This window comes from Camelina sativa, chromosome 14, assembly GCF_030686135.1.
Source record: "Camelina sativa cultivar CO46 ecotype springtype chromosome 14, ASM3068613v1".
In the NCBI taxonomy this organism is placed as follows: domain Eukaryota; kingdom Viridiplantae; phylum Streptophyta; class Magnoliopsida; order Brassicales; family Brassicaceae; genus Camelina; species Camelina sativa.
Window position 1 is genome coordinate 18,588,391 of NC_141893.1, and position 72,089 is coordinate 18,660,479.

Genomic DNA, 72,089 nt, shown 5'->3' on the forward strand with positions numbered 1-72,089 from the left:
CTAAAACCATAGTTTCTGACCGTGATACTAAGTTCCTTAGTTATTTTTGGAAAACTTTGTGGTCTAAGTTAGGAACTAGATTGCTTTTCTCTACTACATGTCATCCGCAAACTGATGGTCAAACTGAAGTTGTCAATAGAACTCTGTCCACTTTGTTGCGTGTGCTCATTAAAAAGAACCTAAAGACTTGGGAGGATTGCTTGCCGCATGTTGAATTTGCTTATAATTATTCTATGCATTCTGCGACTAAGTTTTCTCCTTTTGAAATTGTTTATGGGTTCAACCCCACTTCTCCTTTGGATCTAATGCCTTTACCTTTGAGTGAGAGATCAAGTCTTGATGGCAAGAAAAAGGCCGAATTAGTCAAACAGGTTCATAAAAAGGCTAAGGAGAAGTATGCGAACAAAGGGCGTAAAGAGGTCATCTTCAATGAGGGTGATCAAGTGTGGGTTCATCTTAGGAAGGAGCGTTTCCCGGAGGAGCGAGCATCCAAACTAATGCCGAGGATTGATGGACCATTCACAGTGCTTAAAAGAATCAACAACAATGCCTACCAACTCGACCTCCAAGATAAGTACAAAGTTAGTGGCAATTTCAACGTTTCTGATCTTCTTCCTTATTGTGCAGATAATTCGGATTTGAGGTCAAATCCTTTTCAAGTGGGAGAGGATGATGAAACCATGGACGGCTCAACCGAACCACACGGACCTGAGGAGCAGCTTGAACCTGCGGAAGCATCGGAGGACCAGCTTGAACCAGAGGAAGCACCGGAGGAGCAGCTTGTACCAGTGGAAGAAGCGGAGGAAGCATTGATCGTCCCGGCGGGTCCTATTACAAGGTCACGGTCCAAGAGGTTCAACCAAGCCATCAATGCAATACTTAAGGAGTTGGACAAGAAGCTAGAAGACGTGACTCAAACCACATTCACCATGCTCACAGCTCAAGGTGCTCGGTAAAGGGTAAAGTGTTGCTTTGGTGCTCTTTTTCCCTTGGTCAAGTTTTGTCCCATTGGATTTTTTTGACAAGGTTTTTAATGAGGCCCCCTTTGCCAGCCCAATTCGTGGTCCAAAGCCCATTACAAAGCTTTGGCCCATTTTCTATCTTTTCTCATTCAAAAACAATGCATTTAATGTTTTGTCATTTCCTAGACATCTTGCATGAGCTTGAACTTTAACTTGCAAGGTTGTCTAGGGTTTTCTCTTCTCTATTTCGTCCCCCTCTTCCCCTATTTAAAGACCATGTATCTCTTCTTTGTAAACCATCAAACATTTTAATCAAAAACTTCTTTCTACTTGTTTGATCTGAGGAGTGTGTAATATCTTCTTAACTTGTTTTCTTCTTAGTGTGTCATATCTAAGTTGGATTCGAGCCTGAAGTCTAAGAGATTTTCATCTCTCTTGGAAGTTCATTTCAATCCCCTTTTCATCCGCTGCATCATTTCACCATTCCATCTCTTTCAATCCGCTGCATAAACCACCCCTTCACCTTCCATTTGATCAATCTATTGTATCTTCGATCCATTGATCATCATCAATCCATCTGATCATCTTCAAGACCTTGCAAGTGTGTTCTTGAGAGCAGATTCCTCACTAGGAGTCTATCACCTTTCAATGATTTCGTAAACGAAAAATCATGGTAAGTTTTTAAATATAATTTTGCCCGATAGTTAAAATCAATTTTACCTTAAACCACAAGAAACTTATATATATAAACGATACAATTCGTTGTTAATTCTTCATAAATGTGGTGAAGATCAATATAGTAATGAAAATCAATTCTTCGTGAATTTATCAAAATACATCTACATTTGACGTAAATATGACATATCATTGTCAAAAAGTTAAATTTTCTTTTATAAATCGATTCTAAAAAAATTTTCATACTACTTCTTTACATTGAAAAAAATCCAAAAGTAAATGATAAGCTAAGTAAAAATATAAAATAAATGAAACCTAAAATGTCCTTTTAAAAAAAATATAAGCATATTTTATCTTTTTGTTTTAAATCTCAAAAATATTTGGTCTAACAAATACTATATTATGTAGACTCATATCTTTACTAAATTAAATGAATTAAAATATATATATAAATATATATATATAAATATATATATATATATATATATATATATGTTTAAAAAATATTGTCAAGAAAATACATAAGATCAAGTAGTCTGCAACGATAAACATATAGTATGAATTATTTGAATAAATGATAAAGACATAGATATTACAAACAAAAATAACAACATCGTCCTTTTCGAAATAAATGTATAAAATTAGCTTATCGAAAAAATAATTATATAAATATTATATTTTACCAATTTCATTAAGTTGACGTAATTGTTTTACTTGAGCAAAATTTACAGAGAAATGTTTGATGAAGGCATTAAACGCTATATTTCCCAAGGTGAAACTTTGTTAGGTCTTGCAAATGAGGAGAGCACATGTCATTTCACATAAGAATCCATAGTTAATTAGTAATGCTAAAATGTTATCTATTACACTTAATGTATTCTGAAATAAAGTAATAAAAGGGTTAAAAGAATTTTACTTGTAACATTCTTCATTCTGGAAGGATTATTGGTATAAACTCGTTGGAAGAATATAGAATGGCGAAGCCTACAAGTAATATTCTTTTCACACGTTTATTACATTATTTCAATGTATATTTTGGATGTAATAAATAACTTACTACTAATTAAATATATTTTTATTTTGTGCAAAGGGATGAGTGTTTTCACCATTTCCAAGACCTGATAAGGTATCACCATGAGAAACAAAGTATTTAAATATTTTATAAAATATTTCTCAGTCAATTTTGCTCAAGAAAGATACATTCTCATCGAGTTAATGATATAACACGACACTCTTATAATCATTTGTTCGATATGTGAAAACTTATTTATAAATACCTTTCTCATTCCAACTATTTTCTATTTTTAGGTAAAACATCATCAAATTGTTGGACATAACTAAAAAATTAGACAATCGATCATGAATACTCTAATTAGTGTTCTTCTGCTTAATTATTTTGATGAGAGAATCGCCTCATAAAGTATATGTGATAATACTTATGCATTTGTTTTATATTTATAAAAAAGAAAAGAAAAGAGATGACCGTGGAATCATGAGAAGGAAAAAATGATGAAAAATGATTTAGTTTTGGTGGTTTTTGTCGGTTTATTGTTTTTTGTTTTATTGGTAGATTTTATGTTTGATAATTTTATGATATTTGTTTGGTTGAGTTTCTGGTAATATATTTATGAACTGCATTAGGACTTTTGGTGGTTAGTTTATGTTGGAATTGGTATGTTTTACGAGTATATATGGTAAATAATTGATTAACTGAAAAAATGGTTGCCATCGTTTCATGTATTACCAAACAATTAAGGAAAAAAGTTTCCTCGCGGTTCTCTTATGAGTTATGTTTTTTTTTTCAACCAAACATTAATAAATTAAAAGAGTACTCCTAGGTTGGTTGCCCAAATCGGAGGAAAAGAGTTTACAAAAGAAATTTCGGAAACTAAAGTTCTTGAAGAACGGGCTAAACAATTTGCCCTTGTGTTAGACTCACGAGGGATCCTGTTCAGGGTAAAGGAAGGGAAAGATGATCTGATCGTAGAAAAGTTCTCCAGTAGGTTTGAGAAAGCGGGCCAATCATCGGGCTTCTGCTCCATCGTGAGTAACTCTGCGCAATCCGTCTCAAAAGCTTGACAATCCACTCCTGCCGCCAAAATAGACTCCATAGCCCAGATCAGGGCTTGAAGCTCCGCATGTAAGGGAGTAAGGCCACGTCGCTGACTCCGGGCTCCCAGAAGAAGCGTCAAATCATCACCACTGCAAAACCACCACCCCAAACCCTGAAGAACATCAGAACTTTTACATGAACCATCAAACTGACAACGGGGAGAAGACTTCCTATCATCCAAAGACTCCTTATAAGTTGTGTTTTAAACAATAAAATTAAGTGTTTGGTATACATCTCAATAACTAATTTGGATTTTAATCTAGTTAACTATGAAATTAAGTTTTTTGTGCAATAACTAAGTTAGTTTTAACTAATATGTGTGTGAGTTCATATTTCCAAATTGATCAACTAAAGCATGAATTATCCCATAATCTCGATGAACATTTTGACTATTTAAAAACAAACTATGTAACTTGCTTAGCATTTATGGAAAATTATATAGGTTAAAAAATTATAAAAGAGACGTTTCAAGAGATGCTTAAAAAGACCAAACTAATTACACAATAATGACCAATAAATATATACAAATATGTAACAAGTAAAAAGACCAAACTAATTACACAATAAAGACCAAACTATTGTAGTATGGAATTAGTTCAACGACAACACAATCACACAACCAACTCATTTTAAAAATCAAAAGATCACATCGACAGAAAAAAAACAACATCAACTACACAAATCCATATTTTCCAACGAATACATATTTCAGAAAAAAAAAAACGTCATCCAAAGTCGATATACCAGCCATACTCCCAAGCCACAAAGTCTCAGAATATGAAAGTACTAGGAGAACTAACGTCCCCCAAGAGTCGCGAGCAAACAATTCTGAACACGTTTGAGTCCTATCCCTAACCAGGTTTCCTTCCCGTGGCTCGCATAAGACAACACAGTGTTCTACCAACCACATATCCCCTACAGGAATACCTCATGACCACATAAGGATCATATACATGCCACACGGGCCGTCACAAAGGCCAAACAAAATATCCTAAACAGGACCGCCACCAAGGCCAAACAAATGTCCTAAACAGGACCGCCACCAAGGCCAAACAAATGTCCTAAACAGGACCGCCACCAAGGCCAAACAAGTGTCCTCAACAGGACCGTCACAAAGATCACTCGTCTCAAAGGACCGTCACAAAGACCACTCGTCTCGAAGGACCGTCATGAAGACCACTTGTCCCGAAGGACCGTCACGAAAACCATACATCCTGAAAGATTGCCTAAACAGGCCACATGTCCCGAAGGACCGTCACAATGACCACATCCCAAAGGACCGCCTAAATAGGCACATTTGCTAAACAGTCAGCCACAAAGGCTACACAATGGCTAAACAGCCAGCCATAAAGGCCACACAATGTCTCAAAACATCGCCACACATGGGCACAATAACTCAAAAGTCCGCCACGAAGGCCACACAAGCCCCACCAATGCTCACAACACTAAAAATGGAGAAATTCTAACTCAGATAAAACTTCCCATTTTTAGAGTTTCCACTTTTGGAAATTTCCCATTTTTAGACTTTCTATTCCAGGAAAATTTCCTTCAAAACACCACCTCACGGAAATTTCGTACCCCGAGCACCACCTCCTATTGTAACTTAGTCGCATAACCAACCACCCCTAAGCGACCATGTAAACAAGAGAGATAGGCTGGAATACTCCATTCCCGCTCCAGTCACGGACTACAGCTGGGACCAGGCTAGACAAGTTCGAGTCGCGACCTGTTTCTCGAACCACTTCTTGTACCTTGCCATTATCCTTGCCTCCGGCTCCCAAGTCTGCTCCTCCACACCATCACAGTCCCAAAGGACTCTCATCAAAGGAATCTTTTTCTTCCGAAGTTCCTTGATCCTCCTCTCGAGAACCCTCACTTGTCTTGCTTCCAAAGTCATATTAGGCTAAAGATCCTCAGGAATCTTATCCAACAACTGATCGTCCTCACGGAGATACTTCCGCAACATAGAACATGGAAAACCTTGTGGAACGTACGCATAACCTCAGGCAACTCCAGCCTATATGCTACCGGTCCCACCCGCTCAATCACTCTGAACGAACCATATATCTCGAACTCAACTTAGTCTCTGACAATGACCTGTTCGGACCCCGCAACATGGCCATCTTGAGGTACACTCGGTCTCCAACCTGAAACTCAAGATCTATCCTCCTCCAATCAGCATAACTCCTCTGCCGATCTTGAGCTTCCTTCATGTTCACCTTGAGAACCCGAATCTTCTCAGAGGTCTCCTGAACAAAACTAGCACCATACATGCTCCTCTCCCCCACCTGAGTCTAGGATAACAGTGTACGACATGGCCTCCCATACAAAGCATCATAAGGAGTCATCCCAATACTTCCCTGGTAACTGATGTTGTAAGAAAACTCTACCAAGCTCAAGTGATCCGCCCAATGGCCACCCCAATCCAACACACACATCCTCAGAAAATCCTCCAACGTATAGATCGTCCTCTCTGACTGCCCATCTGTCTGGGGATGATAAGTTGTACTCATATGCACCCTTGTGCCCATCTCTGCCTGAAATGCCCTCCAGAACACCGAAGTGAACTTAGAATCCTTATCAGACACAATACTCGCTGGCACCCCATGCAACCTGACTATCTCCTTCACATATTTCTTAGCCAAGACCACTGCTCCATCAGTCTTTTTAATGACCAGAAAATGTGCCGACTTAGTCAACCGGTCCACAATGACCCAAATAGCATCAAAATTCCGGGACACTAGCAAACCAACCACGAAGTCCATGGTAATCATATCCCACTTCTACTCTTGAATGGAACGACTCTTCAGTAACCCGCTTGGAACCTGATGCTCAGCCTTCACAAGCTGGCAAACATCGCACCTCGTGACCCAACTAGTTACATTCTTCTTCATCCCGACCCAATGATAATACCTCTTGAGATCGCGGTACATCTTGGTCGCTCCTAGATGAATAGAGAACTTGCTCGCATGAGCCTCCCTCAGGATCTCATGTCTCAACTCCTCATCCTTGGGCACGCAAATCCGCCCGTGCACCAATATAGTACTGTTATCTGAGACCTGATACTCTGAATCAACATCCTTAGAGGCTTTCACCAGCCTCAAATCCTTCTCCTGAGCCAACTGCACCCTACTCAAAAGATCTGCTCTATCAATTGCCTCCCAACCCAACGGTTCCTGAGAAACGACAGACAACCTCAATGCACTAATCTCTCCTACCATAGACTTTATATCCTGCTCCTGAGCCGAAGCCACTCTCTTCCGACTCAGAGCATCTGCAACAAAGTTAGCCTTACCAGGGTGATAGGCTATCTCCAAATCATAATCCGCCACCAGCTCAATCCACCGCCTCTGCCTCAAGTTCAGCTCAGGCTAAGTGAATATATACTTCAGGCTCTTATGATCTGTAAACACCTGTACCTTTGCACCATAAAGATAAGATCTCCAAATCTTCAGGGAAACAACTACATCAGCCATCTCCAAGTTATGAGTAGGATAGTTGTCCTCATGCTTTGGCAACTGCCGCGAGGCGTAGGCAATCAGCTTCCCATGCTGCATCAGCACACACCCCAAACCAACTCTAGATGCATCTGTATAAACCACATAGGGTTCTCCCTGCTAAAGCAAAACCAATACTGGCGTAGTAGTCAGCATCTCCTTCAGGCTTGCAAAGCCCTCCTCATACTCTTGTGACCAGACAAAAGGAACATCTTTCCTTTTCAACTTAGTTATCGGTCCTGCTCTGCTCGCAAACCCCTGAACAAACCTCCTGTAGTAACCCGCCAACCAAAGAAAACTCCTGATCTCAGTGGCATTTTGCGGTCTACGCCAATCTCTGATAGCCTGAATCTTCTCCGGATCTACAGAAACTCCCTCTGCTGAAACAATATGACCCAGAAAACCCATCTCACGCTGGCAAAAACTGCATTTGCTCAACTTAGCAAACAACTTCTGCTCCCGCAGCTTCTCCAGAACTGCCCTCAAATGCACTATATGCTCCTCAAGACTCTTAGAAAATACCAGGATGTCCATAAACTCCTGAAACACGATTTTCATCAATCTCATAAACGCAGCTGGCGCATTAGTCAACCCAAAAGGCATCACTACGAACTCATAATGCCCATACCTCGTCTTGAATGCAGTCTTCCTCACATCTGCCTCATCTATCGGAATCTAATAATAACCCGATGCCAATTCTATCTTGGAGAACCAAGTAGCACTTCTCAACTGATCCAACAACTCATCGATCCTGGAAAGAGGGTACTTGTTCTTCATAGAGACCCGGTTCAGACCCCTATAATCAATACACAAGCGGAAACTCCCATCCTTCTTCTTAACGAACAACATAGGCGCTCCCCATGGTGATACACTAGGACGGATGAATCCCTTGTTCAAGAAATCCGCTATCTGCTTCTTCAGCTCTGCCATCTCTGCTGGAGTCATTCTGTAAGGAGCCTTGGATAACGGCGTCGTCCTCGGTTCCAGTTCAATCGTGAAAGGATCAGAACGAGATGGTGGTAACCCGTCCAATGATTGGAACACATCCTCAAACTCCTCAACAACCTGAATACCGCTAACCGTAGACTGTCCCACTGACTCTGGCATTGATATAGTGACCAAATAAGCCTCACAGCCCTTCTCGATCCTCTTCCCAGCCTGCATGGCCGAGATCACGAGACTCCCCGAAGTCGGTCTAATCCCCTGAAAAACCAACTTCCCTCCTGGACGCTCAAACTCTACTCTACCCCGATGGCAAACCAGATGAACCATATGCTGATGTAGCCAATCCATCCTGAGAATAACATAATACAACTCCACTGGACTGATAAGCAAATCCGCTGGCCATGACTCTCCTACGATCTGAATATCAACTTCCCTAGCTCGTCCAATGACCTTCAGGAACTTGCCTCCCGCAACTCTGACAACTCCTGTACGCTCCCCGGAATCTCCTCTGATATCAGCACTCTCCGCACACTCCAGAGTAATGAAGTGTGAGTAGCTCCTGAATCAAACATAACGTGGGACTTAAACTCGCCCACCAACAAGGTCCCTACACAAACCTCATGTGTTGAGAACCTAACACTTTATCACAGGCAAAACATAAAATCTGACCCTACTGAAAATCACAAAGTTTAAGTAACAGAAATTACACTTGTGAACCTCAGCACTGGTTCCGCCAGTCTCGACAGTCATTTAATCCCGTGGCGCCTGCTCAATCCGTGCCACCTACTGCACTCCACGCTGCACTACATGTTGCACTGCTGCCATTGCCATCTGCTGCAACTTGGGGCACTTGGGCTTAATGTGTCCAGGCTCCCTACAATGATAGCATACACGAACCGTTACCGTCGGAGCACTCCTCTGGAGATACCTAGCTACCTTATGATCCATGCCCCCACAACCGAGGCATCCCTCACCACTCGGCCTCTGCGTAGCCTCCCACTTCTTCTTGGTTCCCTGCGTAGGCTTGCTGCCATAGCTAGAACCTCCTTGATGATGAGCCTTCCTAGGCTGCACCGCTGGACTAACCGCCACAGTCTGTGCCCGGATATCCTCCTCAATCTCTGCTGCAGTCTACACAACCTCTGCACGCGTAGTATAACTCCACCCTCTACAATGGACCCTCAAGTCATCCCTCAAAAACCTCCTGATATGGGCTTCCTCAGACTCCATAGCCCGACCCCCATACATCAGAAGTTTGACTAAACTCCAAGTCTAACTCGCGCACTGACCGAGTCCCCTGAGATAGCTGCAGGAACTGCATCTCCAACTGATCTAGTGCCTCTCTAGGAAAATACTTGCGGTTGAACTCTAAGACGAAGTCAGCCCAAGACATCTCCCTCTGCACTCTCCTAGCAGCCACTGCTCTCCACCACAACTGAGCATCACCAACCAGGTTGTGGACTGCTATATCCACCCAAAACTCCTCGGGACATCTGAGAGACTAGAAGTTACGTTCCACTCTCGTCCTCCAAGCATCAGAAACAGTAGGATCAGTACCTCCCAAGAACCGCTCGGTACAAATATAGTTCATCTCCCTCACCATACTAACATAGCGAGAATGAACCCCTACATCCGCAGCACCTGGTTGTCGCTCCTCTGCAACCACTGGTGGCACTACCTGAGCCTAAGCCGGTACCACTGCTCACAATTTCTCCAACACATGTGCTAACAGAGCCGAAAAATCAACTCCAGGGACTCCACCTACTGGAAATCCCACACCTGGGACCCTAGCATCACCGGCCACTCGAGCACCAAAACCGCCCCCTCTGGCCACTCATGGAACCCTCCTGGACACCCTGTGACTCTCTAACACCCTCAACTGTCACACTCTGGTCCACAGTATCATGAACTGTTGGACCCTCTGCCCCTACCGCGACCATGTCTGCATCCATGACCACGTCTGCGTCCACGACCAGCAACAGCATGCTCTCTAACCATCTGCACTACCATGAACAAAAGGCTAAGCAAGGAATTTAAACAGAACACAGAAACATAAACTCGCCGTGGAATCACCCAATAGGCTCGAAGAGGATGTTCTAGGACTCCATGCCACACACAATTGACTAACTCACATAATTAACCAAAGCATGCAAGTCCCAACATCTGCAACTCAAAGCCTAGTGAACCCAAACCAAGAACCGTAAGGGCAATGATACCAAACTTAAACGACCTGACCCGTTTTTTTGTAATAAGAAATAATAATTAATAATAATAATAACAATAAATAATCTACAACTAGTGGTCCCATATCCACTAGCCACCTAACCATAAACACACAACAGCGGATAACAGAAACAATAACAATATCCAATAATTATCAAATAATAAATAACCAATATTAAAACATAGCAAATATCCAATAATCAACAACATGAAACAAAGAACTAGCAACCTAGCAATGTTCTAATGATCCAACTCTAGCAACCTAGAAATGTCAAACAGCAAACAATCGAGTCCCTAGAACATCCTTATCTTCATTGCCTTGATTCCACGATCACACTTTGCCTTTACCTGCACTACAAACACAAATTGAGATGCATGAGTATTTAATAAACACTTAGTGTGGCAATCCTCCCATCTACTGGGCTATACACACAAGCAATAAGATCTTTACATGCCACAAACAACAAACAATATAAACAAACCAGGCAATATACAAAGCATCGCATCATCGTCATAACTGAAAAAGGGTGTCAACCGACACCAGATGGTGTCGATCGACACTGACACGTGCTCGACAAAACCCAAACCCTAGTGGTGTCGACCGACACCTCCACATGGTGTCGATCGACACTCGCCAAAGTTATCCAGCCGTCCTCGCGTTGGTGTCGACCGACACTCCAACTGGTGAGGATCGACACCGATGCCGAGACGATTTCCTTAGATCAGAAACTCTGAAAACTCGCCTCCAAGCTTCTCCAATCTGCTCCATGCATCCTCAGAAGCAAACCCAGCCATAGCAGCCACGAAAAACCATAGAGGACTCAAAGGAAACAATCACATAAGCTCCAAATCACAGAAAAGCTAGAGATCTTAGCTTAGATAAGCCATGGTCATGCACTCACCTCTTTGCAGGAAGATTCAGACCAATAGAAACGAATCCAACCCTCCTAGCAAGCTTTTAGCACCTTCCTAGCTTCAGATCTCCCAAGAATAGCCAAGAAATCTCACCAATCTTCCCAAAAACTCAAGAACAAAGCTTCTCTCCTTTTCTCTCTGTCACAAACAGCGTAACAACAACCAAAACACAACCTAGGTCTTTCTCCCACTTAAGTATCACGGTTCAATAGTTTTCCCTAAACCAAACTGACTAAAATCGACAATTAAATCGAACTGGTCGAACCATAAATTAATGGTGCGATCGACACTACCCTTGGTGTCGATCGACACCCATCCCCAAAACGCTGAATTTGGTTAGCGGATGTTACAACTTGGGCAACCTTACTATGAAATCCATCGTAATTATATCTCACTTCTACTGTAGGATTTCTAAACTCTGGAACAATCCACTTCGAACATGATCCTCAACCTTCACTAACTAACACATATCACAAGTTATGACCGAGTTCGCGACATCCTTCTTCATCACGACCCAATGATAGTGCAACATCCATGAACCAAATATTCGGTTTTGGGGGTAGGTATCAATCGACACTAACAATTTCTGGTTCAACCGGTTTGTTTTAAATCATCGAATTGGAGAGGTTTGGTTTAAGTGGATCCCAAATTGGAGTATATAAGTTGTGACAACCCGTCCTTCGGACCCCACTAGCCTACCCGCAAGCCGCCTGATGTTCATATATTTTACCTTGTTTTCCCTTAGTTTATTCACAACTTTTGCATCTTTTGCTATCCATTTAGGCCATTATTGTGTAGCTTTAGGACTAATCATGCATTAGAGTATAGTTGCATTGCATTTGCATCTTTTCATGCATAAACAGGTGATTTTGGAGCTTAAGGAGCATGGAAGCAATGTTGAGGAAAAGTGAAGCAATTCTGAGGAGAAAACAAGAGAGTTAAGGCTGAAGAATCAAGGTCCGGAGTCCAACTCGACCGCACCACTCGCGCACCACTCGACCGTGTGTTGAGAAGGACTCGACCGAGTGGACAATGCACGAGAGAAGCCAGCTCGACCAGCCACTCGACCGAGCACTGGTCGAGTTGACCGAGCCGTTGACTACTTTGATTTTTTGTATTTTTAGGGCTTCCACCTCATCTCCTATATAAAGCCATTGTACCTGCAGCCACCAAGGAGGCCAGCTTTTTAGAGAGTCTAAAACCTAGTTTTTACCTTTTTTAGATTTTATTCCTTTTGCACTTTCTTTTATTTTTAGATTTTGTACTTGTTTAAGAAAGAAAGACTAGATCCTTGTATTTTGTTTGTTCCATAACTTTCAAAATATTAAGATTTCGAGTTTTATTTCTTCATCAACATTGTAGATCTCTGTTTCATCTTTCTAATGATGCAAGTTTCATTATTTTCTGGGTTTTTAACATATTTCACCATGTGTTCTTGTGAGTAGTTTGTTTAGGACCTTGAGGATGGGTTAGGCTGGGTTGATCTTGTGGTTTGTTTGATTTGGTCAAGCTTGATTGTTGTAGATCTCTTCTAGGCTAGATGATCTTAATGCTGATCCTATATCTGAGAAGGTAGGGTTTGATTTCAAGCATCTTAGCATCACACCAATGTCTAAGGAGCATAGATAAGGCTAGATCTAGAGCTTACCATTAGGCTTGCTAAGAGATTAGAAGTCTTGTTTGGTTTGAGATGTATTGCTTAATGCCTGCTTGTGTAGATTCTCTTCTTTGTGAGAACAAGTCTAGAAATGCATAGGTTTGATTGTTTCTTGCCATGAGAGTGGACTAAACATGTCTTAGAATAGTATGTCTAGAGATCAGCTCAATGTTTGCTTGAGATTTGTTGACCAAGTTAGATAACCACAATGATTAGCTCAGCCCATGAATCCCTCCTCAAGGCCTTCTTTGTTTATTGAAATCTTAGTCTAAATATCATTGCTTGCTTGTTGTTTGATTAGTTTTAGCATTGCTCTGTTTTTCTTGTGTTGCTCTGTTTTCACGTTTAAGTCTAGCTCGACCACGTACTCGACCTACACTCGGTCGAGTGCTGCTCGAGTTCATCCCCAGAACTTGTGTTTTTAATTGGTGATTGTCTTGTTTCATTTCTGTTTCATTTCCATTGCATTCACGTAGTTTCCTGTTCATTACTTGTCTTGCATTAGTTCATTAGCTTAGTGTCTATCTCTGTTCTAGTTTCATCATAGCTTTAATTTGTCTGTTCTATTTGCATTTAGTATCTTATTCTAGTTGTTTTTACTTTCTGCATTTCATATCTCATTTTAGGATTGTTAGTGACAAACAATCTTTACAATTGGCTTGACTTAGACTCATATGCACATCTTAATTGTTCACAATCACTCAGATAGGATTGACACCTCTTATACTGCAACTGCATAAGGGGAATTGAAACACCCTGACTTCTATTCATTCCATACATCATCATTCCATACATCTTTCTTTCACCACACCACAAAGAAAGTCAGTTTCAATTTGGCGTCGTTGCCCATTTGAGTGTGTTTTGTGACATTTAGGATCATTATTAGTCTAAGATTAAGTTCGTTTAAACACTTGTGACGTTACTGAACTCGAATCTTCCTTTGCTTGGTTGTCTTGAGTTTCAGGTACCCACTCGACCACCCACTCGACCACCACTCGACCGAGCTGTGATCGAGCACTTGATCGAGCCAGAAGCCAGATCCAAATAGCCATTACTTCCCAGTCGACTCGACCACCCACTCGAGCCTGCGCTCGACCGCGTACCTGTTCGAGTCAGTAATGATGTACCACAACAGTATGTTCAATTACATACCCATGCAACATCAACCAGTCTACCAGACTGAATTGTATCCCTCTCCATGGTTCCAGACCTCTCAAGCTCAATAACCTGACTTAAGAGCTATGATGCAACAACTGTTGCTTGGGCAAGCTACTAAGCAGATTGAGGAAGCAAGGCAGTTTGCTCAGCTGCACCAAACGTTGAATTCTTATTCTACTGGACTGAATAACCAGTTGGAGAGACTAAGCTCTACAATCACGAACATGGAGAGTTGCATGGCTTCTACTTCCTCTCCTACACCAAACCAACTTCAACACCCAAGGGAATGCACTGCTAAGGCCATTCATCTCAATGAGGCAGTTGTCACTGAGGACAGTGAAGTCCAAGTTTGGGGGAATTCATCAGTCACTAAAGCCCCAAGTGACATTTGTGCAAAGCAAAAGGAGGTCGACATTGCACTCGACCAGGAACTCGAGCAGCCACTCGACCGAGTGTATGCTCGAGTGGTCGATCGAGCTGGAGACTCCGAAGCTGTCAAACCTGTTAAATACATTCCTCCTGCTTACAAGCCTCCACTACCATTCCCAGGACGTTTCAAAGCACAAAAGCTGAAAGAACTCAGAGAAATTATTGAGAAAAGGGAACAGTTGGCTTTGCAACAAGAGAAGAAGTTAGCTTTACAACAAGGGGAAGTCATTGAGAAGGAAGAAGTCATGGCTTTGAAGGAAGAGGTTGTGATTGAAAAGAAGGAAGTGAGGGCCATTCAACAGGAGGTTGTCATTGAAGAGAAGGAAGAAGAGAGAGGACCAGCTTTGGAACAATATGCCCCATATCCTCTCTACAAAGGCATGTCACTTGACATATCCAAGCAGAAAGCTCATAATCAAAACAGGAGAGATCAAGAAGAGATTGGGACAGCTATTGTACCAACAAAACTTGAAGATCCAGGTCCATTCAATCTACCTTGCTCCATCAGCTACCTTCACTTCAACAAATGCTTGTGTGATCTTGGAGCATCTGTTAGTGTCATGCCCTACTCTATAGCAGAAAAGCTTGGACACACTGAATTCAAGCCAAGCAATCTCCACATAAGTCTAGCTGATGGTTCACACAAAGATGTAGTTGGTAAATTGGAGAGCCTCCTAGTCAAGATAGGCAAGGCAAGAATTCCCACTGATTTCATCATAATAAAGATGGATAATGAGGTAGAGGATCCAATCTTGCTTGGGAGACCATTCCTTGCCACAGCAGGAGCAATCATTGATGTTAAGGAGGGGCTGATAAGGTTGAACATATCTGAAGGTTTGACTATGGACTTTGATATTACATATCCATCTAACCTACCAACCATTGGAGGTCAACCATTTAAGATTGAAGATAAGGCTGATTTTGGAGTTTTGAGAGAAGAAGAGACTTCAACAGCTAAGGTCACATCTCATGAGGAATCAGTTCAAGATCTTCAAGTTCAGCTCAACAAGAGGTCTTTGAAGAAGGCAAGACCAAGACTCAAGTTTAAGAAGAAACAAAGTTCAAGTGTTAAGGAAGTAGTGATCAAGAAGGAACACCAAGGTTACCAAGTCGAACCAGGGGGGATTTCATCACCTCCTTGGTATCTAAACAAAGCCTAAGAAGGCAATCAAAAGTCAAGCTTAGTGACTCTAAACAAGCTCACTAGGGAGGAAGTCCCTAAGGTATCCATGTACATATTGTTTAAGGTTTTTGGTATTTTGATTTTAGTTTTGGTATTTTCATGATCAGGGAAGCAAGGGAGGCCAGGTAGAAGAAGAAAAGGAGACTCGCGGTCCAGCTCGACCCCCCCCCCCCCCACTCGAGCATGTACTCGACCGTGTCCCGGTCGATTCCCATCGTCGAGCTGCCCCAGTCTCCACCTCCAAGTCACCAGCAAGACCCCAACTACTCCTATGACAGCATGCAGATGAATGTGGACAACTACTTCCACAATCCCTAAGGTACCACTATCACCTTCACTTGTAGATATCATTGCATTTGACATTGTGTTTTGTTTTTTGTTTTTAATCTTGAATCCTCAATCAAATTTCTTTCACACAGGGACTGTGTGATTTAAGTTTGGGGGAGGATTTGAGATAGCATTTGACATTGTGTTTTGTGATTCTTATTTCAAATTTTTAGCATCATCATGTTAGTACTTGCATAGCATCTAAGGCATAGAAAAACCCTAAAATTTGAAAATTTTTGCAAAAATCTTTATAACAAAAGAGTGTTCATGTAGTTTGCACTGCACATTAGGATCTTGTTTAGCATGTTTCATGTAGGATTGTATAGTATTTGCATTAGGGATCTATGATGAGTATTCCCTTGTTAGCTTGTTTATTCACTAGACTAGGATCAATGCCTAAGTTAATAGTACTTTGATGCTAGTTGAGTGGTTAGAAGAATAAGCTTGAACCAAGCCTTGAATTCCTACATTGCATTTGGTCTAAATTGAAGCATGTTGAGATTTGAAACCATTTCCTATTTATAAGAACCTAATATTGACTTTCAATTATCAATGTGTGCATTGCTTTAAACTCATGGATACCATATACATATTTGGATCATCTTCTTCCTTTTTACCACTCTTGTTGATCCAAGTAGCTGATTTCCTCATTAAGAATCAGTTCCCCTACCCCTAAACCAAACCTTCTTTCAAGCCATGTTTATTCTTGTGTGTGTGAGGCCTATTTTTGGGATTGAGCTTGGTAGAAAGTGTTAGGTTTGAACTGACAAGAGTAAAGCCTTGTGTAGTTCTAGTTTGCATTTTTCAAACTAGATAGGACTAGGTGGTTCACTTGTTGGGTTTGGGACTTGGCTATTATGAAAAGAAAAGAGGAAAAAGAGAAAGAAAAGGTTAGAGTCTTTAGGAGGGGGATGTGTTTAAGAAAATTTAAAGTCTAGTGAAAGAATGGGAAGAATAAGGTTGTTTAAAGATGGTTCTAGTTAAAGAAAAGGAAGAAAGGAAAGTGAAGTCTAGCAAAATGCTTATATGTCTTAAGAATAAGAAGAAAAGAGAACCATAGCAAATAAGTAAGAATCCCCCATTCCACTAGAAAGATCAAATAAGAAACCTCTCCTAAGATTTTAAAACCAAAAGAGAAAAGGGTGAAAAAGAAGAAAAGAAGTTAAAGGGTAGCACTAGGATCAATTGGGTTTAGATTGATAGGATAAACACTTTGGGAGCCTTTGGGTAGACAAGGTTTTGTTCTTGTATGTGTCTAAGTGTTCTTACCTTTAGCATTCTTCTAAAGCTCAATCCATTTTTTATGAGAGAACCTTGATATTGATAAGCCCTACTCTAAAAAGAGACCATCATTGTCTCTAAACCTTTTACTGCCAAGCCAAATGAGTTTAAGCATTGCATAGAATTGATTCATGTTCTTGATTAATGAATGTTAAAGGAAATGGTTGATTTGAATGCATGTGAATGTCTAAGGCTCAAATCAGTAAAGGTTGTGATATGCTTGTCTAAAGTCTTTAAGTATGGCTCATTCAACTTGCATCATAGTACTAGTAACTTGGACATTGATTCTAGATAGTCTATTTGCAAGCTTTAGGAGCTGAGATCCCACTTTCAAACCTCACCTACCTTCTTTTGTCTTGATTATTTGCTTGAGGGCAAGCAAAGACTAAGTTTGGGGGTGTTGATGTTCATATATTTTACCTTGTTTTCCCTTAGTTTATTCACAACTTTTGCATCTTTTGCTATCCATTTAGGCCATTATTGTGTAGCTTTAGGACTAATCATGCATTAGAGTATAGTTGCATTGCATTTGCATCTTTTCATGCATAAACAGGTGATTTTGGAGCTTAAGGAGCATGGAAGCAATGCTGAGGAGAAGTGAAGCAATCCTGAGGAGAAAACAAGAGAGTTAAGACTGAAGAATCAAGGTCCGGAGTCCAACTCGACCGCACCACTCGAGCACCACTCGACCGTATGTTGAGAAGGACTCGACCGAGTGGACAATGCACGAGAGAAGCCAGCTCGACCAGCCACTCGACCGAGCACTGGTCGAGTTGACCGAGCCGTTGACTGCTTTGATTTTTTGTATTTTTAGGGCTTCCACCTCATCTCCTATATAAAGCCCTTGTACCTGCAGCCACCAAGGAGGCCAGCTTTTTAGAGAGTCTAAAACCTAGTTTTTACCTTTTTTAGATTTTATTCCTTTTGCACTTTCTTTTATTTTTAGATTTTGTACTTGTTTAAGAAAGAAAGACTAGATCCTTGTATTTTGTTTGTTCCATAACTTTCAAAATATTAAGATTTCGAGTTTTATTTCTTCATCAACATTGTAGATCTCTGTTTCATCTTTCTAATGATGCAAGTTTCATTATTTTCTGGGTTTTTGACATATTTCACCATGTGTTCTTGTGAGTAGTTTGTTTAGGACCTTGAGGATGGGTTAGGCTGGGTTGATCTTGTGGTTTGTTTGATTGTTGTAGATCTCTTCTAGGCTAGATGATCTTAATGCTGATCCTATATCTGAGAAGGTAGGGTTTGATTTCAAGCATCTTAGCATCACACCAATGTCTAAGGAGCATAGATAAGGCTAGATCTAGAGCTTACCATTAGGCTTGCTAAGAGATTAGAAGTCTTGTTTGGTTTGAGATGTATTGCTTAATGCCTGCTTGTGTAGATTCTCTTCTTTGTGAGAACAAGTCTAGAAATGCATAGGTTTGATTGTTTCTTGCCATGAGAGTGGACTAAACATGTCTTAGAATAGTATGTCTAGAGATCAGCTCAATGTTTGCTTGAGATTTGTTGACCAAGTTAGATAACCACAATGATTAGCTCAGCCCATGAATCCCTCCTCAAGGCCTTCTTTGTTTATTGAAATCTTAGTCTAAATATCATTGCTTGCTTGTTGTTTGATTAATTTTAGCATTGCTCTGTTTTTCTTGTGTTGCTCTGTTTTCACGTTTAAGTCTAGCTCGACCACGTACTCGACCTACACTCGGTCGAGTGCTGCTCGAGTTCATCCCCAGAACTTGTGTTTTTAATTTGTGATTGTCTTGTTTCATTCCTGTTTCATTTCCATTGCATTCACGTAGTTTCCTGTTCATTACTTGTCTTGCATTAGTTCATTAGCTTAGTGTCTATCTCTGTTCTAGTTTCATCATAGCTTTAATTTGTCTGTTCTGTTTGCATTCAGTATCTTATTCTAGTTGTTTTTACTTTCTGCATTTCATATCTCATTTTAGGATTGTTAGTGACAAACAATCTTTACAATTGGCTTGACTTAGACTCATATGCACATCTTAATTGTTCACAATCACTCAGATAGGATTGACACCTCTTATACTGCAACTGCATAAGGGGAATTGAAACACCCTGACTTCTATTCATTCCATATATCTTTCTTTCACCACACCACAAAGAAAGTCAGTTTCACCGCCCCAACGGACCCCAAGCTGGCTCTGCAGGGCATCCAACTGGTGTGCCAGGCATTCCTCGAACTCTGGTCCCCACCCTTTAACAACCTTCCCACAGGACAAGTTGTCACCAATTGACCAGCACACAAAAACAATGAATAACAAATTTTTCTTATGCTTCATATTATTAATTATACTAGATAATTTCACACATATTAAGAAAATAATTAAAGTATATGCTTTATCGTTCATTAACACACCATTTTATTTGATAAAACAGAAAAAACCTTATAGAGCTTATATTTGATTCATAAATTTGCATTGTAAATATAAAACGACAACTAATATGAAAGAAAAATTTAAATCTACAACGACAACTAAGAACCCAAAGGGAGTAATAATGACAATTAAATGGTAAAGATTTGCAAAATCACATAACCACATCCCACAACATATGTCCCTATATATACATAGCAATACCAACACCATCAACAAACAATCAATCAAATCCCAAAAAATTACAATCATTCCAAAAAAAATAAAAAAACACATGGATTATATTCTCTATGCATTGTACTACTGTAGTATGAAATGAACTCAACGACAACACAGTCCCACAACCAACTCATTTTCAAAATCAAATAATCACATCGACAAGAAAACAATATCAACTACACAATTCCATATTGTCCAACAAGTACATATTTCAGAAAAACAAACTAATCGCAAGTTACTCTAAACAGGAAATAAATAATAATATAAATAAAATTGTACAACGCATAGGACTACTCCTAGTGAATATATATTATCAATACTCTACAAGTCTCGATTCAAGTCCTAACTAACATTACAACAAGAAGTGTCATATGTAAAATGAGCTCACATCTTTCTTTGACATCACAGACCTAGAGAGGATGTGAGACCCATTAAGAAAAGTGGCGGTCTGTGCATTACAAAGGTTAATTTGGAATCTTTTTCTGACACTATCTTTTCGGGCACTCCATGGAGCCTCACTATCTCATTCACATATACTTTTTTAGTAAAAACTTGTGTTCTAACGGTCTTCCTAATGGCTAGAAAATATGCTAACTTGGTTCGACGGTCCAGAATAACCCAAATAGTATTTTGGGTCCGTGAAGTTGGCAACCTTACTATGAAATCAATCGTAATTACCTCACTTCCACTATAGGATAGCTAAACTCTGAAACAATCCAGTTGGAACCTGATTCTCAGCCTTTATTAACTAGCACATATCGCAAGTTGCGACTGAAATTCGCGACATTCTTTTTCATCATGATCCAATGATAGTACCTCTTCAGATCTAGGTACATCTTGGTCTCCCCTAGATGAATCGAAAACATGCTCGCATGAGCCTCACTTATAATCTTCTACCTCAAACTTTTTTCCTTGGGTACGAAGACCCCCCACCCAGTGCACAAGAATAGACCCATTAGCGGATACTTGATACTCATAACCTAAATCCTTGGAAGCACTAATCAACCCCTCATCCTTCTTAGGAACCAACTGAACCCTTTTCAAAAGAGATGTCTAATTAGCTGCCTACACTATAGCACACATTGGTATTGTGATTGTTATGTTTTATATATGTTATTAGGATGTTAGTTTATGGAATTATTGTTGTTTATGACTGACATGTGTGCTGCTGGTCTTGATTCTTTTTTATGACACATGTTGGTTAACTGGCTTTATGTTATTGGTTTAGTTCATCGCTGGTTTGATTGATGGTTTGATGGCATGTTTTAATCGGTAGAATTGATTAGTAATTATGAGGCTAATAAATAATTGATTAAAAAAACCTGGATTGGGTCGTTTTAAAGATGATACTAAAAATATAACACTTAAATATAGTTGTAACATCCGTGTTCCAGAATTATACTTTGGGTTGAGTTGAATAAACCAAAGGAGTAGATTTTAATTAATTTCGGGTTAGTGAAATCCTGGTTAATCTAATTAAACCAAAAACCCCCAATCCCCCACATAAATCACGCCTCCTCCCTATTTCTTTTGCTATTGTCGACATTGTTATCAGAGAGAGGGAGAGAAAGAGAGAAAACTCTTGGTTATTTGGTGTAAAGGAGATCAAACTTTTCTCCTTAGAATAAGAGAGAAAACATAATTGTTAGGGTTTTGGAGAAGGAGGATCCGACTGCACAAATCGTTTCGAAAGGTATTGATTTTTAGAAGGATTGTAGCTAAGAGATTTTCGTACACTCTCCGTTTTACAGAAATGAATTTGAGTTAATATTCTAGGAGATATCTGCAGTTTCGTAGGGCTTTTCTTCTCAATCGCGGATTGAGACCAGCAGGTGTTTATTATATTATTTCAATGTATATTTTGAATGTAATAAATAACTTACTACTAATTAAATATGTTTTTATCTTGTGCAATGGGATGAGTGTTTTCAGCATTTCCAAGACCTGATAAGGTTTCACCATGAGAAACAAAGTATTTAAATATTTTATCAAATATTTCTCAGTCAATTTTGCTCAAGAAAGATACATTCTCATCGACTTAATGATACTTATAATCATTTGTTCGATATGTGAAAACTTATTTATAAATACCTTTCTCATTCCAACTATTTCTATTTTTAGGTAAAACATCATCAAATTGTTGGACATAACTAAAAAATTAGACAATTGATCATGAATACTCTAATTAGTGTTCTTCTGCTTAGTTATTTTGATGAGAGAATCACCTCGTAGAGTATATGTGATAATACTTATGCATTTGTTTTATATTTATAAAAAAGAAAAGAAAAGAGATGACCATGGAATCATGAGAAGGAAAAAATGATGAAGAATGATTTCGTTTTGGTGGTTTTTGTCGGTTTATTGTTTTTGTTTTATTGGTAGATTTTATGTTTGATAATTTTATGATATTTGTTTGGTTGAGTTTCTTGTAATTTATTTATGAACTGCATTAGGACTTTTGGTGGTTAGTTTGTGTTGGAATTGGTATGTTTTACGAGTATATATGGTAAATAATTGATTAACTGAAAAAATGGTTGCCATTGTTTCATGTATTGCCAAACAATTAAGGAAAAAAGTTTCCTTGCGGTTCTCTTATGAGTTATGTTTTAAACAATAAAATTAAGTGTTTGGTATACATCTCAATAACTAATTTGGATTTTAATCTAGTTAACTATGAAATTAAGTTTTTTGTGCAATAACTAAGTTAGTTTTAACTAATATGTGTGTGAGTTCATATTTCCAAATTGATCAACTAAAGCATGAATTATCCCATAATCTCAATGAACACTTTGACTATTTAAAAACAAACTATGTAACTTGCTTAACATTTATGGAAAATTATATAGGTTAAAAATTATAAAAGAGACGTTTCAAGAGATGATGCTTAAAATGACCAAACTAATTACACAATAATGACCAATAAATATATACAAATACGTAACAAGTAACAACTCATAAGTCAATAAAGAATAAGCACACAAAAGCAATGAATAACAAATTTTCCTTCCGTTTTATACTATTAATTGTTCTAGATAATTTCACCATATTTAGAAACTAATTAAAGTTTCTCTTTTATCCTTCATTAACACACCATTTTAGTTGAAACAAACTAGCTTATAGAGCTTATATTTGATTAATAAGCTTTCATCATAAATATAAAACCACAAGTGATATGAAACAAAAAAATAAATCTACAATGACAACTAAAAACACTGAAGAGAGTAATAATGGCAATTAAATGAGAAAATTTCCAAAATCACATAAATACTTCCCACAACATATGTCCCAATATATACATAACAATACCAACACCATCAACAAAAAACCAATCAAATCCCGAAAAAGCACCAACATATATTCCAATATATACATATCAATGCCAACACCATCAACAAACAATCAATCAAATCCCAAAAAAGCACCATCATTCCATAAAAAAAAAAAAAAAAAAAAAAAAAAAAAAAAAAAAAACAGGATTATATTCTCTATGCATTGTACTATTGTACTATTGTCGTATAAAATTAGTTCAACGACAACACAATCACACAACTAGCTAATTTTCAAAATCAAAAGATCACATCGACAGAAAAAACAGCATCAACTACACAACTCCATATTGTCCAACGAATACATATATTTAAGAAAAACAAAATATTTGCAAGTTACTCTAAACAGAAAATAAATAATAATATAAATAAAACCATACAATGCACAAGAATATCCTAGTGAATATATACTCTACAAGTCTCGATTCAAGTCTTAACTTTAACATAAGCTCACATCTTCCTTTAACATCACAAACCTAGAGAGAATATAGGAACCACTAAGAAAAGTAGCAGTCTGTGCGTTTCAAATGTTTGTTTGGAATCCTTTTCTGACATTGATGCCGAGCATTGATTTCCTTTGACCAGAAACTCTGAATCTCGCCTCCAAACTTTTCCTATCCGTCCCACACGATCCCAGGAATGAATCCAAGCCTCATGAGTCACGAAAAATGCATAAAACCCACAAGGAACAAACACATAACACATCCAATATCACAGAAATAGATATCTTAACTTAGATAAGCCATGGTCATGCACTCACCTTTGCCAATCAATGAGATCTAAGCCCAAACGACGAAGCTAGCACCACATCAACCTTCTCACCACGTTCCTAGACTTGGTTCCACACTCTTCAGGAAGAAACTCACCACACTGAGACAGAGAACCCACAAAAACCTCAAGAACTCTCATAGAGACTTTGATCTTTTCTCCTTTCTTTATGAGATGTAAAAAGCGGCCAAAATAAGTGGGAGACGTAGAATTTCCCCTTTAATACTTGAGTCTAGGGCTCTCCTAAACCAACCACGCGAACCGAAGGATTAAAATCGAACCGATTAATCCATCTTCACACGGTGTCGAACGACACCCCAACCCAAAATCCAATTTTTGGTTCGTGGGTGTTACAATCCTGATGATGGAAGAAGTACTTCAGGGCATATATTCTATCTTGGTGGGAGTCCAATCACATGGTGCTCTCAGAAACAAGATGTTGTAACTTTATCATCTTGTGAAGCAGAATTCATGGTTGGGACTGAGGCTGCAAAACAAGCAGTTTTGTTGTAGGTTGGTCGAAATCACTAAAGCTGCTGAGAAGAAAGTTACTATTCGGATTGACAATCAGTCGGCAATAGCTCTTACTAAAAACCTTGTTTTCAATGGAAGAAGCAAGCACATACATATGCGCTATCACTTCATAAGAGAACGTGTTGAGAGTGTTCAGATTGAGGTTGAGCATGTCACCGGAAATGAGCAGAGAGCGTACTTACCAATACGTTAGACAAAACTAAGTTCAGAGAAATGAGAGATCTCATGGGAGTTCAAGATTTGACAAAAACGAGTTTCAAGCTTAAGGAGAAGATTGTTGGAGTAAGCTTGAAGGAAGCTTGAGATTGGAGTGAGTCCTCGTCCTAACCAAATTGTGTTTACAAAGAGATAAGGATCAAAGTGTATTTAGGGATATCTAAATATAAGTAATTCCTATTAGAATTAGGATTAGCAAAGTTATATATAAGGTTACGTTGAGGTGTGACATAATTTAGTAGGTTTTGTGAGAAAGAGAGATTGAAAACTTGAGTTATTAAGATTGTGTTTTTAAGCTAATAAAATGAGTTATATACTTTATAAATTTGGGTTATGAAACAAACTTTATTATTTATAGAGAAGACTTGACAAAAAATTAAAATTTAAAAAATCATTTTTTAAAAAGATTAAAAGAATGAAAAAGAGGATAGATAATTTAGTCTTTTTAAATTTTGCATAGTAATTCTAGAAAACAATTATTAAATATAGTAGAGTTAAAAAAAGTGTTTTTTAACGTGGTAGAATTATAAGAAAATTCTTTAATTTAACTGGTTGTTCGAATATGAAATAGACTTGAGTAGTTAACCAAACAAGCAAATTATAATAACAAATATACAAGACAGTAAGTTTTATGCGAGAAAACAAAGAATAAGGAATACATGGGACTTGATTTCAAACATGAAAAGTAGACGCAGACAATGTATATAATCCTCTCAAAACGTAGTGTATATTATCAAAATGGAACCTTCCTAGTAGTATAATCCTCTCACGGTATGAAAACGTGTTCGTAAATTTTTATAATGCCATTGTTTCTTCTTAAATGTATGAATGATTGCATGGTATAGTCGTTATACTAGTTGGCGTTGGTAATAATAAAATTAGATAGAGACAAAATAATACAAGTGGGTACAAAAGAATCACACAGGTCTCCCCCGTAATGAATTGCAAAATTAGAATGAGAGACGTGCAGATAAAGTGGGTCCAAGTCATGTAAACGTGTTGTCCATTATCCACTAGTCAGTCTTTGTCTTTGTAAGTACGACCCACATCTACCTACACCAATCCATCAAAATAATAACATTTGTCAAACGAGATTATGCCGATCTAAGTGGCTACTAGTTTAATTTATTTTATTTTCATGTTTTGATTCTAAGAACACTATGTTAATAATATTACTCTCTTTTGGTTGCTCTATTTATTTATTAACACTATTCCCCTACCTCTACGTTGCATCGCCACAAATTGAATTAGATAGAATCATACTTCATTCGTTTCATAATAAAAGACGTTTACAAATATTTTTTTAGTTTTATAATATAAGATGTTTTTCAAGTTTCAATACAATTTTTAGATTAGTTTAATATTTTATAAATATTTATATTATAAAATTTTGTTTATTACAACATCCACGAACCGAAATCCCGATTTGGGGATTGCATCGGTCGATGCAGGTTCAGTTTTCTGCGTTTTGACTTAAGTGAAACGCTGCGTTTTGGGCAAAGGGAAGAGGAAAACCCTTAAGTCGATTATTTTGTCTCATTAGTCGACTTTGGCATTTTTGAGAGAAACAAAGGAGAAAAAGAGTGTTCTTGGTGATTCTTGTGGGTTTGTGGCGTTTCCTGGTGAGATTTGAGGCTTAGAACGTTGTATGAGCTTGCTAGGAGTGTTCTATTGCTTGTTTGAGGTTCAGATTCTTCTGTGGCAAAGGTAAGTGCAGGACCATGGCTTATCTAAGCTAGAGCTTCTCTGATCTGCTTGTTTATGTGTTGTTAGGCTTGTTAGATGGTTATTTGGAACGTTAGGAAGCTTTCTTGTGGCTTGGGATCGAGTTTTGTGGTTGCAGGAACAAAGATCCGGCGAGAAGCTTCGGGGAAACACGATGCTCGGCATGTTGCATCGGTCGATGCACTTTATGTGTTGGTCGATGCAAGTGCGAGGACGGCGCGTAAAACCTTACGGTTTTCGTGTTATGTCGAGCATGCGTCAGCCGATGCAGTGCGAGTGTCGGTCGATGCATGTGTAACTTACATTGGTCGATGCATCCCCATGTGGTGTCGGTCGATGCATGTTGGTGTCGGTCGATGCAGAGTCCTGGTTTGTTATTTGTTGTTTGTTGATTGTTGGTTGATGGTTAGAGATGTCTTTATTGCTTGTGTGTATAGCCCAGTAGATGGGAGGATTGCCTTACTGAGTGTTTATTAAATACTCATGCATTGCAATTTGTGTTTGTGGTGCAGGTAAAGGCAAAGTGTGATCGTGGAATCAAGGCAATGAAGAGGAGGATGTTCTAGGGACTCGATTGGTTGTTTTCTGGCATTGCTAGGTTACTAGAGTTGGGTCATTAGAAACATTGCTAGGTTGCCGGTTTTATATTTCCTGATGTTTGGTATTTGGATATTGTTTATGATATAATATTGGTTTACTATTGGTTATTTACTCGCTATTGGTATTGGTTATTTTCGTTGTTGATTGTGATTGTGGTTAGGTGGCTAGTGGATATGGGACCACTAGTTGTAGTTTATTTATTATTATTATTTATTATTTTACTATTTATTATTTATTTAAAGAAAAAAACGGGTTGGGTCGTTTATGATTGGTTAAACTTTTTAAAAAGTAGATATATCTTAATATGCGTACTTTTAGTTAAAACATCATATATTTTAAAACGGATGGAATATAATAGAACACGTTTTATACAAAAAAATCATCTTAATTGTAAGGCAGATTTAGATGCACTAAATAGCTAAATTATGAAAAATTATAATCTATAATAAAATAGGAGTATATTAATTTATCATGTTTTTAAAACAAATAGCAAAAAAAGAAAAGAATATAACACATTCCAGAAAAAAAAAAAAAAAAAAAAAAAACTATCTTATTTACAATTTGACGGCACCACTAGTTTTGCAAAAAAATATTTATATTTAACTTATTTAACTCATATTCTCTCTATTTCAATATAAATGTTGTTTAAGGTTTAAATTATTTTTTATTCTTTATTATTTGATTGCAAAAATTTTGTATTGGTCAATATATATTAAATCAATAAGAATAAAACTGAAAATTTACCGACCATCTATATTAAAAATACAAAATGACACTTATTTTGAAACAAAACTTTAAGTTTAAAATAACACTTAATATGAAACAGAGGATGTGTTTACATGAACAAAACAATTAACACATGTGTCTTCCAATATATCTACTTATCTTACATTCCACATTAAAAAAAATAATGTCTATAGACAATAATGATTATACAGCTTTATAAAAACAATTCGTTTAATGTTTCTGAACTTAGAATTTAACATAAATTTAATCCCAAAAAAAATGAATTAGAAATATAAAAAAAAAATGAGCTTGCTTTTATGAAATGTATAAGTTAATAACTAAAATGTCATATAAAAAAAATTAACAAAAAAAAATAATTAAAAACAGAATATGATTAAAATGATATAAAGAGAGAGAGTCAAAAAAATGGAGAAGAGGGAGCGATTTGCTTCTTAGGAAACAAAGAAAAAGTCCGTTATCATCATCTTCTTCTTCTTCTTCTTCCTCCTCACAACAAATCTTGAAATCGAGATCGAAAAAAAGAAAGAGAAAAAGTGATGGAGTCGAAACCAAACCCTAGACGTCCTTCAAACACTGTTCTTCCATATCAAACACCTCGATTGAGAGACCACTACCTCCTCGGCAAAAAGCTAGGCCAAGGCCAATTCGGAACAACCTACCTCTGCACGGAGAAATCAACCTCCGCTAATTACGCCTGCAAATCGATTCCCAAGCGGAAGCTCGTCTGCCGCGAGGATTACGAGGATGTGTGGCGCGAGATTCAGATCATGCATCATCTCTCCGAGCACCCCAATGTTGTTCGGATCAAGGGCACTTATGAGGATTCGGTTTTTGTTCATATCGTTATGGAGGTTTGTGAAGGCGGTGAGCTTTTTGATCGGATTGTTTCTAAAGGCCATTTTAGTGAGCGTGAGGCCGTGAAGCTTATTAAGACGATTCTTGGTGTTGTTGAGGCTTGTCATTCTCTTGGTGTTATGCATAGAGATCTCAAACCTGAGAATTTCTTGTTTGATAGCTCTAAAGAAGATGCTAAGCTTAAGGCTACAGATTTTGGTTTGTCTGTCTTCTACAAGCCAGGTTCGTTTTTTTCTCTTTCATGTTTGTTTGGTTTCTTTCTTGATAGAAACTGGTTTTCGTATGTGCTTATTTTGATGATGATTTGTTTTTGTTGAATTCAAATTTTGCTGCTTTACCATTCTTTCTTTGTTTAGGGGACCTTTGCTTTGTATAGAATTATTGACTCTCTGGAACTTTTATGTGTTCATTGAAATCAATCTGCATTTGTGTCTTAGCGTGATTCTTTGGAAACCCGATGTGTATGGCCAATGCTGCTGGTTCATTCCCTAATTGGTTTTTGTTTAGTCTTCAGGACAATGTCTATAAGATGTAGTTAGGGAACTTGCTTGGTATAGTTTTATTCTTCATTGAGGAGTCTCTGAATGTGTGGATTGGAAAATTATTTTTGCGTTTGATCAAATCTTTCGTTTGTTTGGTTTCCTGATAGAAGCAGGTTTGTTGTGTTTTTATATGAATTGAAAATCAAGATAAGATTTTTGGTTGAATTTACATTTTGCTGCTTGAGGATTGTTTCTTGGTTAGAGGGAACTTTGCTTTGTAAAGATGTTCTTCATTATGTCTCTGAAACTTCATGCATTGATTGGTATGGCCAAAGCCGATTCATTGTCTAATTAGTTTTTGTTTACTCTTCAGGACAATATTTATATGACGTAGTTGGAAGCCCGTACTATGTTGCGCCAGAGGTCCTAAAGAAATGTTATGGACCTGAAATAGATGTGTGGAGTGCCGGTGTTATACTCTACATCTTACTCAGTGGTGTTCCTCCCTTCTGGGCAGGTTAGTCTACTAGAATGTACAGCCTTTTCTTCTTGCAAGTTTTGATTTTTTTTTTCTGAACTTTGAATGATGCAGTCTTTTCTTTTGGGGCTTGCAGAAACCGAGTCTGGAATCTTCAGACAGATATTGCAAGGGAAGTTAGATTTCAAATCTGACCCGTGGCCTAGTATCTCAGAAGCCGCTAAAGATTTGATCTACAAAATGCTTGAAAGGAGCCCCAAGAAACGCATTTCTGCCCATGAAGCCTTGTGTATGTTTATTTTTGGTTGTTGTTTGGAATCAACTGCTCTTAATTGTTTTGTGGTAAGTCGTGAGTAGTGAGTTTTCTCTGAATGTTATAGGTCACCCATGGATTGTCGATGAACAAGCAGCACCAGACAAGCCTCTTGATCCAGCAGTCTTATCGCGACTAAAGCAGTTCTCTCAAATGAATAAGATTAAGAAAATGGCCTTACGGGTATAAATTTGAGTACTACACATATGCCTTTTCGTTATGTGCAATCCATTTGCTGATTTCTCTGAACACAAGTGATTTTTTCCCAACAGGTAATTGCTGAGAGGCTTTCAGAGGAAGAGATCGGAGGTCTGAAGGAATTATTCAAGATGATAGACACAGACAACAGTGGAACGATTACTTTTGAAGAGCTTAAAGCGGGTTTGAAAAGAGTCGGATCTGAACTGATGGAATCAGAAATCAAGTCTCTTATGGACGCGGTATCATTAATAACACCAAAACCCAACTAGACTCTCTTTCTCTTTTAAAAATTTGGTTTTTTTGTTTAAACATCCTCTGTGTGTGTTGTGGTCACAGGCTGATATCGACAACAGCGGTACAATAGACTACGGAGAATTCCTAGCGGCAACATTACACATGAACAAGATGGAGAGAGAGGAGAATCTGGTGGCTGCATTTTCATACTTTGACAAAGACGGAAGCGGTTATATCACGATTGATGAGCTTCAGTCAGCTTGCACGGAGTTTGGTTTATGTGATACACCTCTGGATGACATGATCAAGGAAATTGATCTCGACAATGTAACCACTCTTCTTCTTCTATTTGTTTTCCTCCTCCTTTGATGTAACACTGTACTATAACCGTGCTTTTGAATTTGGTAGGACGGGAAGATCGATTTCTCGGAGTTTACGGCAATGATGAGGAAAGGAGATGGAGTTGGGAGAAGCAGAACCATGATGAAAAACTTGAACTTCAACATAGCTGATGCTTTTGGAGTTGATGGTCAAAAATCTGATGACTAACCCCATCATCGATCCTCAGTTTCAGTTTTTTCTTATTTCTTTCACATATATTTTGAAACTAAAGACTATACAAAAAAAGTTTCTGGTTTCTTTATTGCTTTCCTCCTTGTTATTCTTGTAGATGAGCAACTGTCTAAATTTTTCCCAAGTAATGGATAATTTTGCTTCATATAAACTTTCTTAAATTCCAAAGAAAAGAAACAAACAGAATTATTAAATCAGGATTACATCAATTTTATTTTTTATTTTTGTCGACAAACACTCCTTTAGATTAAGTTACAGGTTTACAAACTCTCCTCTAAGGGGAGCCGAACGCTGACCAGTAACCTTACACAGGAGGAGATTTAACCATGGTATGTTGTTTACAACACATGATACAACAAACCATAAAATATAACAGAAAAAACATAACTAGGCTTAAAAGCTAAAAAAAAGGGATTAAAGACCCAAAAGATAAAGAGCTCTACTATGCTAGTAGGCCATCAAAGATGGGGAGTGTGATCTGTTGCCAAACTGATAACTCCGATGATAAACATTGCCGCATAGGATTCATAAGATTCCTAGCAGTTTTACGCTTCCAATATTGTGCCTGAAGTGTCGAAACACCAATTCCCTGAAAAGGGAGGTCGCAAGAAGGACGAGAAATACATCTCACAGCCCCAGAACAATAGTTTGCAAATAGAAGAGAAACCCAAAGCCATATGATTGCCATCCACGGTCCCGAGCCAAGCAATAAGCTTCGTAGAGAGATAAAGCCCTTGCATATGGCTGGTGTACAATGATACACAAGCGTATCCATTCCCATTGAGATAGACATCAATGACGGAAAAACATATTTTCTCCCATTTGAAATTGATATGAGAAGACACACACCTCACAGTTGAGGGATATACATCAAAAAGGTCTCTCTTTGCTCAACAAAGAGGAATTTAAAAGAAACTCTTTCCTCAGAGGAGGATACAAGGGGCTCAGAGTACGACACTACAAAGACCATCTTTCTAAGTGTGTTCGTACCGCCAATATGCGTTCTCGCATGTATGGTTGAGGTGAAGTTTTTAACAGCAATATCCAGTAAGAAGAAAGATACCATAATTCTCTCCATAATGGAGGATTTTGATGAGAACAATTTCTCCAAAAAAGAAGTACTTAGTGTAAGTGATCTAACACATGAGGAGGAAAATGAGATATATAGGAATAAAGCTACAAAAAGACCCTTACGGAATAAGAGTTGTACATCGGAGCTGCAACGATACACTTGCACAATTTGCAGATATAACTTTTGATGCTTAACTTTTGATAAAAGCATCAATTCTAGTAAGTTAAAACAATACATCTTAACCACTAAGATGATTCGTGCTCTTTCCCTTTTACATGAAAGGAGCAATCTCTCCACATGGGAGGAAGTGATTGAATAACGGACTAGACCACATGACAATATGGCCCAGGTCAAGGCCCACCATAAAGCAAAGCCATAAGTGGTGTGAGTGAGAAAAGAACAGGCGGCTAGGTTTAGGGGAAGTGTCAAGAGAATCTCGCCGGAAATGAGACAACGGGAGAAACCGGCTGAGCAGAGACCAGTGAAGGGAGGCGGATCTCCTCAACTACGAAGGAGTAGCCGTTGACGGCGTTCAACGGGAGCAGATCTAGATTTACCATGCTGCGAGAACTCAAGTGAGGGATTTTTGGCTACAACATCCGTCAACTCCAAGCATAACCCGTGTCAAAAAAGCAGAAACTGCTTTGTGGACAGGAGGAGAGAGTGATGAGCAACACGAGAGAAGGAGATGAGTAAGGTATGTCCGGCGGATCCGGTGACTCTGGTGGAACCAGTGTGTGGAGAGAACTCCGGAAAATGTTCTTCACTTGGTAGTGACAAAGTTGAATAAGAAGATTTGGCTGATTTGCTCGCCAGCGCTGCGAGTGGTTGGTAGAAAGAGAGAGAAGGAATGGGGAAGATCTCACCAGAAACCATGGTGGAAGTAAGGAAGAAAGATCTCGGCGGTGACTAGAGGCCGACGGAATGCGAGGTAAGGTCTTCGGACGAGTGGGTCCGAGAAGATAGATGAAAAACGCCGTTTAATAGTAGGTATAGTCTGAGAATTGTCGTCGGAGAAGACTCATCTTGGGAATGAGCGGCTATCTCGACTTCTGTGCCTGGGAGACCGAACATCAATTCAAAACCGAATTTTATTTTAAATCCAAATTTTGTGAAACCGAACTGAATAACCGGGCTAACCAAGAGTCAGGTAAATTTTGGTCATAAAGCGAACAAAACCGGAATTGGGACGTACAGTTATATTACAAAATCGGATAACCCAAAAACCTAAACCGAAATTGCAAGCCTAGAAAAAGTGAACTAATTTGAAGACAACAGGGGTATATTGGTAGTTTGTTGAGTTAAGTAGATAGGATAACACTGCGGATTTATTCTCTCCGTCGAGCTTCAAAGTTCTGAGCTAAGAGCTCTCTCTCTCTCTCTCCTCTCAGGCGAAAACAATGGCGTCTTCTTCGGCCACGCTCTCTCTATGCTCAGCTTTCGCTTCTCATTGCAATGTCAACTCACGCCGTTCGAGCACTATCACGTGTTCTCTCTCTAAACCTTCGCTGAATTTGGCAAAAACTGTGTCTGGCTTTCTCGCTCCTTCCACTGCGTCGACGTCTCGAACCGCATCCCCCGTCGCTCCTAAATTCGCTGAATCAGTCGTCGAAGCTGAACCTGAGACTACCGATATCGAAGCTGTGGTCGTTTCCGATGTTTCGGAGGTTACTGAGGATAAACCTAAACGAGAAGAGATTTTCGCCGTTGTTATGGTTAGCTTCTAGAAATCTAACGGAAGTTCAAATTCTCAATTTCGGTTTTAGATTTTGGAATTTTGCCAACTAGTTTTGGTTGATTTTGATGAGTTTGCTTTGAATCTGTTTTAGAGATTTGATATTTAGAGACCTAATGAATGATGAATCCTCCTTAGTGAGAGCTGCATTTGCAAGTAGTTTTGGTTGTTTTTTATGAGTTTATTTTGGTTAATTTAGAGTTTGATTATGATGAGAGACTGTGTTCTTGTAGGATATCACTCTCAAGATTTAGAGTTTACCTTTTGTTATTATGAATTTTGCTTCTCTCCTTTGCTATATCTTATTGAATTTAGTGTTGTTCACTTTGGTTGGATAGGTTGGTGGACGCCAATACATAGTGTTTCCAGGGAGATATCTTCACACTCAGAGGCTGAAAGATGCAAATGTCGATGATCAGGTAATATGCACATTACTTTTAGTCAATGGGTTCTTTTCTTTGTTAATTTCTGTGAAATGAAATGATATGTCTATGAAATGATGGTGTAACCATGGAAGATTGAGTAAACTGTGTGGCTTGTGTAGAAGTTCTATCTTTTGTCTATGTTATAAACATTTGTTAAGCTGTTCTATGTTGCTCATTTGGTGATTCCTGAAATATTCTCTTTGCTTCTTCTTTTCTGTAGATTGTTCTTAATAAAGTGTTGCTTGTTGGCACAAAGACGCACACTTACATCGGCAAACCAGTTGTGACCAATGCCACTGTACATGCCGTAGTTGAAAATCAGGTAAGTCAATAGAAATGCTTCCTTCAAAATCTAATTGGTGGGTATTTTTTATTCCGACTGTATTGTTGCCTCTAAACTGGAATAACTGGAGTGTCTTTTGTTGTTGCAGGGTCTGGATGATAAGGTGGTTGTCTTCAAGTACAAGCCTAAGAAGAAGTACCGAAGAAATATTGGTCACCGACAGGTACATTGTTAATAAATCTGCCGAAAGTCATCTTCTTTGAAAATCGAACTATGTAGTGTTACAATCCGAAAAAGCTTCAGAGAACGACATTTACATTGTGATTTCCTGACTTGATTTTGCAGCCAAATACAAGGATTAGAATCACAGGGATCACAGGGTATGAAGAGTATCCAGCGGCGCCCAATGTTGCGGTTTAATTCTATTGTGAAAGTATAGGATCTGTCTGCTTCTTGAATGTTAAAAAGTTTTCTGATCTTCTTCTCTATGTAATTTTGTAAGAACCAGATTATTTCATTTCTGTTGAGATCCCTTTATGATCAACGTGTACCGCTTTTTGCCATTCTTAGATCACAAATTCTAAGTTAGTGTAACGAAACATCAGCATCGCTCATCTATTCATCTAGAATATATTTTATGAGTTATGTGTCGATATGGAATCAACGTCTAACACATTTGTCTCTGGTTTTTTCACTTTAGCAACACCAGACATAAAAGTGTTTTTTTCTTTGTTGTAGTCGCCCAAATATGTTGTTCAATTCGGAAACGGACAGGGCCATCGATAATCTTTATCCGTCCACAAACACCTAATGTATTATAAACGTAAATATAAAACCAAAGAAGATAGCTAACTCATTTTGGAATCGGCTGAAGTCATATTCCTCATTTTTGTTGGTTTTCTTCTTATTCTAAAAGCAAACCTACTTTACCCGAGATAGAGTCGTTGTTTCCACCACTAAATTTTGGTGCATCCAATGCATTGATCCTGTAGCAGTTTGAGCTTGGCATTTACATGGAAGTATAACTAGAGGGTGATCATGAGGAGGAGATAATTGACGAATCCTAGGACAAGACATGACATGGTGCCCCGTTTGTCCGCCAAGGACCACAACGATAAGCTGTTCTGCCGCCAAGGACCTTTAGAATAAGCTGTTCTGCCGTCTGTCCCGAAATTCTTTTAGCAGTGTGTCCAAGGCTCCCCTAATTAATAAATGCATTCGCAGTTCATCCGCACACGGTCTAAAGTGGCAGTGACAGCATCGAGAACAAGTCACCTTCTCACTTTTGTGGTTGATTATGCTATGGTCCGAGTTCCCACAACTTTTTTTTTCATAAAAAAGTTTAGTGCAACAAAACCAAAGGTAATAAAAACACACAAAATTTAGGTTTTAGACAATTTATAAAGAACTATATATAACTAGGTAGTAACATATTTTTTATTTAGTAAAAGTGAGTCAAAATTTTATTATTTTAAATACATAAATTAAGTGTTTGTACAATATTGGTATTAAGTCCAAATATTGGATTTCAGTTGATTTTAGTTTGAATTATTGTGTGTATATAATCTAAATGTATCTACTTTGGAAGAGGAAACACGTCCCCTCCTGTCCAATCCCCTACCGTCCCATTCTGTTTGTTCCCATGTTTTGTATCCATCAAATTTTTGTAATCTTTTAAATAATTACTCGTTACACGATGTTTATTAATAGAGATTAGATAAAAAAAATTTAGACGGATACCCGAATTCCTCGTTAAATACTTGTTTTCTTAAATTTTTTAAATAATTATTCTAAAGTAGAGATTTTACTCTATAAATATAGAGATGGTATGAGAAAGGAATATATTAATTTTATATGAGATGCTATAGCACATGACAAAATATTTTTTTCTGTATTTGGCTTAGCTCGATACTTGAATTCCCCTTTGAATACTAATTTTTAATTTAGTTAGTTGAAATTATCCAAAAAACATATAATTACAAAAACTATTTAATTGTTTTCTAAAATATCCAAAAAATTCAAAGTGTCTATTCCAAAGTAGCTGATTACATGTCGTATAGTCAATCCTTTAAAAATGTATATCTTTGTATAGGCAATACAATACACAACAATCCATTAACCACTAAGATTCTTAATGTCGTCTAACTACTATCTCAGGATACAACATGTTCCCGTATCGTATCCATATTTTTTATATTTGAAAATTGCAATTAAATTTAACTATCCAAATTTTATGATGTCATCTTTGTTTTTTAACTATAAATAGTTTAGATAATTATTTTTATTGTTTGAATTCCCCGTTCTTGTTTGTTACTCATTCTTTCCTATAAGATCATATATTTTTTTATATAAATTATATCATTTTCATGTCGTTTAAAAAATTAACATTTCCTAAAATTTTCAAATAATTATTCTAACGTAGAGAACTTGTTCTATAAATATAGAGATGGTATGAAATAGGGCAATATTTTATATGAGATGCTATAGCACATGGCAGAATATTTTTCCGTATTTGTTGAAAATGTTAAGTGATATATATGTATATTTTTTGAAACAAATCAAAATATTTCTCACAGTTTGCATTAATGATAGATAAGGAAGTTGGTATTACTAATGGTGAAGATACAGTAATACCCATTAATTGACTACATCAACTTGATTCGATGTGTTGTTGTTGTTGGTTTTTGTTTGTTTTAAGCTAAGTTGTGACAAAGATTTATCGACATTACTGTTTATGTCAATGAAGATTGAAGAAGCATACTAAAGTTGTGACAAATATTTAAGATCAAGCTTCTTCATATGGCTTTTTATCTCCTTGACCAATCTCTTAAAATCAAATCTTGAGGATAACCAAGTGACAACGTTGAAATCCATTTTTTTTTTTTTTGAATATCAAGTTCAGTACACCCTCTCTTAAAGTTCTTAAAAAAACGTTGATATCAAATTTGAAATCAAATTGAATCACTTGAAATCCTAGTGACAACGTTGAAATCAAATTTCTTTAAATCTCAAATCATTTTCTCATCAAATCATTTAAAGTCTCTAACAAAATAACTAAATGTTCTATAAATACACTCAAATCTCTCAAAGTTCTAAAATATTAAAATTCCATCAAATCTACTAAAATATCAAGTTCAGTACACCCTCTTTTAAACTTTTAAATTGATAAATTGATTTAGGGTTCTATTTTTTAGTTGTAAGAGAGAGCACTAATTCCCGTCACATGTATCTGTCCTGTCTCGAAAAAGTACCAATAATACTCTAAATCATATTATAATATTACCAATAATACTCTAAATCATATTAACTAATATTGTTACTGTATTTATATAAAAATAATTTATAAGTATATAATGTTGTGGAGTTATTTATATAAAATATTAACTAATTTTTAATGTCAAAAATAAATATTTTTTTGAACTCATAAGCTCAGAATTTTTTCATTTGTAGTTTATAAATATAATTACGAAGATACAAAAAAAATAAACAATTAAAAATTGAACCCCTAATACAATGGACAACATCAAATATTTTTTTTTCTCTGTGGAAGTGGTATACTTCTATTACTCAATGATAATAATGTAAGAGTTAATCTGAGGAGGAGGCTGAACCAATACAAATATATTCTTCGAGATAATACACCTTAAGCATTTCACTAGAGACACATGTTTTGGAATCCTCTGCAAGTGTCTCCCACCAATGACCAATTTTATCTTTCCACTGAAGTAACTGTCATATATTGACAATCTCATTTTGAGTCTTCCATTCTAGCAGCTTCCAACCCGGAGGACTCAACATTGCTGAAGTTAATCGATCAGAACCAATGTAATGATCGACAATCTCTTTTATAAGGGGAGCCAGCGCCATTGCTTCACTAGATTGTTTCCTGCAACAAAGTGAAAAGTTCAAATGATCATCAAAAAAACAAAAATTGAATGAAGTCATAGAGAGTAAAATTCACAACTGAACATAATTACCTCCCATTCTTTTTTATCCTTGATTCCCTCAAGTGGTTAGTTTACTATTAACCACAAGAATTGTTCTCTGATTGCCACAACAAAAGTTAGTCAAATAAGATTTATCACTGAAAGAGAAATACACATCTTTTCATCACAATTTCAATATAACTAAGTCAACCACAACATTTACTTGTTTAGCTCACTTCCATGTGTGCTAAGTCCTAAAAAAAAAATCAATTTATTGCTATTGAGTACTGGAACTCTAAAAAAAATCTATGTTAAAAATCAATTCAGAACTTTGATTTAAAGACAACCAGTTTCTGGAACTATATTGTATTCTCTTATAAAGGAATTATTCCCAAACGTAGACTTTTTCTCAAGGTGTCATTGCTACTGAAAAGGTGGGAAAAATAAATAAAAAGTTAGATCCGACCTTGTAACCCCTGCGTTTATCCGATTATTAAAAGCTGCAATGACGATTTTAACCCTCTCGTTAATGATTGATTTTGTTTTAACTCGCATACCATTGTAATTTCTTACAAAATTAATGTTTGTTTTATAATTGTGTTTACGATTAATAGGAGGGATGACTTCTTCATTATTGAATAATATCTGTTTGAATTATATATTTTCATTTAGTTTATGAGATTCCAGTTTGATCTTAGATTGTTTTGTCCACTTAAATTTCAGAAATTTTCATAATATTTTCTTTTGCCTTTTTTAAAACATAATACAGTATTAGACTATTAGTCTTGAAAGCAGTAGTGTTAAAAATTTAGCCCCCTTTTTTGGATAATGTATTTTTTTGTTGTTAGCTAATGAAATCTGATAAATTTTGCATGCTGGTTTTTTTTTTAACTAATAGTACATTGATTTATTTAAATTTCCTATAAAATAATTAAAAGAATTAATCATATACCATTAATGGTTAAAAAGTCGGTTTATATACGCAAGATTTGTTTTTATCATGCATGTAGACAATACTTAAAAGTAGAGATACTATAAAAAGATATTATATAATTATTAGTGATTATATAATTATGAAGACATTTATTGTGTCAATTTTCTGAAACTATATATAGCCCAATACCCTTTCATTTTATTACAACACAATCCATACTAACATCTTCCTAGTAAGCGATTCATTTTTATCTATTTTAACAATTTGATATATTGTAATAATTACTACTTCACAATTTGTAACACCGTCATACTAACAACTTATTTCATTTTATGCAAAGGTATATACATATAGTTTGGTGAGTAATTGAAAAAAATGTCGGCTAGAGCAATACAGCGAATTAATGCGGAACACAAGGCCATGGCTTCCAATACGTCTGTGTACAGTGTTGGTTAGTATTTTTTTTTCTTTTTATGTGCATTATATAAAAAGTTTGTATCACATTTCCTTTTTTTTTGTATCACATTTCTAAATGTAATCACAAGTCACAACCACACTTAATACGTAAACTATTAGAATTTTTCTTGGTGTCAACTATAGTAATATTGTTTGTTGGTGAAATGTATCAATATAGGTATAGACGACGCATTCAAATGGCATGCGACGATTTACGGACCCCAGGGTACTCCCTATGCTGGTGGCATCTTTCGCATCAACATTGAGTTTCCTGAAGACTATCCTTTTAAACCACCCAAGGTTGTTTATATACTAATAAAAATATTAAATTTTGATAGAGGTTAACTTTTGTTTTTTAACTACAAAAGTAGATATGTTTTACTTTTGTTTTTGTTGTTTTTTTTATATAGTATACTTTCGGAACTCGGATTTACCATCCAAATATCAATTCCAATGGATCGATTTGTCTTGACATTCTTAAAGACAAGTGGACTCCTTCTCTCACCGTTGAAAAGGTTCAAAAACTCGACTCAAATATTTTTTGCTTTCTCGTTATCTTTCATTGTTTTTCATCATTTAAGTAGTATTTATGTTAATTTTGTTAATATATAAACAACAGGCGCTCCTATCCATAAGTGCACTATTGGCGGCCCCAAACCCAGATGATCCTCTTGTACCTGAGATTGGAGAGCAGTTTAAGAATGATAGATTCAAATTTGATCAGACAGCCCGAAAATGGACTGAACAATATGCTTAAAATTAAGAACTTAAATATATATATATATATATATAGTTGTTTTCGTCATATATCTCCTATTTATTAGCCATCAAAACTGTTTCCTTTAATATGTTATTGTGTACTTCTCATATATTATAAATAAAAGTCACATTCTTCGTTCAGATTTTTCGTTCTCCTCAAAGTGAATACAGAATATTTGAATCGAAACCTTAATACTCGAAGCTTGATTAAAACTTAAATAGTTGTTTTCTTATTTCATATCTTAATTATTGACCATCAACTGATTCCTATCATATTTATCCGTTTAGATTTTTGTTCTCTACAAAATAGTTGAATCGAAAATGAATATTGGATCATAGCAAAACATTGAGTCAGAATAATCGGTTCGATGAGTACTTAATTCTTTCCGTCCAAATTAAGTAATGTTTTATATTTTTGTGTTTGTTTCACAGAAAAAAAAAATACTTGAAAAACAAGAAATGTTAGAAGATATAATTTCTTATATACTATGTGAAATAAAACATAATTTTGAAGTAGGGAGAATTGTAAGACGTATCAAACAATTACTATACGTTTATTTTTTTTGTTGGATTTCTAAATATAAGTAACTTTTGGATAGCTAAAATCTGTATGAATATCTGTGTTCGTACAAAAAGCGTCACTACTTTTGAACAAAAAATATATTTCGGTCAGATGGACAAAAATTCTAATTTTCAAATATCTTTCCAATACACATCTTTGTTTTTTAAACCCCAATAAAAAAATCTATAATATTTATTTTTCGTTAGGAATATGTGAGGCACAGAAGTTAGAAGTAATTTTTTTTTCAAAAAACAAAACTCAATTTTGAATATGACTAGAGTTTAATATGAAATAATTTCAAATTAAACGAATGACAGAAAAACTAAAAGAAATTAAAGCAATATTTACAAATATCTGATCTAATTTAATGCATAATTTATATTAAAATTGAATAATTCGGATTGTGCATAAATGCATAATTTACATGTTTGGATAATCTTAAACACCAGTATCATTCTAACCATAAAATATTAAAAATTTACACAATTTCAGCTATGAAAATCCTTTTAAAAAACTGCAGATTGATACAAAAGAGGAAGACTATATGAAACCTTATACTTCAAAAAAACAAAAAAAAAAAAAAAAAAAAAAAACCTTTCGACTACGACTAATTTTTCCGTGAAACATAGGCCAAGCGAATTGTGGGCAAATAAAAAACGAACAATAGTTAATGAGCTTCATTCAATCTAATTTTTGTCTAGGATGAATAATAATCCAATAACCAACCTATCCAAGTTTTATCATATCCCATAAGTCACCAATATTCACTAGTATCTTCCAGAACACAATGACTTGCAAATTACTCAAGAGGTTGTTCAACGTAAGCACTTTTCTATGCCTGGTTTCATAATTTCACGAAGTAAACAGCCAAAATAAGTTTCTCGAACCCACGTCGGGTTTAGGCCTTCATTGTCAAGGAGACGACCCCTAGTCAATCACTGAGTGAACATGAAGAATATTAAAGAGCCAGAACTTGGATAGCTTTGTCTAACACCAAGAGAGAAAGATAAGAGTGAGTGAGAGCAAGTAAGGATGGATTTTGCAGAGAAGAATCCTTCTTATAATCTCCGTTTTCTTTTGATCATATTCATAATTTGAGCTGTTCTATCGCAGCTTCTGCAACTATCCCAGAGGCAAATGCTCTTTTGAAATAGAAATCCACTTTCACAAACCAAAGATGCTCATCAAAGCTGTTTTCTGTTGGCTTAAGCATGAAGTCAACTTGAGGAAATGTGGTAATCCTTATCCAACCGAGCAATGGTTAAGAGATAAGGATCAAAGTGTTTAGGAGCTATCTAAACATAGGGTGTTTTTCTAATAGGATTAGGACTAAAGTTTTATATATAAGAAGATGTCAGGTTGTGACATAACTTATGGGTTGTGAGAGAGAGATTGGAGAACTTAAGTTTTTGAGAAATTTTTCTTAAGTAATAAAGAAATGTGTTTTTTATATTCAATCTTAAAAACTCTTAATTCAGAACAATATTTTGGTATCAGAGCTAGTAAGTAACGATGGTGAAGAACGAGGATGTGGAAACAACAACAAGCAAGCAAAAGGAAGGAGGAGGACCTTCCTCCATCAAGTGTCCAATGCTAAACACAAGCAACTACACCGTCTGGGCTATGCGCATGAGGATACTTCTCAGAGTTAACAAAGCATGGTATATTATAGAAACAGAGAAGGAAAACGAAGACATGAATGATCTCGACATGGCGTTATTGTTTCAATCAATCCCTGAGACCCTAATTCTGCAAGTCGGAGAATTGGACACAACAAAGAAAGTATGGGAAGCCATAAAATCCAGACATGTTGGAGCAGAGCGGGTTAAAGAAGCTAGATTGCAGACCTTGATGGCAGAGTTCGATCGACTCAGAATGAAGGACACGTAAACCATTGATGACTTTGCCGGGAAACCTATCTGCTATCTCGTCCAAGTCAGCTGCTCTAGGAGAAGACATTGAGGAATCAAAACTTGTCAAAAAGTTTCTCAAGTGTCTCCCTCGCAAGAATTATATACACATAGTAGCTTCTCTAGAGCAAGTTCTAACAAGACAAGTTTTGAGGATATTGTGGGACGCTTGAAGGCCTATGAAGAGCGCATTTCCGAAGAAGAAGAGATACTCGAGGATCAGAATAAACTAATGTACACAAACTCGAAGCCTCAAGCACCACAACCAAACCGTTATGAAGCAAATCATGACTTTAATGGAGGATACTATGGAGGGTATCGAGGCAGAGGTCGCAGAGGACGCTTCAGGGGAAGAGGTCGTGGAAGGTTCAACGGAACGAGAGATCTGTCGAAAGTTGAGTGTTTCCGGTGTGATAAACTTGGTCATTACGCATCAAAGTGTCCGGATAGACTGCTCAAGTTACAAGAAACTCATGAAACTGATACAAAAGACACCGAAGATGCAGATGAGCTCATGATGCATGAGATTGTGTTTTTGAATGAAAAGAAGGTTGATCCGAAGAAGTATTAAACAAATGCTAAAGAAGATAATGTGTGGTATCTTGACAATACGGCAAGTAATCACATGATTGGAGACCGTAGATACTTCACCTCATTGGATAGCACTATTACTGCAAAGGTTAGATTCGGTGATGACTCCCGAGTAGACATAAAAGGAAAAGGATCCATTGAGTTCATTGATATGAATGGGGAAGCAAGGATAATGTCTAGTGTGTATTTTATCCCAAACTTAAAAAGTAATATCATTAGTTTGGGACAGGCAACTGAAGTCGGATTTGATGTACGAATGCGAGGAGAAGATCTAACTATGCATGATAATGGTGGAAAGCTAGTTGTCAAGACTACCAGGTCGAGGAATCAATTATATAAGGTCCGTATGGACATAAAATACACCATGTGTCTAAACCTAACCATCTTGAGCGAGTCTAACAGATGGCATGCGCGTTTAGGACACATAAATCTTGAGACAATGAAGTCAATGATGCAAAGAGAGCTTGTTACAGGAGTCCCACAAGTCAAAATAGAGAAGGAAGTCTGCAGCTCATGTCTTCTGGGAAAACAGGCAAGAAGGGTTTTTCCCAAAGCAACTCTGTTTCGAGCAACAAAAGCACTTGAGTTAGTTCATGGAGACTTATGTGGTCCGATTACACCTAGCACAACAGCCAGGAACCGTTATATTTATGTTCTTATCGATGACTACTCAAGGTACATGTGGACAATACTACTAAAGGAGAAGAGTGATGCGTTCTCTAAGTTTCAGAAATTCAAGTCTGTTGTAGAGCAGGAGTCGGGAGAAAAGATTAAACCCTTCAGAACAGACAGGGGAGGAGAGTTCACGTCATATGAGTTCAATTCCTACTGTGAAAACTCAGGTATAACACGACACCTCACTGCTCCCTACTCACCACAGCAGAACGGGGTTGTTGAGAGAAGAAACCGAACACTCATGGAGATGACCAGGAGCATTATGAAGCATATGAGTCTTCCAAGCCATCTATGGGGAGAAGCAGTAAGACATTCGACTTATCTTCTCTATCTAATAGCTACAAGAGCTGTGAAAGACAGAACACCATATGAATTGTTCCGAATAAGAAACCGAGTGTTGAGAACCTTCGTATATTTGGATGCATTGGTTACGCAAAGGTGGACACAGCACATCTCAAGAAGCTTGACGACAGGTCACGGAGGTTAGTGCATTTAGGAGTAGAGCCAGGAACAAAAGCATATTGGTTGTTAGATCCGATAACTCAGAGAATAGTGATAAGTCGTGATGTCATCTTTGATGAAACAAAAGGATGGTTATGGAAGGAGAGTACTCAAGAACAGAGCAGAGCTGGAAATTTTGAAATACAGTATGGAGTATTTGGAAATCATGGGATCAAAGGAGTTGATCAAAATATTGCTATTTTAGAACAACCCGAAACAGAGGAGAATGATGCAGACCCCGAGGATCAAAACAGTGACCCATAGGATATAGAATCTAATCATGATGAAGGAGAATTCGAACATGAGGAGAATGAGGCTAATGAAGGACAACTAGTGTTGAGAAGATCATCAAGACTAATCACAAGACCAAAGTATCTCAATGATTACATATTGTTAGCAGAAATCGAAGGAGAGCAGTTGTTAATGTGTGTGGATAATGAGCCCAGAGATTTTTATGAAGCAAGAGAGTCAAAACAGTGGTTAGCAGCATGTGAAGAAGAGATGAATTCAATCACAAAGAATCATACTTGGAGTTTAGTTGAGTTGCCACATGGAGCCAAAGCTATAGGTTTGAAGCGGGTGTTTAAGCTTAAAAGGAATTCTGATGGAAGCATAAGTAAGTATAAGCTATGCTAGTGGCAAAAGGGTATGTTCAGAGATATGGAATTGACTTTGAGGATGTGTTTGCACCAATTGCACGAATAGAGACAATTCGCCTTCTTATAAGTCTTGATGCATCAAGAGGATGGGAGATACATCACCTAGACGTGAAAAAAACATTTCTTAATGGAGAATTGAAAGAGACAGTTTATGTTTCACAACCTGATGGTTTCACTGTAGAAGGGGGCGAGGATAAAGTGTACAAGCTTCACAAGGCTCTGTATGGCCTAAAACTTAATCAGGGTCTCAACGAACTCCGGTTCAGAAAATGTTCTAAGGAGCCATCCGTCTTCCGCAAGAAGGTGAATAGAGAAATTCTTCTTGTTGCAGTTTATGTCGATGACATATTTGTTTCAGGGAACAAGTGCATTGGTCATAGAGAGTTTTAAGAAAGAAATGTCTCATGAAGTTGACTTATTATCTAGGCATTAAGGTGTGTCAGCGTCGTGATGGAATAACACTGAGTCAAGAGCGTTATGCACTGAGGATCTTAGAAGAAACCAGTATGAAAGACTGTAACTCGGTAAAAACGCCGATGGAAGCTGGTATTAAGTTGTCTAAAGCAGAGAAGGAGAAAGACATTGATGGCACAAGTTACAGGAGGATTGTGGGTTGTTTGCGATACTTACTTCACACACGACCTGATCTATCCTATTGTGTGGGAGTCTTAAGCCGATATATGCAGGCTCTGAAAGAGTCTCATGGAGCTGCGTTAAAGCAATGTCTTAGGTATCTACGAGGCACTACTGCATTAGGGTTGTCTTTTAAGAGCTCTTCCATGGGAGATTTGAGGTTAGTTGGTTATAGTGACAGCAGTCACAATGTGGACCCTGATGATGGTAAGAGCACAACCGGACATGTGTTCTATCTCGGTGATAGTCTAATTACTTGGTGTTCACAGAAACAAGACACAATGTCTTTATCTTCTTGTGAGGCTGAATTCATGGCTGCGACCGAGGCAGCGAGACAAGCAATCTGGCTCCAAGAGTTGTTTAGCGAGATTACAATGTTGGCATGTGAGAAGGTTTTTATTCGAATAGATAATGAATCTGCAATTGCCCTCACAAAGAATCCAATGTTTCATGGACGCAATAAGCACATACACACTAGATATCATTTTATTAGAGAGTGTGTAGAGAATGGGCAGGTAGAGATCGGGCACGTTCCCGATGAGAAGCAAAAGGCAGATATATTGACAAAGCCTCTTGGGAGAAAAAAGTTCAAGGAAATGAGAGAGTTAATTGGAGTAAGAGACTTCAAGCTTAGAAGGGAGAATGTTGGCTTAAGCATGAAGTCAACTTGAAGAAATGTGGTAATCCGTATCCAACTGAGCAATGGTTAAGAGATAAGGATCAAAGTGTTTAGGAGCTATCTAAACATAGGGTGTTTTCCTAATAGGATTAGGACTAAAGTTTTATATATAAGGAGATGTTAGGTTGTGACATAACTTATGAGTTGTGAGAGAGAGATTGGAGAACTTTAGTTTTCGAGGAATTTTTCTTAAGTAATAAAGAAAGGTGTTCTTTATATTCAATCTTAAAAACTCTTAATTCAGAACAATATCTTCATGGGTCAACGATGCAAACACCAATACTAGTTTTTCCTGCACCAGTTGGTATGGTGTTTCCTGCAACTCACAAGGGAGTATCGAAAAGTTAAACCTCACTGACAACGCTATAGAAGGTACTCTCCAAAATTTCCCCTTTTCTTCTCTCCCAAACCTTGCTTACATTGATCTTAGCAAGAACCGTTTTTCTGGAACCATCTCTCCTCAATTCGGAAACATCTCTAAATTCATCTACTTTAACCTCTTCAATAACTATTTAACCGGAGAAATCCTACCTGAGCTTCACAATTGGAGAAACCTAAAACCCTTTATCTTGATAAAAACAAGTTAAATGGATAGATTCCATTTGAGATCAGTTTGTTAACCTCAGTTCAGAATATCGCCTTGTCTAACAATTCCTTATTTGGACCAATACCCTCTTCCATTGGAAATCTATGATAGAGAAAAGTACTCCCATTTTATTTCTATCGAACTCGATACAATGTTTATAACGGAATGAGCCTCCGGTACATCACCGAATCATCAATTCAATTCCAGAGCAACACATACGTTACTATCAATAACAAACAATGCATAAAGATCTAAAACAAACTGTATTGAGTTTATATACTCGTTTTAAATCCTTCTGCACGTGCTTCTTCAAGTTGCATGTATTGATTCTTCTCCTTTCTTTCTCCTTGTGTACACGTAAAGGAGCTTATCAATACCCCCCCCTTCGAAACGAAGCTTGTCCTCAAGCGCTACACCAGGAAATTGTCTCTGTATTTCTTTAGCGTTTTCCCAAGTGTTCTTATGATCCGGAAGTCCTCTCTAATACACCAAAACTTCCAAAACACCATCATCATTTTACCGAGTCTCCAACAAGCTCTCCGGTTCGATGATCAGCTCACTAGCTTCATTAAACATATCATGCAAAGGAATAACCTGCTTCTGATCTCCCAAAACCTTTTTTAGCTGAGACACATGGAATATCGGGTGTATCTTGGATCCATCACGTAGCTTCAAGCGGTATGCTGCCTTACCAATACACTCCATAACTTCATAAGGACCAAAGTATTTAGCCGCCAAATTCTGACAAGCTCTTTTGGCCACAGATTGCTGCCTGTATGATTTTAGCTTCAGAAAAACCCAACTACCCACTTCATGTTCCACATCCCTTCGGTGTTTATCTGCATTGTTCTTCATTAGCTGTTGCGCATGAGTCAAATGAGCTTTTATCTGAGTCAACATGAGATCTCGTTCTTTCAACATCGTTTCAAACTCCGAGACCTTAGTCGAATGGTCTTCAAAACGCAAGATGGCTGGAGGATCACGACTATACAACACTCTAAAAGGGGTTGTTTTCAAAGATGTATGATAGGAGGTGTTATACCATAATTCAGCCCAAGAGAGAAACCGATGCCAAGTCTTAGGATGTGCAGATGCAAAGCAACAAAGATAAGTTTCGAGACACCTATTGAGTACCTCTGTCTGGCCGTCAGTTTGAGGGTGGAAGGTAGTGCTATACTTCAATTTAGTGCCTGCGAGCTTAAAGCACTATTTCCAAAACGCACTCAAAAATGTATTGCATCTATCCGAAATCATGCAAGCGGGATAACCATGTAACTTAAACACCTCTGAAATGAATACCCTCCCCACATCGGACGCAATGAATGGATGTTAAAGATCGATAAAATGGCCGTATTTACTTAACTGATCAACTATCACCAATACAAAATTCCTCCCATGCGATGTTGGCAAGCCTTCCACAAAATTCATCGTAATATCTTCCCAAACTTGCTGAGGCACGGGCAACGGTTGTAGCAAACCTGCTGGGGACAAGGTAGAATACTTGTGCCTTTGACAAACATCACATTCGGCTACAAAATGTTGGACATCTTTCATCATTCCCTCCCAATGAAACAACTGTTATATGCGCTTGACCGTTTTAAGAACTCCCGAATGACCTCCCATAATACTATTGTGGTATTCCTCCAGAATCAATGGAATAAACTTTGAGGATTTAGGAATGACAAGTCTGTTCTTGAGCCACAGTCTTCCTTCTCGAACCACCAGTTTCTTTTGAGTACATTGGCCTTTTAAACAAGTCTCAACTAAGGCCTGAATTTGCTCATCCTTTTCAATCTCCTCATAAATGTCTTTTAACTATAGAACTGTAGGAACTGTGAAAGCCATTAAAAGGTGAGACTGTAAAGTTCCTACTATTTGTACCATCCGTGATAATCCATCCGCCGCTTTGTTCTCCACTCCAGGATTGTATATTATGTCGAAGTCGTAATTCAACAATTTCACCAACCACTTTTGATAATCCATCGTTACTTCTCGCTGATCCAAGAGAAACTTAAGACTCTTCTGGTCAGTGTGAACCATAAAATATCTGCCAAACAGGTAATGTTTCCATTTCTGTATGGATAACACAATAGCCATTAACTCTCGTTCGTAAACAGGTTTGAGCTGTCCTTTGGCTGACAATCCATGGCTAAAGAAAGCAACAAGTTGCTTCTTTTGCATTAGCACCGCTCCCAAACCGAATCCTGATGCATCTGCTTCCACTGCAAACACTTCTTCAAAATCTGGAAGAGACAAGACCGGTGCGGTAGACATAGCCTTCTTCAGCCGATCAAAAGCCATTTGTGCGTCTACGGACCACTCGAAACTGTCTTTTCTCAGCAGATCAGTTAATGGCCTTGATAAAACACCATATCCCTTAATGAATCTTCGATAATATCCAGTAAGTCCCAAAAATCTTCTTAACTCCTTCATTGACTTGGGTGTGGGACATTGCGTCATAGCTTGTGTCTTTGTTGGATCAGTCGACACCCCCTTATTCGAAATGATGTGTCCCAGATACTCCACTTGTGGCTGACCAAACAAACATTTCTTCATGTTAGTAAACAAGTGATTTGCTTCGAGAATCCGCATAACCATCAGCAAATGTTCGAGATGTTGTTCCATACTGGTACTATATATCAAAATATCATAAAAAAATACCAATATGAACTTTTGAAGGTATGGTCAAATAGGGCAGTCATCAAGGCTTGAAACGTGGCTTGGGCATTCGTTAGCCTAAAGTGCATGACAAGAAATTCATAGTGACCATCATGAGTCCTGAAAGCTGTTTTAGGCACATCCTCTTCCTTAATCCATATCTGATGATACCCTGCTCGTAAATCAAGTTTTGAGAATATCACAGCTCCATTAAGCTCATCGAGCAACTGATCAATCATTGGAATAGGAAATTTGTTAGGAACTGTTACACGATTCAATGCCCTATAGTCCACACAAAATCTCCAACTGTTATCCTTCTTCTTCACTAATAACACTGAGCATGAAAACGGACTCTGACTTGGACGTATTATGCCCAACTCCAACATCTCCTTAACCATTCTCTCCATGATCTCCTTCTGCGCATGGGGATATCTATAAGGTCTCACATTGATTGCATTGTTTCCTGCCAAGAGATTAATAGCATGTGCTTGACCTTTGATAGGGGGCAAAGCCGTGGGAACCTCAAACACTTTGTCAAACTCGGATAGTACTGACTGTATCCGAATATCTGTAGGTTGAGGAGTAGATTGACTCGACTGTAGGTTAGACAGTTCCATCTGTACCCCTTTCTTACTGAAAGTAACCCCACAAGATAGCGACTTCAGTGATCTTTTCGACATGTTTAGATCAAGTTCACCCTTTAACGTAACCATCTGACCTTTATGCAAGAATGACATTTTGTGTTTTTGCCAATTCACTTGACAATCTCCTAACGTTCTCAACCAATACACCCCTAATATGATATCAATCGGACCCAGTTCCAACACCACAAAGTCTGTGGTGAATTCTAGATTTTGTGCTGAAAATGTCACTTGTGCACAAACTCCTAAACCCTGAACCGTAATGCCTGTTCCCAACACTACTGACAAATTTGGGTCCTCTCTGCATTTAAGTTTCAACTTCTTCACTGCTTCTGGAGAGATAAAATTATGTGTAGCTCCACTGTCTAGCATTATCACCACTCCAGATTTACCCACAGATCCTCTCACCTTGGTAGTGTTTGTTGATGATAAACCCCTAAATGAGTTGAACGATTAAGACATGCATTCACCCATCGGTTCTGCTACCTCCTGAGTCCTGAGTATCATCATTCCCTTCTAGTACCTCGACTTCAAAACCGTTGAACACTGTGAGGATTCGGAGCTCCTTGTTTGCACACTTATGGTCGCTATACCAAGGTCCATCACACTTAAAGCAAATGCCTTTTCTCCTCTTTTTGTCTAATTCTTCCTTGGTATGGTGCTTACGCGGTTGTTGTTCTCCCTTCACAACACGCTTATCATTTGCATAAGCAGAGTCCATGGTTAATGTCTTCATCTTCCAAGTATTATTATGTTGGTTGTTGTTGTAAAAAACACCCTGTGGATCTTTATTTTCTTTATTGGATAACAATAGTTCCTTCTGAACTACCCTTCTTATGATGCTCGACTCCATTGCTCTGGCTTCTGCTATCATCTCTGGCAAATCTCTTGGTTTTTGCATATGCACCAACTCTTGCATTTCCAAGGTTAAGCCATTGAGAAATATCCCTTCCAACTTCTGATCATCTAAACCTGTCACTTGTGATGATAAGTCCTCAAAGCGTTTGACATAATCTACTATAGAACCCGTCTGTTTGATTAAAAACAGACTTTGGCTTGGTCCTCTTAGGTTCAAGTTACCAAAGCGTAGTAAAAAACTCTTCTTGAACTGGTCCCAATTCTCAAACTCTCTTCTGTTCACCTCCCAGTTATACCAACTCAAAGCTTCACCACCCAAACTCACAGCTACCAAGGCTAGTTTCTCTATGTAACATCCGCAAACCAAAATGTCTATTTTGGGGATGGGTGTCGATCGACACCAAGAGGGATGGGTGTCGATCGACCTAGGTCGTGTTTTTATTGTTTTGTCGTCGCTGAAACAGAGAGAAAAGGGAGAGAAACTTTGTTCTTGAGGTTTTGTGAGTTTTTGGGAGATTCCAAGGCCTTTTTGCTGAGATCTTTCTGTGGGAGTGAAGATCCAGTGCTAGAAACGTGTTAGAAGCTTGTTGGGAGTGAGGGATTCGTCATTGTTGGTCAGAAACTTCCTGCAAAGAGGTGAGTGCATGACCATGGCTGATCTAAGCTTGTGATTCCTTGTTCTTGCTTGTTTGTTGCTGTCTTTATGTGTTTTTCTTGCTGGGATTGATTTGTACAGATTTGTACGGACGTATATGGCTTAAGTTTTGAGTATTGGGCGATTAGGTGGAGTTTGGGAGCGAGATTCGACTCTCGGCTTCATGCGGATCGCGGTTGCAGAGATAGTGTCGATCGACACCAGTGAAGCGGCATTGATCGACACTATGGGGTAGTGTCGATCAACAACAAGAGCCAGTGTTGGTCGACACTTTGCTGGTGTCGGTCGACACCTCCCTTACAGCGAGATGATGTTTGCTTTCCTGGTTTGTATGCTTCGTTTGTTGATTGTTTAGAACATTGGTATCACAGTTGCTTGTGTGTATAGCCCAATAGATGGGAGGATTGTCTCACTGAGTGTTTATCAAATACTCATGCATCTCAATTTGTGTTTGTGGTGCAAGTAAAGGCAAAAAGTGATCGTGGAATCAAGACAATGAAGAGGAGGATGTTCTGGGAACTCGATTGGTTGTTATCTGGCATTGCTAGGTTGCTAGAGTTGGGTTATTAGAACATTGCTAGGTTGCTGGTTCTATGTTTCCTGATGTTTGGTTATTGGAATTATTATACTTTGAATATTGGTTATTTGGTTATTGGATATTTATTGTTTAATGTTATGGTTATGTTATCCGTTGTTGTGTGTTTGTGGTTAGGTAGCTATTGGGTATGAGACCACTAGTTGTAGAACATTTATTATTATTATAATTATTCTTTATTATTTATTTTAAAAAAAAAGGTCGGGTCGTTTCACTCTGCATCAAAATAACCACCGGATCTAAGAACCTCTCCACTGTTGTAATCCATCCGTAAGTGCCTTCGCCATCAAACACGACCATCTCTACATTTCTGAGAAGGTTTTCTCTGATCCCAGGCCTAAAATCACTACGGCAAGGTTCCAAGAAAAAGTGTGGTACCTGATTGGCATGATCTTGCGATCTTGATGTCGTTGCTTGACTCGTGCCACCAACCTCATGTACTGAAGCTTTCCCAGGGAGATTGCTTATATAAAAATCCAATTGCTGCTTAATCTCTTCGAATTGTTGATCGTGTGCATCGATTCTTGAATCCAATTGCGACTCCGCATGACGCACCATCGATGCCATATCTGGCAATCGCTTGTAACCCCCGGTTAATCGGTCGGCGGCAGAGCTCCGCCGCGAGTTTACTCAAATCGGAAAAAATGAAAAAAACTTATTTGTCTCTTTTGGTCAAGAATAATATGTTATAACTCGGATCTACCAGTTAGTTATCGAAACTGGTTGAATTGGATGTGAATTCAGTAGAAAACAAGTTAAATAAATGTTTGGCGGCCATAAAAATAAGGTTGCAGGTACTGAAGTCGCGGGTGGAGAAGACGAGTTGAAAATGACTATTTTACCCCTCACTTAGAAAATTGAGAAAAAAACTCAAAATCAGACTTCTAGGCTTCAAAGCCAGGTTAATTAAGCCTTGTACTCCCTCACAAACCACTAGACTACGTTCAGATATTAGAAATAAATTACAGTTTAAACATATTATAGATATTGAAACTTGGCATTTATGGTGGGTGATGATGAATGAGATGATATGATGTGATGATGAACAGGTGGAATGCAAGGAGGCACAATAACAGCTCTTTGGTTATGTGTGTTTGGTGCATCTCCAGCACCAATGTTCCTTGCCCTTGGAGCTTGTTGATCTTGTTGCTCCATTAGCACTTGTTGTTCTTGTTCCTGATTGATTCTTGTTCTCTGCTGTCTCAGGTCCCTTGGTGGTCGGTTGATGTGATCAAGGAGTCTCTGAAGATTGTGATGACCCTTGGATCTTGTTTGCATCAACAGACTCGAGTACAGACTCGGACAGGCACTCGGTCGAGCGCAGGCTCGAGTGGATGGTCGAGTCGATTGGGAAGTGAGGTCTATTTGTATCCGGCTTCTGACTTGATCAGGTACTCGAGCACTCACTCGATCGAGTGGTGGTCGAGTTGAAGGTCGAGTTGGTACCTGAAACTCAATCACAAACAAGCAGTAGAAGAATCGAGATCAGTAGCGAACAAGGGGATAAAGGAACTTAATCTTAGACTAATAGAAAACCTAAATGTCACAAAACACACTCAAATGGGCAACGACGCCAAATTGAAACTTGGTATTTATGTTGGGTGATGATGAATGAGATGATATGATGTGATGATGAACAGGTGGAATGCAAGGAGTTTCAATTTCCCTTATGTTGTTGTAGTATAAGAGATGTCAATCCTAAATGAGTGTTATGCAAGCAATCAGGTTATGAATATTTGTCTAAGTCAAGCCAAATATGTAGGATGTTTGTCACTAACAACCTAATGATGAATGTAAAATGCAGAATGTAAAAGCTTATAAAACTAGATGCTAAAAGTAAAGAGAACAGGATGATCTAAACAACAATGCAATGAAACAGAAATAGAAACTATAGTAATGCAAGTAATAAACTAATGCAAGGCAAGTAATGAACAGGAAACTAAATGATTGTAACAGAAAAGCAACTAAAATGAAACAGTAATTGAAACAGGAGAAACACAAAGTATAAACAAGAATTCTGGGGATGAGCTCGAGCAAGCACTCGATCGAGTGTGCGATCGAGTACAGGGTCGAGTCAGACAAATGCGAGAAACAGAGCAATGCAAACAAAACAGAGCAAGACAAAAGTAAATAAAAAAAACGACCAAACAACAGGATTTAGACTAAGAAATCAATAGACAAGGAAGGTCTTGAGGAGGGATTCATGGGCTGGACTAATGATTAAGGTCATCTAACTTGGTCAACAAATCTCAATCAACTTGAGCTAATCTCTAGATAATGATCTCCTAGAACATGTTAATCCACTCTCATGGTAAAAACAATCAAGCTCATATATTTCTAGACTTGTTCTCACAAAGTAAGGAACTTATACACACAAGCATTAAGCAACAGATCATTTATGTCAAAAATCAAACAAGACATCTAATCTCTTAGCATGCCTAATGATAATCTCTAGATCTAGCCTTATCTTGCAACCTAGACATTGGTGTGATGCTAAGAAGCTTAAAATCAAATCCTACCCTCTCAGTTATAGGATCAGCATAGAGTACATCTAGCCTAGAAGATATCTATAACAATCAAGCTTGACCTAGCTAAACAAACCTTAACCACAATCCAGCCTAACCCATCCTCAAGATCCTAAGCAACTACTCACAAATGCTAAACATGATGAACAAAGTCATAAACCCAGAACATAACGAAACTTGCATCATTAGAAAGATAAAGCAGAGATCTACAATTTTGATGAAGGAATCAAACTCGAATTCTTTATACTTTGAGAGTTATTGAACAAACAAGTATGAAGAAATCTCTTGTTTTCTCCTTTAAAAGTAGAACAAAATCTAAGAAATGTAAAAAGCAAAAAGCATAAATTCCCAAAAGGGTAAAAACTAGGTTTTTAGATTTTCTCGAAGGTGGCTCTCTTAGTGGCTGAAGGGTACAAGGACCTTTTATAGAAAAACTAGTGGAAGCCCTAAAAATGCTAAAAGACAAAATAGCTAGGCAGCTCGGTCAACTCGACCTAGTGCTCTGAAACAAGGATTTTTCTATCTTAAGCTATGAATGAATGAATGATGACATGCAAACAAACAGACTTAGGTTAAGATGATCAGAATGTAATGCAAGGTGTTTCAATTCCCTTATGATGTTGTAGCATAAAGGATGTCAATCCATAAAGAGTGTGATATGTAAGCAGTCAAGATGTGATCAATGCATTCAAGTTAAGCCAAATATCAAGTTGATTTGTTTCTAACAACCTAATGACAATAATGAAATGCAATGAACTAAGGCAACTTAAGAAAATACTAATGCTGAATTAAACTGTAGAACAAGTGCAATAAACAAGACAAAGCAGAATTAACTAATAAGCAGCAGAAAACATGAACAGAACAATGCATAAGCAAGAAAGTAAAATGGAGCTCGACCTAGCACTCGGTCGAGTTGACAAGCGAATGAACAGAAACAGAGTAAATAATGAAAACAGAGCAAACAACAAGCAATTAACAATACTTAAACAGGGAAATCAATAAACAAAGAGAATCCTAAGGATGGATTCATGGGATGGACTTAAGCTATGGCTATCTAAATTGGTCAACAAACCTCAATCAACAATGAGCTATCTCTAGACAATGATCTTCTAATACATGTTAATCCATTCTCATGACAATAACAATCAAGCCAAGATACTTCTTAGACCTAGTTCTCACTAGCTATTACATATCAAAGCAGGCATTAAAACCCAGATCATCAATGTCAAAAATCACTTTAAACATCTAATCTCTTAGCATGCTTCATGATAATCTCTAGCATTAGCCTTATCTAACAACTTAGATATTGGTGTGATGCTAAGAAGCTTAAGATCTATCCTTACCCTCTCAGTATAAGAATAGCATAGAGCATATCTAATCTAGAAGAGATATATAACAATCAAGCTTGACCAATCTAAACAACCATAACCTTTACCCAGCCTAATCCATCCCTAAGATCCTAAGCCACTAATAAGATCTAAAAATCATCATGAAGAACACAAACCCAGAAATTAATGAAACTATCATGATTAGAAAGATGAGATAAAGATGAACAATATTGAACAAAGAAGTGAAAGCAAATATTCAACAGATTCAAAGTTATCAAGGTTACAAATGTGTGAAAATCTAGAGAAAAGATAAGAGATGATGCAATAAAGTAAAAGAAGCTAAAAATGGCAAAAACTAGGTTATGAGGTGTCTACATGGTCTCCAGGGTCTCATCCTCTTCGGCCACAAGTGCCAGTACACATATATATAATAAAGAGAGAGAAGCCCTAGTTAGCTAGAGGACAAAACAGAGAGGCGGCGGTCAGCTCGACCATGTGCTCGGTCGAGTGCATGGTCGAGTGGTTGGTCCGTCAAGTAGCTTCAGTCTTCGATCTGGCATGATATCTGTTCAGTAAAATCCGTATAACTCTGGCGCAACACCTCCGATTGACTTGAAACCACCGGCATTAGAAACATAACTCAATTTCCTAAGACGCTCATGAAGGATGTAGAAGCTGAATCGCAACGGAAGATCTTCATTCGGATCGATCTTTGAGGAGCTCGATATATTCATCCGACCGAGTACTCGACCGTGTGCATGCTCGAGTGCTGTGGTCGAGTGGACTTCTGAACCTTCCTGATATTCCCTATCCTCTTGTTTAGCTCCAGAAATAACAGCAAGTCCTTCCTTACCCTTTTAGAGCTCCATAATACCTAATAATGCTCCAAATGCATAAATGTATGCAATGCATGCTTCTAAACATCCTAAGTGCATATTTGGACAGAAATGGTGATAAAACTAAGGAATCACTTCTATATGATGCAAAAAATGAACTAAACAAGGCCTAAAATATGGTAAAATATAGTGACATCAACACCCCCAAACTTAGTCTTTGCTTGTCCTCAAGCAAATAAACAAGACATAAGTAGGAAGGTGAGGTTTGAAAGTGGGATATTAGAACCTAACAACTTACTAATGAGCTACCTAGAATCAATGTCCAAGTTACTAGTACTATGATGCAAGGTGAATTAGTTATACTTAAAAACTTTAGACAAACCTATCACAACCTCTACTGATTCAAGCCTTAGATATCCACATGCATTCAGATCAATCATTTCCTTTAACATTCATTAGGCAAGAACATGAATCAGATTGTACAATGTTTAAACTCATTTGGCTTGGAGATAAAGGTTTAGAGACAAGGATGATCTCTCTTTAGAGCGGGGCTCATTAAGTCAAAGTTCTCTCATAAAAAAAATGGATTGAGCGTTAGAAGAAAGCTAAAGGTAAGAACTAATAGACACATACAAGAACAAAACCTTGTCTACCCAAAGGCACCCAAAGTGTTTGATCATAACATTCTAATCCCAAATGGTCCTAATTCTACCCTTTGTCTTCTTCTCTTCTCAAGTACCCTTTTTCTCTTTTTGTTTTTAAGCCTTAGGAGAGGTTTCTTATTTGAATCAACTAGAGGAATGGGGACTTCTTTCTAATTGATATGGTTCCCTTTTCTTCTTAATCTTTAAGACATAAAAGCTTTTTGCTAGACTCTTCTTTTCTTTCTTTCTTTTCTTTGGTTAGAACCATCTTCAACAATCTTTATACTTCCCATTCTTTCACTAAAGCTTAAATTCTCTTAAACACATTCCCCTCCTAAAGACTCTAACCTTTTCTTTCTTTTTTTTTCTTTTCTTTTCTTTTCTTTTTTCAAAACAATCAAGTCCCAAACCCAACAATTAAACCACCTAGTCCTATCTAGTTTGAAAATTGCAAACTAGAACTACACAAGGCTTTACTCTTGTCAGCTCAAACCTAACACTTTCTACCAAGCTCAATTCCAAAAAGGCCTCACACACTCAAGAATAAACATGGCTTGAAAGAAGGGTTGGTTAAGGGTAGGAGAAACTGATTTAAAAGTGAAATCAGCTATTTGGATCAACAAGAGTGGTAAAAAGGAAAAAGCTCTCATGAAGGATGCAGAAGCTGAATCGCAAAGGAAGATCTTCATTCGGATCGATCTTTGAGGAGCTCGATATATTCATCCGACCGAGTACTCGACCGTGATCAAGAAGTGCCAGGGAAGATTTCATCACCTCCTTGGTATCTAAACAAAGCCTAAGAAGGCAACCAAAGTCAAGCTTAGTGACTCTAAACAAGCTCACTAGGGAGGAAGTCCCTAAGGTATCCTTTGTAAATATGCTTTATTTTCTTAGTAGTTTTGATGTGTTTTCTTTTATGTTTGTGTTGGACAGGCCTTTCAATGAAAGTGTAGATGGGTATGGAGAGATTTGGACTTGGGAAAGGAGATTCGCAAGCCCACTCGACCAGCCCACGAGAGGTACTCGACCGAGTTGGCAAAGAAGTGTGGCCCACTCGATTCTCATTTCTCTAGAATGATCGAGTGGAGGGAAGAAAAAGAAGAAAAATTTTGAAATTTCAAACTTTGGTCAAGGAGCTCGACCATGTGCTAGTCGAGTGTAGGGTCGAGTGGCAGCAAAAAGCAGGTCAAAGATTCCCATTTCAAATTTGAATGGGATAGTAGAGGAGTGAGAGAGACTAGCAAGAGGTTGACTCTCCTACAAAAGTGGAGCAAGTGGCATGGGAAGAGGTTTGATAAGCTTAAGAAGAAGGTGACCAATATGGCTAAGTCCATCAAGGGCCTAAAAAAGGAGATTGCTGAGCTGAAGAGTGCAAACTCATCTCCAAGCCATTCAAACCCTTTGAAGAGGAGTAGCTCAACTAGAGCACTCTCAAGAGTTGCAAACCCTGTGGAACCAGCTAGAGCTTCAATGTACGAGCCAAATCAGAGGAAGAGGAGTTCAAGTAGCGAGAACAACAATTTTCGAGGCACTCGACCGGGTCACTCGAGCACCCACTCGACCACGCACCCCAGATGCACTCGGCCGAGTTCCAGCCCAGATCACCTTATGACTTCCCACCTCCAGCTACTTATCCAGGATATCCAGGTTACCCTCCCATCCCACGCCAATACTTCATGGATCCAGCAATCTACCAGCAGTTCTACCAGCAACAAGGTCAGAATTTTGACACTCGCGGTCCAGCTCGACCCCCCCACTCGAGCACGTACTCGACCGAGTCCCGGTCGATTCCCATCGTCGAACTGCCCCAATCTCCACCTCCAAGTCATCAACAAGACCCCAACTACACTTTTGAAAGCATGCAAGCGGATGTGGACAGTTTCTTCTCCAATCCATAAGGTACCACAATCACCTTCCCTTGTAAATACCATTGCATTTGATATTATGTTTTGTTTTTGATCTTGAATCCTCTTACAAATTTCTTTCACACAGAGGACTGTGTGATTTAAGTTTGGGGGAGGGTTTGAGATAGCATTTGATATTGTGTTTTGTTTTCTTATTTCAAATTTTTAGCATCATCATGTTAGTATTTGCATAGCATCTAAGGCATAGAAAAACCCTGAAAATTTGAAAATTTTTACAAAAATATTTATAAAAAAAAGAGTGTTCATGTAGTTTGCATTGCATATTAGGATCTTGTTTAGCATGTTTCATGTAGGATTGTATAATATTTGTATTAGGGATCTATGATGAGCTTTGCCTTGTTAGCTTGTTTTATTCACTAGACTAGGATCAATGCCCAAGTTAATAGTACTTTGATGCTAGTTGAGTGGTTAGAAGCATAAGATTGAACCAAGCCTTGAATTCCTGCATTGCATTTGGTCTAAATTGAAGCATGTTGTGATTTGATGCCATTTCCTACTTATAAGAACTTAATATTGACTGTTAAATATCAATGTGTGCATTGCTTTAAACTCATGGATATCATATACATATTTGGATCATCTTTCTCCTTTTTACCACTCTTGTTGATCCAAGTAGCTGATTGAATCATTTAAATCAGTTTCCAATACCCTTAACCAACCCTTCTTTCAAGCCAAGTTTATTCTTGAGTGTGTGAGGCCTTTTTGGGATTGAGCTTGGTAGAAAGTGTTAGGTTTGAGCTGACAAGAGTAAAGCCTTGTGTAGTTCTAGTTTGCAATTTTCGAACTAGATAGGACTAGGTGGTTTAATTGTTGGGTTTGGGATTTGGTTGTTTGAAAAAGAAAGAAAAGAAAAGAGGAAAAGAGAAAGAAAAGGTTAGAGTCTTTAGGAGGGGAATGTGTTTAAGTAAAATCAAAGTCTAGTGAAAGAATGGGAAGTATGATATTGTTTAAAGATGGTTTCAGTCAAAGAAAAGAAAGAAAGAAAAAGAAGAGTATAGCAAAATGCTTTTATGTCTTAAGAATAAGAAGTAAAGAAAACCATAGCAAATATGTAAGAATCTCCCATTCCACTAGAAAGATCATATAAGAAACCTCTCCTAAGACTATAAAATCAAAAGAGAAAAGGGTGAAAGAGAAGAGAAGAAGTTAAAGGGTAGCACTAGGATCAATTGGGTTTAGATTGATAGGATAAACACTTTGGGTGTCTTTGGGTAGACAAGGTTTTGTTCTTGTATGTGTCTAAGTGTTCTTACCTTTAGCATTCTTCTAAAGCTCAATCCATTTTTTATGAGAGAACCTTGATATTGATAAACCCCACTCTAAAGAGAGACCATCATTGTCTCTAAACCTTTTACTGCCAAGCCAAATGAGTTTAAGCATTGCATCTAATTGATTCATGTTCTTGATTAATGAATGTTAAAGGAAATGGTTGATTTGAATGCATGTGGACATCTAAGGCTCAAATCAGTAAAGGTTGTGATATGCTTGTCTAAAATCTTTAAGTACAGCTCATTCAACTTGCATCATAGTACTAGTAACTTGGACATTGATTCTAGATGGTCTATTTGCAAGCTTTAGGAGCTGAGATCCCACTTTCAAACCTCACCTACCTTCTTATGTCTTGTTCATTTGCTTGAGGGCAAGCAAAGACTAAGTTTGGGGGTGTTGATGTTCATATATTTTACCCTGTTTTCCCTTAATATATTCACATCTTTTGCATCTTTTGCTATCCATTTTGACCATTATTGCATAGCTTTAGGACTGTTCTTGCATTAGAGTTTAGTTGCATTGCATTTGCATCTTTTCATGCATAAACAGGTGATTTTGGAGCTTAAGGAGCATGGAAGCAATGCTGAGGAGAAGTGAAGCAATCATGAGGAGAAAGCAAGAGAGCTAAGGCTGAAGAACCAAGGTCCGGAGTCAAACTCGACTGCCCACTCGACCAGACACTCGACCGTGTGCTGAGAGGGACTCGACCGAGTGGGAGGAGCACAAGAGGAGCCAACTCGATCGGTCACTCGACCGAGCACCAGGTCGAGTTGGTCGAGCCGCCTGGCTATTTTGTCTTTTAGCGTTTTTAGGGCTTCCACTACTTTTTCTATATAAGGGCTTGTACCAGCAGCCACAAGGGAAACCAGATTTTTAGAGAGTTAAAAACCTAGTTTTTACCTTTTTGGGAATTATTCCTTTTGCACTTTTATTTTCTTAAGATCTTGTACTTCTTTTAAAAGGAGAAAAAAAGACTAAATTCTTCAATATTGTTGGTTTCATAACTTTCAGAATATTGAGAATTTGAGTTTGATTCTTTCTTCAATATTGTAGATCTTTGCTTTATCTATGTAATCATGCAAGTTTTATCATTTTCTGGGTTTATGATTTTGATGTTCGTCATGTATGCTTGTGAGTAGTTGCTTAGGATCTTGAGGATGGGTTAGGTTGGGTTGTGTTTGAGGTTTGTTTGATTTGGTCAAGCTTGATTGTTGTAGATCTCTTCTAGGCTAGATGTTCTTAATGCTGATCCTATATCTGAGAGGGTAGGATCTGATTTCAAGCATCTTAGCATCACACCAATGTCTAAGAAGCATAGATAAGGCTAGATCTAGAGACTATCATTAGGCTTGCTAAGAGATTAGAAGTCTTGTTTGATTTTTGACATATTGCTTAATGCATGCTTGTGTATATTCTTTACTTTGTGAGAACAAGTCTAGAGATGCATGAGTTTGATTGTTTCTTGCCATGAGAGTGGATTAAATATGTCTTAAAAATATATGTCTAGAGATTAGCTCAAGTTGTTTGAGATTTGTTGACCAAGTTAGATGACCTCAATCATTAGTCCAGCCCATGAATCCCTCCTCAAGACCTTTCTTGTTTATTGATTTCTTAGCTTAAATCCTGTTGTTTGACCATTGTTTGATTCGTTTTGGTATTGTTCTGTTTTTCTTGTGTTGCTCTGTTTTGCGTATTTGTCCAGCTCGACCCTGCACTCGATCTACACTCGATCGAGTGCTTGCTCGAGTTCCAACCCAGAACTTGTGTTTATGATTTATGTTTGTCCTGTTTCACTCTAGTTGCATTTCTGTTGCATTCATTTAGTATCATGTTCATTACTTACCTTGCATTAGTTCAATACTTGCATTATCATAGTTTCTATTTCTGTTTTAGCTTCATAATTGTCATAATCATTCTGTTCCATTTGCATTTAGCTCCTAGTTCTTCTAGTTTTACTTTCTGCACTTTCCATTTCATCATAGGATTGTTAGTGACAAACAACCTTTACATCTGGCTTGACTTAGACTCATATGCACATCTTGACTGTTCACAAACACTCAGATTGGATTGACACCTCTTATACTACAACTGCATAAGGGGAATTGAAACACCCTGCCATCCATTCATTCATAAGTCATCATTCCATACATCATTCATCACCACCACAAAAAATATATGTGTCAGTAGGTGCTCGGCCGAGTGCATATGGGGTGCTCGGTTGAGTGGCTGCTCGAGTGAACCGGTCGAGTGCCTCGAAAATTCTTGTTCTCGGCGACTTGAACTTCTCCTCCACTGAATTGGCTCGTGCATTGAAGCTCTAGTTGGTTCTACCGAATTTTCAGCTCTTGAAAGTGCTCTAGTTGAGCTACACCTCCTCAAAGGGCTAGAATGGCTTGGTGATGAGTTTCCACTCTTCAATTCAGCAATCTCCTTCTTTAAACGCTTGATTGACTTGGTAATTCTTCCCACCTTCTTCTTTAGCTTCTCAAAGTTCCTACCATGCCACTTGTTCCACTTTTGTAGGAGTGTCAACCTCTTACTAGTCTCTCTCACTCCTCTACTATCTCTTGGGTTAGGCTCATAATCTTCAAAGTAACACTGCTCTTCTCCATCAGCCATTTCCAAATCTCCACCTTCATCAACTCTAACTTGAGATGTCCCATCAAACAGGAATTCCTCAGCTAGCCAAAAGTCAATGTTCGCCCCTTCTTGTATGGTGGTGAGCTCTTGATTAGGTAGAACAAACTGGCTTTTCCCAATTGTTGGAAGCTCAAAATTGAAAAGGTGATTTCCTTGATGCATCTCCTTTGCTAGTATTAGAGTAGAGGTGAGATAGTTGGAATCTATCCACCTTGGCATGAATTTCTCTCCCTTGAGTGGCACCTTAGCAGCTAGTAGCATTAGGGTGATGATTCCTCCAATAGTTAGAGCTCCCATTGACCCTTTCTTTTAAAACTTGCTCACCCAGCTTCTCAAATAGATCATGTGGTCTATGAGCACCATTGCAAGATCAGTCTCCACACTAATCCCAAGGATGATGGTTCCATCTCTTGCTTGAAAGATAATTCCATTGAGAGCCATATCAATCATCTTGAGCTCACCCTCATTGAGATTTCCAGTTTCCTTCCTAGCAAAGAAGGTGTTTGCTAAGGCCTTGTGGAAGTACCTTAGGACTGGGCTTCTTATCTTTGAACTCTTAGGCTTGGAGGATGAGTAGGTGATGCTATCTCCAATGGTTTCCCAAACAGCATAGAGCTCTTCCCTTGGTATGACCATGCTCCTCTCACTACCAACTTCAAAACCAAAGATATTGGCTATCTTATTCAATGGAAGCTCATACTTCTTTCCCTTGATAGTGAACTCACAATGCCCAGGACCATGTTCTTTGTCCTTCTTTAAGTAGGAATGCATCTTGATGGTGGCCAAGAGCTCACAGCTTTCTTCTCTATAACCTTCCATGCAAAGCCCCATGAACTTGCTTAGGTTGCACTTCTCAAAAAGAAATTCCACATCTTCATCAATGCCCAACCTCTCCATGGTTTCCTTGTGTGGGTATCTAGTTCCCAGGAACTGCATCCTCATGAAGGTTTCATAAAGCTGTCTTTGAGTTAAACAACAAGATTCTTCTTCTCCATCATTTTCTCCACTCTCTTCTTCATCTTCTTCTTCACTCTCTTCTTCGACCTCAAATGCTGGCCTCTTCCCCTTAGCCTTGTGACTCCTGATGTGTTCTTGGATAGTGAACTCCATCTCTTCTTCACTCTCAGTTCGCTCAGGGTCTTCCTCAGCTGACTGATGCTTCTCTCTCGTAATCTCACTCGACCGCCTACTCGAGCACCCACTCGGTCGTGTGCCTGCTCGAGTGGCAGGTCGAATGCGTCCACCAGTTTCCTTCCTTGATGCAAGGTGAGCATCATGACGATCTAGGGAGCTATCAGCAGCTTTTTGAGATTTCCTTGTAATCCTTGAATACATTTTTAAATAGAACTGAAAGGAATAGACTCAAAGCTTAAAGTTAATAGGTTAGTGACCCAGAAAACAAAAAGAGCTAAGCTTTGAGCAAAAAGATGAACTTGAGAGAGATTTTAAACTAGATTTCTATTGTTTTGAGCAAATGAGAGAGTGTGAGAAGCATAGGATCGAGTTTAGCTCTATATAAAGAAGCTAAAGGGACAAGGAGACAAGGGTGGAGCGTCCATACCATTCAAATTTGAAATGGGAATCTTTGACTTGCTTTTAGCTACCACTCGACCCCACACTCGACTGCAAGTGGTTGAGCTCCTTGACCAAAGTTTGAAATTCAAAAAAAATTCTTCTTTTTCTCCCCCCACTCGATCATTCAAGAGAAATGGGAATCGAGTGGGCCTTAGTTTCTTCACAACTCGGTCGAGTACCTCTCGTGGACCGGTCGAGTGGGCTTGCGAGTCTACTTCCACAAATCCAAATCTTTCCACACCCATCTACACTTTCATTAAAAAGCCTGCCCAACACAAACATAAAAGAAAAGAAATCAAAACTACAAGGAAAATAAAGCATATGTACAATGATACCTTATGGACTTCCTCCCTAGTGAGCTTGTTTAGAGTCACTAAGCTTGACTTTTGATGCCTTTTCAGGCTTGGTTTAGAGACCAAGGAGGTGATGAAATCCTCCCTGGTACCATTTGATCAATGTGAAACTGACCCTTGATCATTTCACCCTTCACACATAACCCTTGTTTCTTCTTAATCTTGAGCATTGGTCTTGCCTTCTTCAAAGACCTCTTGTTATGCTTGACTTGGAGATCCTTCACCAGATCAGTCAGCTCTTGAACTGAACCCTTAAGATTTTCCACTGATTCCTCTTGAGGAGAGAGCTTAGCCTTTGGAGTTGCCACTTCACTTGAGACCTCATGACCTCCTTTGTCCTTGATAGTGAAAGGTTAATCATCAATGGTAGGCAGATTGGTTGGGATATAGATGTCAAATTTCATGGTTAAATCCTCAACAATGTTTAAGGTTACAAGACCTTCCTTGACATCTATAACAACTCCAACAGTGGCTAAGAATGGCCTGCCTAGAATGATAGGATCTTCAGGCTCCTTATCCATCTCTAGAATCACAAAATCTGTATGAATCCTTGCCTTCCCTATCTTGACTGGAATGTTTTCCAACCTATCAACCACATCTTTGTTTGACCCATCAGCTAGGCATATGTGAAGGTTGGTGGAGTTGAATTCAGTGTGCCCAAGCTTTTGTTCTATAGAGTAAGGCATCACACTGATAGATGCTCCCAAGTCACATAAGCACTGGTTGTAGTGAAGATAGCTAAGTGAGCAAGGCAGATAGAATGGTCCTGGATCCTCAAGTTTAATTGGGATGATAACTCCCTCAAGCTCTTCAAGGTCCTATTCATCTTGAGCATGGGCTCTCTTCTTTGACATTTCCAGCAAAAAATCCTGATAGAGAGGATATGGATCATATTGTTCCAAAGCAGGTCCTCTCTCTTCTTCTTGGTAAGCAATGATGACTTCTTGCATGGCCATCACTTCCTTCTTCTCAATCACAGCTTCTTCCTTCAAAGCCCTCACTTTTTCTTGTTGCAAAGCCATCATTTCCTTTCTCTCAATGATTTCCCTTAGTTCCTTCAGCTTCTATGCCTTGAAAACGTCCTGGGAATGGTAGAGGCGGTTTGTAAGCAGGAGGGATGTACTTGACAGGCTTAACAGCTTCAGAATCGTCAACTCGATCGACCACTCGATCATGCACTCGGTCGAGTGCTGGTTCGAGCACATGGTAGAGCGAAATGCCGGATTCAGTTTGCTTTGCACAATCTTCACTCTGGTCTTCAAGGAATGACCAATCCTCCGCAGCTTGAATTTCACTATCCTCAGTGACTTCTTCTTCATAGACATGAATGACCTTAGCAGTGAACTCCCTTGGGTTTTGAACAGCTTTTCCAGGGAGTTAGTTAGGCTTAGGAGCTCAAGTAGAAGTAAGGTTTTCTCTCCATATACTTCACTCTAGATTTGAGACCTTCAAACTTCATGTTGAGATCATTATATTGGGATGTTAACCGCTAGTTCAACTCAGCAAACTGCTTGGCCTCCTCAATCTTACCATTGGCTTTCCCAATCAACATTTTTTGCATCATAGCTCTTAAGTCTTGTTCCTGGCCTTGGTTAGTCTGAAACCCTGGTGGGGGACACAATTGAGGCTGGAACACTTGATGTTGTTGCTTGGGTGCATAGTTGTTTTGTTGATGAGGCTGTTGAGGTGGGTAGACTTGATCTTGAGGATTGGCCACATTATTGGTTCTATAGGAGAGGATGTTGTTCTTAAATCCTCCTCCTTGATTGTAACCATTGAATCCTCCTTGGTTCTGCATGTAGCACAACTCAGCAAACTCCCTATCTCCATCTTGAACTGGAACTTCTTCTTCACCAATGAAATGTATGGTCTTTTGTTGGCTGAGGAGAATCTTGTCAAGCTTCTCCTCTTGATCATTGTAGGTGAACCTTACTGTTCTGTCATAGTCTTCATTATAATTCCCATTTGATTGAGCAAGATTCCCTACCAATTCTCATCCTTCTTCCACATTCTTGTTGAGGAAATTTCCATTGGAGGCTGTTTCAAGAAGCATTCTTATATTAGGTAGGACTCCTCTATACAAAGTACTGAGCAAGGACTCATTGCTGAAACCATGGTGAGGACATTGAGTTTGGAAACCTTTGAATCTCTCCCATGCCTCACAAAAAGTTTCAAATTCCTTTGAGCAAAACCAGAAATCTCATTCCTCAACCTAGCAGTTCTTGCATTGGAGAAGAACTTGGCTAGAAAAGCTTTCTTGCAAGCATCCCATGTGGTTATTGCTCTAGTAGAAAGAGTCTTCTCCCAGAGATGAGCTTTGTCTCCAAGGGAAAATGGGAATAGCCTTAACTTGAAGCCATCTTCACTCACACCATTGATTTTAGTGAGTCCACAAATCCTGTCAAACTCATCAAGGTGGTCTAGGGGATCCTCCATTGGCAACCCATGGAATTTGTTGGCTTGAATCATAGAGATCAGTCCACTTTTGATCTCATAATTATTATTAGCAACTACAGGAGGCACAATATCAGCTCTTTGGTTATGTGTGTTTGGTGCATCTCCAGCACCATTGTTCCTTGCCCTTGGAGCTTGTTGATCTTGTTGCTCCATTAGCACTTGTTGTTCTTGTTCCTGATTGATTCTTGTTCTCTGCTGTCTCAGGTCGGTTGATGTGATCAAGGAGTCTCTGAAGATTGTGATGACCCTTGGATCTTGTTTGCATCAACAGACTCGAGTACAGACTCGGACAGGCACTCGGTCGAGCGCAGGTTCGAGTGGATGGTCGAGTCGACTGGGAAGTGAGGTCTATTTGTATCCGGCTTCTGACTCGATCAGGTACTCGAGTACTCACTCGGTCGAGTTGGTACCTGAAACTCAATCACAAACAAGCAGTAGAAGAATCGAGATCAGTAGCGAACAAGGGGATAAAGGAACTTAATCTTAGACTAATAGAAAACCTAAATGTCACAAAACACACTCAAATGGGCAACGGCGCCAAATTGAAACTTGGTATTTATGTTGGGTGATGATGAATGAGATGATATGATGTGATGATGAACAGGTGGAATGCAAGGAGTTTCAATTTCCCTTATGCTGTTGTAGTATAAGAGATGTCAATCCTAAATGAGTGTTATGCAAGCAATCAGGTTATGAATATTTGTCTAAGTCAAGCCAAATATGTAGGATGTTTGTCACTAACAACCTAATGATGAATGTAAAATGCAGAATGTCAAAGCTTATAAAACTAGATGCTAAAAGTAAAGAGAACAGGATGATCTAAACAACAATGCAATGAAACAGAAATAGAAACTATAGTAATGCAAGTAATAAACTAATGCAAGGCAAGTAATGAACAGGAAACTAAATGATTGTAACAGAAAAGCAACTAAAATGAAACAGTAATTGAAACAGGACAAACAAAAAGCATAAACAAGAATTCTAGGGATGAGCTCGAGCAAGCACTCGATCGAGTGTGCGATCGAGTACAGGGTCGAGTCAGACAAATGCGAGAAACAGAGCAATGCAAACAAAACAGAGCAAGACAAAAGTAAATAAAAAAAAACGACCAAACAACAGGATTTAGACTAAGAAATCAATAGACAAGGAAGGTCTTGAGGAGGGATTCATGGGCTGGACTAATGATTAAGGTCATCTAACTTGGTCAACAAATCTCAATGAACTTGAGCTAATCTCTAGACAATGATCTCCTAGAACATATTAATCCACTCTCATGGCAAAAACAATCAAGCTCATATATTTCTAGACTTGTTCTCACAAAGCAAAGAACTTATACAAGCAAGCATTAAGCAGCAGATCATTTATGTCAAAAATCAAACAAGACATCTAATCTCTTAGCATGCCTAATGATAATCTCTAGATCTAGCCTTATCTTGCAACCTAGACATTGGTGTGATGCTAAGAAGCTTAAAATCAAATCCTACCCTCTCAGTTATAGGATCAGCATAGAGTACATCTAGCCTAGAAGATATCTATAACAATCAAGCTTGACCTAGCTAAACAAACCTTAACCACAATCCAGCCTAACCCATCCTTAAGATCCTAAGCAACTACTCACAAATGCTAAACATGATGAACAAAGTCATAAACCCAGAAAATAACGAAACTTGCATCATTAGAAAGATAAAGCAAAGATCTACAATTTTGAAGAAGGAATCAAACTCGAATTCTTTATACTTTGAGAGTTATTGAACAAACAAGTATGAAGAAATCTCTTGTTTTCTCCTTTAAAAGTAGAACAAAATCTAAGAAATGTAAAAAGCAAAAAGCATAAATTCTCAAAAGGGTAAAAACTTAGTTTTTAGATTTTCTCCAAGGTGGCTCTCTTGGTGGCTGAAGGGTACAAGGCCCTTTTATAGAAAAACTAGTGGAAGCCCTAAAAATGCTAAAAGACAAAATAGCTAGGCGGCTCGGTCAACTCGACCTGGTGCTCGGTCAACTTGACCTGGTGCTCGGTCGAGTGACTGGTCGAGTTGGCTCTTCTTGTGCTCCTTCCACTCGGTCGAGTCCTTCTCCGCACATGGTAGAGTGTCTGGTCGAGTGGGCGGTCGAGTGGAACTCCGGACCTTGATTCTTCACCTCTAACTCCCTTGCTTTCTTCTCTTGATAGCTTCACTCCTCTTCATCATTGCTTCCATGCTCCTTAGGCTCCAAAATCACCTGTTTATGCAAGAAAATATGCAAATGCAATGCAACTATACTCTAATGCATGAACAGTCCTAAAAGCTATGCAAATATGGTGAAAAAGGATAGCAAAAGATGCAAAAGATGTGAATATATTAAGGGAAAACAGGAGAAAATATATGAACATCAGATATATATAGATAAAACCCCTAAAACTAATCCCTGATTTAAATCCGATTTTCCGATTAATCCTATCTAGATCACAAACACACCAATTGATAGAGACAAGTACTCTCACTTTATTTCTATCGAACTCAATACAATGTTTATAACAGAATGAGCCTCCGGTACATCACCAAATTATCAACTCGATTCCAGAGCAACACATACGTCACTATCAATAACAAACAGTGCATAAAGATCTAAAACAAACTGTATTGAGTTTATATACTCGTTCTAAATCATTCTGCACGTTCTTCTTCAAGTCGCACGTGTTGGTTCTTCTCCTTTCTTTCTCCTTGTGTACACGTAATGGAGCTTATCAGTTTTCATGCAAGAAACAAGTGAAGTTGTTTCCGGCGAGTTGCAAGTTAGTTAGCTCTGAAGAGTTTGCAACTCCCAATGGAATATGACTCGAGAGCTGGTTATGACTGAGGTGTAATGATTCCAGCTTGGTAAAGGTACCGATGGAAGAGGGTATCGGTCCAGACAAGTTGTTTTCACTAAGGCTTAGGTCAACAAGGTTGGGTAAGTTTCCAATCTCGAAAGGAAGTGGACCCGAAAAAAATTTGGAAAAGAGCTGAAGTGTTACCATGTTTGTGATATTTCCAATGGAAGAGGGTATTAATCCAGACAGGTTGTTTGCACTAACAAGGTTGGATAAGTTTCCAATCTCAGAAGGAAGTGGACGCGGGAAAGATTTGATATAAAGGTACAACTTTACCAAGTAGGTTAGATTTCGTATGGAAGAGGGTATTGGTCCAGATAAGGAATTGTTAGACAAGGCGATATCCTGAACTGAGGTTAACAGACCGATCTCAAATGGAATTGATCCGTTTAACTTGTTTTTATCAAGATAGAGGGTCTTGAGGTTTCGCAAATTACCAAGCTCAGGTGGAATTTCTCCAGTTAAGTAGTTTGTGGAGAGGTGAAAATTGATAATTTTAGAGATGTTCTGAATTGAGGAGGGATGGTTCCAGAGAAATGATTCATGCTAAGGCCTAGATCAACAAGGTTTGGTAAGTTTCCAATATTGGAATGAAGTGGACCTGACAAAGAATTAAGATAAAGGTTCAGGTTTACCAAGTTGGTTAGATTGATAAGATCCCACATCGGTAGAGATAGGGGAGAGAGTGGTAATATATAAGTGCTCATGGGTTCCTCTCCTCATAACCTAGGTCTTGGGGAGACATTAAGAGCCAATGAGCCATATGAGGTCATTATCTCAGATGCAACTCTATCACTTGGTCCTATCTGCCGGCTCGGTATGGCTAGTATGGGCGAGGGTGCGGGTATGGAC

General features: G+C 38.2%; 3 protein-coding genes, 1 non-coding gene and 2 pseudogenes across 4 annotated transcripts; all 6 read left to right on the forward strand.

Annotated features, from left to right (window-relative positions):
- LOC104743811 (uncharacterized) overlaps positions 1 to 1,009 on the forward strand; it is a 4,765-nt pseudogene extending 3,756 nt beyond the window's left edge.
- Positions 1,010 to 28,274: 27,265 nt separating this feature from the next.
- LOC104742070 (calcium-dependent protein kinase 11) lies at positions 28,275 to 31,192 on the forward strand. The gene is made up of 7 exons (XM_087483577.1): positions 28,275 to 28,982; positions 29,616 to 29,759; positions 29,857 to 30,009; positions 30,101 to 30,216; positions 30,306 to 30,473; positions 30,571 to 30,795; positions 30,877 to 31,192. Exons 1-7 carry the CDS (start codon positions 28,442 to 28,444, stop codon positions 31,015 to 31,017), a joined length of 1,488 nt encoding a protein of 495 aa, XP_087339703.1. The 5' UTR covers positions 28,275 to 28,441; the 3' UTR covers positions 31,018 to 31,192.
- Positions 31,193 to 32,388: 1,196 nt separating this feature from the next.
- On the forward strand, positions 32,389 to 35,119 carry LOC104742071 (large ribosomal subunit protein bL21c). Its single transcript, XM_010463029.3, has 5 exons — positions 32,389 to 33,828; positions 34,187 to 34,267; positions 34,494 to 34,595; positions 34,705 to 34,779; positions 34,902 to 35,119. The coding sequence occupies exons 1-5, from the start codon at positions 33,514 to 33,516 to the stop codon at positions 34,974 to 34,976; spliced, it is 648 nt and encodes a 215-aa protein (XP_010461331.1). The 5' UTR covers positions 32,389 to 33,513; the 3' UTR covers positions 34,977 to 35,119.
- Positions 35,120 to 39,621: 4,502 nt separating this feature from the next.
- LOC147928395 (putative ubiquitin-conjugating enzyme E2 31) lies at positions 39,622 to 40,774 on the forward strand. Its single transcript, XM_087486564.1, has 5 exons — positions 39,622 to 39,648; positions 39,757 to 39,867; positions 40,051 to 40,172; positions 40,283 to 40,387; positions 40,492 to 40,774. The coding sequence occupies exons 2-5, from the start codon at positions 39,792 to 39,794 to the stop codon at positions 40,627 to 40,629; spliced, it is 441 nt and encodes a 146-aa protein (XP_087342690.1). The 5' UTR covers positions 39,622 to 39,648; positions 39,757 to 39,791; the 3' UTR covers positions 40,630 to 40,774.
- A 27,263-nt stretch (positions 40,775 to 68,037) lies between these two features.
- LOC147928396 (small nucleolar RNA R71) lies at positions 68,038 to 68,143 on the forward strand. The gene has a single exon (XR_015581065.1). It is a non-coding gene; the product is annotated as a small nucleolar RNA R71 (small nucleolar RNA).
- A 3,799-nt stretch (positions 68,144 to 71,942) lies between these two features.
- The window catches only part of LOC104743814 (putative leucine-rich repeat receptor-like protein kinase At1g35710 pseudogene), a 1,854-nt pseudogene continuing 1,707 nt past the window's right edge, over positions 71,943 to 72,089 (forward strand).

What these genes read in the sequence shown, in the direction of transcription:
- LOC147928395 (XM_087486564.1), top strand. Translation starts at nt 39,792, where the DNA reads ATGTCGGCTAGAGCAATACAGCGAATTAATGCGGAACACAAGGCCATG. An exon ending in TACGTCTGTGTACAGTGTTG is followed by an intron (nt 39,868 to 40,050) that starts GTTAGTATTTTT and finishes GTATCAATATAG; the next exon opens with GTATAGACGACGCATTCAAA. An exon ending in CTTCTCTCACCGTTGAAAAG is followed by an intron (nt 40,388 to 40,491) that starts GTTCAAAAACTC and finishes TATAAACAACAG; the next exon opens with GCGCTCCTATCCATAAGTGC.
- LOC104742070 (XM_087483577.1), top strand. Translation starts at nt 28,442, where the DNA reads ATGGAGTCGAAACCAAACCCTAGACGTCCTTCAAACACTGTTCTTCCA. An exon ending in GTCTGTCTTCTACAAGCCAG is followed by an intron (nt 28,983 to 29,615) that starts GTTCGTTTTTTT and finishes TTTACTCTTCAG; the next exon opens with GACAATATTTATATGACGTA. An exon ending in TCAAGTCTCTTATGGACGCG is followed by an intron (nt 30,474 to 30,570) that starts GTATCATTAATA and finishes TTGTGGTCACAG; the next exon opens with GCTGATATCGACAACAGCGG.
- LOC104742071 (XM_010463029.3), top strand. Translation starts at nt 33,514, where the DNA reads ATGGCGTCTTCTTCGGCCACGCTCTCTCTATGCTCAGCTTTCGCTTCT. An exon ending in AGATTTTCGCCGTTGTTATG is followed by an intron (nt 33,829 to 34,186) that starts GTTAGCTTCTAG and finishes TTGGTTGGATAG; the next exon opens with GTTGGTGGACGCCAATACAT. An exon ending in ATGCCGTAGTTGAAAATCAG is followed by an intron (nt 34,596 to 34,704) that starts GTAAGTCAATAG and finishes TTGTTGTTGCAG; the next exon opens with GGTCTGGATGATAAGGTGGT.